The sequence below is a fragment of the Mauremys mutica genome, unplaced genomic scaffold (assembly GCF_020497125.1).
Source record: "Mauremys mutica isolate MM-2020 ecotype Southern unplaced genomic scaffold, ASM2049712v1 Super-Scaffold_100108, whole genome shotgun sequence".
Lineage (NCBI taxonomy): Eukaryota > Metazoa > Chordata > Testudines > Geoemydidae > Mauremys > Mauremys mutica.
In genome coordinates, this window is record NW_025423270.1 from 7803 (window position 1) to 79070 (window position 71268).

Genomic DNA, 71268 nt, shown 5'->3' on the forward strand with positions numbered 1-71268 from the left:
CCACTTTAAACAATAAAATCGCAGGGCCAGCTCCCCAGGTGCTCAAAGGTGCACAACACTCTGCTTAGGAGGAATTTAACTATCCCCATCTTTGCTGGGAACACACACAGCCAGACACTCATTATCAAAGAGGCTCCTAAAAAACAGAGACTGGAACTGCATTTCCCAGAAAGTGAAGACTCCAGACAGAGGGCAAGTGTCCCTGGCACTGCTTCTTGCTGACAGACAGGTCCAGAGCCAAAGAGAGAGTCCAGGGGAAGCTGGGAACAAGAAGCATGGGCTGGGGGGTTCAGTGGAGTAAGGACCTGGAAGGGCAGGGATATCACTGAAGGCAGGATCTCAGCAGCATTAGATGTCAGGAAAGCACATCCTGCGGCATTAGGGAACCTAGCGAGTCAGGTATAAAGGGAGGGGGCATAAAAAACACTGTGTGGAGAAAGCTGGCAAATTAGATGGTGTAGTTCAAGAGCCACAGACCAATTCTTCTGCCAAAGAAGAATGTGAAAAATAAGAATCAGGCCATGTGACTTCAGAAGGGACAAATTCGAAGATCCAAAGAACATGCAGAGAAGAGAGACGCCGGCTCTTGCAGGTGGGGATGGAAAAGGAAGAATCTCCGTGGTTCATGGAGCCAATTAGTTCGTTTTATCATTCACTGATCATTGTTATGGTGATCTCATATGTTATTTCAGATGTAGTCACTGTGTACGAAATAGATTTAAGTTGTAGGTATAGACAGAAGTAAGACAGGTAGAGCCCTGCATGGATACAAAATTTATATCCGCATCCGATCTGCGATCCGCAAAAATGGTCCATGGATATCTGCAGATTTTCAGGGCTCTAGGAACAAAATTTGTTCCCGCAGCCGATCCACAAAAATGGTCTGAATTCTCCACCAGGAGACGTGATCAACACGAAGGGCTAAGGCAATGAATCCTACAATCTTCTAATATAGGCTGGAAGGGACCTCAAGAAGTCATCTACTCCATTCCCATCGCCCTGCGGCAGGATCAGGTGTAAATATGCCAGAAGTTTGTCTGACCTGTTCTTAAAACCCTCCTGGGACAAGAATTCCACAACCTCTCTTTGTAATCCATTCCAGCACTTCCCTATCCTTATTGCTGGAAAGGTTTTGGTATTACCCACCCTCAACCTTCCTTGCAGCAGATCAAGCCAATTACTTCTCCTCCTACCTTCAGTGGACGTGACGAACAGTTAATCACTGCTCTCTTATAACAACCCTTGACATATTTGAAGACTGTTCTCAGTTCCCCACTCACTCTTTTCTCAAAATTAAACATGCCCAGTTCTTTCAAGCTTCCCTCATAAGTCATGTTCGAGGACCAGGAGGGCGCTTTTTCCTTCTGAATGGAGATGCGCAAGGTGAGGTCAGAGAAAAGGATCTTGGAGTAACTGAGACAGGAGAGGATGACTAAGAGCTCTAGCTGCGCGGATGGATAGGAAAGGCCAATTGTTCAGGATGTTATGCAAAAAGAAAATGCAAGGTGTAGGCATAGCCTGGATAGGAGGCCCCAGAGAAAGCTCCGTGACAAAGGTATTGCACAGTTATGGGCCTGAGTGACAGGCAGCACAATGGTGCTGTCTGCGGCGGTAGAGAAAGAAGGTGGGGGGAGGGCTTGGGGGGAATATTAAGAGCTTTGCTTCAGCTGTTGATCTTTAGCTGATGGCTGGACATCAGTGAGGAGATGAGAGAGAGAGGGGCTGAGATTTCAGTTGCGACAGAAGGAGATAGGCCATGAGCAGAGAGGCAGAACTGTGAGTTAGGAGCACAGAGATGGTAGTTGAATGTGTGTGTGCAGATGAGATTACCCAGAAATAAGGTGCAGAGGAAGAAAAGAAGAGGACCAAGGACAGAGCCCCGTGGAACCCAAACAGAAGGCTGGAACGGGGGTCAGCCAGCTCATTCTAAAGACACTCTAATGCAGTGACTGGAGGAGGAGAAGGATGTGACTCATCATGGACCTCTTGATGCCACCTGGCAGAGGGCACAGGGTGCCTAATGTTTTACTGGGATCCCACAGACCAGGTACACGCATATTCGTTCACCCAAAGGGGGCGTGTCAGGTGTCTGTCGAGGAACTAGTTAGGTAGGTCTTAGGTAGCTCTTAAAAGCTTTGCCAGTCCAGCTCTATTGTTTAAGGCTGTGAAAGTGCCCACACGCATGCGGACACACACACCCCATCCAACATGGCTCTGCTGGCCAAAGCTCAATTACAGACACAGCTATAGCGGCAAAAGCATCCATTTTTTAAAACAGGAAACTAAATGCTCATAAGCTACATTAATGCAGCGTTAAGGTTGCCCAGTGCTGTCTCCTGCCTTGCACCATATGGACGGTGAGTAAACTTAAACCTCTGCAGACCAGGAAATGAAACGTTAATGTAAACTTTCCCCCAACCCTTAACCCTGTAGCTGGCCAGAACCAGTGAGAATGGTTCTGTGTGGGCCGTGCAAAGGTTAACCAACTGCCACAGGGACTCAGATATTCAGCTCAATGCAGCAGTAACGGGATGAATTCTATGGTCTGTGGTATGAAGGACGTCAGAGTAGATGACCTAATAGTCACATCTGGCCTTAAAATCTATGAACCTATAATCGATCCGAGGAAAGACTGAGACTAAGACATTGTCTGTGCTGTGCTCACAGGTGGGAATCCCAGCATTTATCTGCATGCCCCCAGCTGTGTGCACTGGGCCAGCTGTAGCTGTGACTGGCTGATGGAGGGAAGGGTTGCAGCTGCTGGGCAGAGCTGTGCCTGTGCTATGCAGAGAGGTGCATGTGAAACTTGGGGGGCAATTCTGCCTCATTTCCACGCTGAGTGTTGTAGGCTTGGTCAGCAAAGGTGCCCAAGGGCGTGTTCTTTCCATGGGGGTTGTCAGCACCCCGGTGGCGTATGTTCGAGTGATCTGTGGGGCTTAGTGAGGGGTAAGTGAAGGCAGCGACTCAAAAGGAAAACTCAGGCTGAGGGCAAGGGGGTAGTAACACTGTGCAAGTCTCAGCTGGCCTGTGTGCAGGAGGTTCAGTACTGGAGAGCAGGCCAGGGGGAGGAAGCTTCTGTTTGCTATGATGGAGTTGAACCCGAATATTATCTTAGCAAAGAGAAGAACATGTTAGACATTCTGCTGCACTGCTCTGTTCCCAGAGCGCTCTGTAACAGGGGAGGGGAGAGGGCTAGTGGGGGTGTCTCTGGCATGTCGGGGTGATGCTGAAACAGGGCAGAGCAGAGGTGGCATTGGGGGAGGGGCATGAACCTTAGCTCTGCATTTCCCCTTCTAAAAACCCAGGGGACAGGACTCCTTACCCAGCGAGGTCACATTCTCACAGTTCTCCTGCATGACCTCCCTGTAGAGGGCTCTCTGAGCGGGGTCCAGCAGAGCCCCCTCTCCCCTGGTGAAATGCACAGCCACCTCCTCGAAGGTCACCGGCCCCTGAAAGAGCGAGAGTCCCACACTCAGTACCTGCTGCCCCACTCACAGCCCCCCTATACATGGGGGACAGGAACCAAACAGAAGCTCTGGGTGGATTGCAGTCAGAGTCCCACCCCCACCCTGCTCAGAGCATCCAGGAAACACCAGGGCGAGGGGACGAAGCGAGAGCCCCTCCTCTCTCCCAGCAGAGCCATCACCCCCCTACTAGCCACTGACTGATTCAGGAGATGGAGCCCCTAGCAGGGTCCAGGGACAGCTCCCTGGTAGGAAGCCCAACACCCTCCCCATTCTGAAGAGCTGGATGTGAAGGGAGGGGAATCTCCCCTATGCCTCACTGGTGGGTGCCCCCTTCATATCTCACAGCAGCCGCTGGTTAGTCAGGTCGGGCTCCAGCACTATGAGTCTGGTCAGTTTTCCCAGCCCCATGCAGCTGGGTTATTTTCTGCTCCACAAACTAGAGCATTTCCACCGCCGAACCTCCTGGGTCTCTTCCTAGAATCTAGGTCACTTATTAAATAACTCCCAGTAGGGTTAGCACACCCCTGTCCTCCTCCCTTTCTCCACCCTGTGCATTTCCTGCAAACCAGACTGGAACCTCCAAACCAGCCTGTGCAAACCTTCCCATCTCCCACGTATTTGCTGTCCCTCTCCCCCGCTAGAGGAACCCACCAGCAACCCCTAATAATACCTACCTGAACTGGCTCCTCTGCAGCCATTTCTCTCCCCTGTCCAACGAGAGGACGGGATGAACTGGAGCGAAACATGGACGTTATTCCGCAGCCTGGCAGGGCGAGAAGGGCAGTTGTGAAGGTTTCAGAACAGGCTTTAATTCATTTCACAGCATGATTCCCCCAGGCCCTTTCCCTGCAGACAGGCACCCTAGAGTCTGCCATGCTGAGAAAGGCTTGATCTCTTTGTACAGTGTAGACCTGGCCTCTCCTGCCAGGCTAAGCCCACAGAGACATTTTTAACCTCCCTTCTCCCTCCCCTCACCCCGTAACAAAGTCTCTGAACACAAGGCTAGAAAAAAGCAGAACCAAAGGAGTCACTGTGGGGGATCCCCTCAGACACTGACCCCACGGCAGCCACACCCCAGCAGGAGGGATATGGACTCAGGAACTGGATTTTCCTCTGTCTGATTCTCATCTTTTCCACAGGAAAGTGACTCTATCCAGGGTGCAGTAATACATCTGTCTGGGCAGATTAGAGATCTGGAAATCTCTCTCCAAACTCTTCTCCCCCACAGCCCCTTTCAGTCTCTCTTTCTCCTTCTATCTCCTTTTCCCCTCTCCCTGCCCGTCTGGTAGGAAAGTCCCATTCCTGGGTAGTTTGCTCCCCCATGGCTGGATTTGCTCCTGCAATTGTTAATTGGACGAGAAATGGGGGGGGTCTGTTTGTGTAGAGTCATTTTAAGGCCAGACCCCAGCATTTTCCCTTCGTTTCTTTCAGTTACTTGAAATGTCTGGATCAGAATTTAGTATTAACAGGGCCCAGGTCTGCTCTAGGGGTCTAGGACCAGCTGGAGAAAGTCATCCCCTGGGCCAGGCAGAGAAGCAGCTTTAATTCAGGTCACATCCCAGCACAGAACCCCACTGGGGGAGCAGCAGCTGCTAAGCCTGGTCTCCCAGATCACAATGGAGGCTGCAGCCTCTCACCCAGGAAGCTGAACCCCAATATCCTGAGCAGAGAGAGACAGAGCGTTTGAGCAGCTTCCCTCCTTTAGCTCTCTGGGGAGAGCAACTAATGAGAGCCCCTCCTCACAGGGAGAATTGCTGATCTCATTTGCCCCACTGTCGATCCGGAGTCACTCCTTGTGTTTCCATACAGTGACTCTGGATTAACAATGGTCTCAATGAAACCAGAGTTCAGAAAGAATGAGTCCAGAACGCTGTGGAAGAGCTGTGGCAGTGCTGACCCCCTTCCCACCTCCCTCACCCCCCAGATCGAGAACAAGGACTGGGGGGCACAAATTTTCCAAACGGAACCAAAAGTTCCTGCAGTTTTCAAAAGAGGAGAAAAGCAAAATCTGTGATTTCACACGAACAGTGTCTGATAAGTGGACAGAAAGTTATCACAGTGACAGGGCCTGTGACTGGGGAATGCCCGGCAGTGCTTGGAGCCAGGACTCTGACACAAGTTGATCAGAGAGAAGGATCATGGTTAGTAGAAGTTACCAGAGCCCACAGCCAGGGGCCCAGCAGATATTCCCTGGGACGCAGCCCCCAGAGTCCCCAGCCAGGGACCCCAGATACCCCTCAAAGCCCCACCGGCCAGGGAATCCCCACCAGACCATGACTGTCAGGTTGGGAATCCCAAAGGGTTCCCCCCACCAAGAGCCCCCAGCAGCCAGGGACACCCCGCCAGGAACTCAGTCCCTCACTGCCTGCCTAGGACACCCCCCTGATTTCCAGCAGGATCTGCCATGTCGTTTGTCTGGGACCCCCTCCTCTGCCCTGATGCTTTTCAGTGGGACCCTTCACTTTGCTTGCCTGGCATCCCCTGAGCTAGTGCCAGAGCTCCGCTCCCCCCCCCACCCCTGGGCACTGGGCAGGGCAGCGATCCCAGGAGTCTGTGGGGGAAGCCCAGACAGAGCCCCTGGCACAGCACCAGGCTCCCTCTAACCCCCTGCCCCACCCTCAAGAGACGCCCAACCCAGCTGTTCTGCAGCCAACAGCGACACCCACCTCCAGGACCCAAAGCCTCAGGGCTGGGCACATCAGAACCAACCCCCCCAAACCTCCAGAACCCACCAATTTGATTAGGGTCCCACCTGCCCAGTCACCTAAACAACTCCCACAACCACAACACCCCTTCAGCTCCAGCTGAAATCTCCCCACACAGACACCCCTTCCCCCAGTGCAACACTGTTACCTGGCAGTGCCTGAGAAGTGGATAGAAAGTGACCACCGCCCCCTGCTGGCCAGTCACACAGGCAGAGGGAGCCCTGGGGGATGTCTCTTGAACAGGAGTATGGAAGGCCTGGAGGGACAAAATAGGTAAGAAATGTTCATGCCTGTTACTAGCAAATAATGGCCACCATGGATCCACCCCAGAGGTGGCTACATCTTAACACTGTGTGTTGTGGAAAAATTGACCACACCGTTGATTTTAGGTCAGACTCACTCAAGCACCTTTATTGGGATACAGGTATGCATACGGGGAAGGTCGGCATGTCTCCCAGCAGGAGAGGCCGCCGCCTTAAGCAGGTTACATAGCTCGAAGCTTATAAAGGTAAAAACCGCAAAGCGTAATCACACATTACAAATTTTATCAGCCTTATTTGGTATAATGCTTATTAGTAAGCCAATCAGAGTCCCGCTTGGGCCCTAACACGGACCCTGCACCATCTAGGGGTTTTCCTGTTATTGTCTTAGAGGCTCCTGTTTACCCCATTTTCCCTTTCTTGCGTTAATCCTATCTTGCGTTACCTTATCATGTGCTAAATTGCTTAATGCAACTGTGTCCAGTTGGCTTGTACAATAAGCTCTGTTTCCCAATTGTATTTGCGCCCACCTACGTGCGGTTACAATTGTACAAGACCTAAAAGTTTCCATTGCTATTATCCTGTTAATATGAGACCATGATACACAATTACCAGTTGGCGTTGGTTCCTCTTTTCTGTAGGCCTCTCTAATTATGCCATACTCTTACAAATTTCCCCTATGCCTTATTTTTAAGCAAGTGTGGCCTACAGTGACCTATTGTTACTTATGCTAAGCCAACTTAGTCTAGGGAAAGCGAGACAGAATTTAGGGTTTTGTGCAGGGTGGGGTATGCAGGGTCTGGAAAATCCCCATCAACCCCCTCCTCTTGATGCCTTATTCAAATGGCATCAACCATCAATGCCCTCAATGTGGATGGTCATTAGGCCATGGACCTCGGGATTTTCCTCCTGAGGTGTTTCATATCCGTTATAATAGGATATTTCCAGGGAGTCATAAACCGGGGACTCAGGTTCTAACACAGACTCCCGCAACGGGGCGAGGGGCACGGGGTGAGGGGGTGGTGGCGGAAAGGCTAGGACTGTGGGCCGGGGGCGGCAGCGAGTGCAACAACAGTAACAGGCACAGACGCCTAATAGGAGCCCACCGCCAATGAATCCCCAGAACAGGAAGCTATGCATCTGTGGGGGGCGGAATACTTTTGAGATAACACAGAGGAGGTCTGAGCCTGTACAAAGGGTTGTGACTCGGTGAGCTGTTTCGAAGGCTCGGAGTTCGGTGTTATAGGTGGTTTCCAAAACGTCCACCTGATCCTTTAGTTGGGAGAGCTTACGAATCTCAGGCAGAAGAGTATCGAGGGAACGGAACCGGTCCACCACTAGGGCAGCCCAATCAAAGGGGACAGAAAACGACAGAGAGACCTGGTAGCGACGGTCTGCAGGCCAATAAGCAATCTGCGAACCTAAGGTGGTAGTTAAGTTAAAAACAGTGTCCAACAGGGTTGAAGAATTAACGAGGACACAACTACTGTCCGCCGCGAGAATAGTTTGGGAACTCAACCTACCCCAACCTTCCCAACAAACATGTTCATGAAGAACAATGATTTCTCCAGGCTCCAGCTTACGGACGCACCGGAGCTGAGGGAGCTGTAAGGGCCACAGGGTCCATAAAGAGCCCTGGCCTATCCAAATATCAGGGGTTATCTCCGCCGCACTAACTAGGAAGCGGTTGGGGCCATGGGGTGGTTTAATTTCCCAAACATCCTGATGGATAACCCAATCCCACAAACATCCTCCCCAGGGACCAGGGAGGATCCGGTATGTGGGAGCCCATATCCCGCTCACAGGCCCATAAGCTTGGAAAGAGCACTGCGAGCGCTGACAGTCCCATCCAGAAAACCTCCACGTATGCCTCCAAGGCCACAGTTCTGGGGGAACACCTGAGGTGTTCCGAAGGGCAATGGGCCATGCCTGATGCCTGAGATCCTCTCGGATATCTGCAAGCTGTGTGTTAAGAAAATCCTGTACCTCAGAGCAAGCCAGGTCCCACTGCAATGCCTTCCCAGCCCCAGAAATGTGGTACACCATCTGGGAGAGGAGATCGTGGGTCAGGATGTTAAGGGTGGTGATAACGTGCAATTCCCCTATCCGCCTTAAGTCCTGTTACCTGTGCTGCGGAGATAAGGCCGGCCGCATGTTCGAGCTGTCCCAATCTGGATTCGTGTTGGGAGGTCTTGACGACACTCCAGGCCAAGGCCGCACTATTTGCACCCTTCCATAAGGTATCAGCTATCCCTCTCCTGGCCCGGTGCCCACCTACTAAGAAGCGCTGCTGCATTAGTCTAACGGCTGCTCCCTTGGAGCAGTTAGGGTAGGTGGCGGCAATTTAGAAGTGAGATAAGGGAAGGGAAAATCTAATGGTCCCCAAGGTGGCATCCAAAATGGTCCAGCGGAACCCCGTTAAGTCACCCTTCCCCAATGTCTCGTACCACAGTTGGTGGGCGTGTACATGGAGAGCCCTCTGCGCTGTAGACATATTTGTGGACAAGGTAGGGGTGTATTGAATCAGGGTACAGGTAAAGTTTTCTGTAGGGGGAAGGGTTTGTTCACAGGTGAAGTCAGGGGCAAAGGGACAGTGCCGGCTGGTGAGCACAGCCATACTCTTACAAATTTCCCCTATGCCTTATTGTTAAGCAAGTGTGGCCTACAGTGGCCTATTGCTACTTATGCTAAGCCAACTTAGTCTAGGGCAAGCGAAACAGAATTTAGGGTTTTGTGCGGGGTGGGGTATGCAGGGTCTGGAAAATCCCCATCATGTGGGAATCAACCTCTCACAGAGACCATTTGTCATGGGGTTTCGGATACTTCTGGACCCACACTGCACTCAGAGTGACCTCCTCATCCCGTGCCAGCTGGAGAAAAGAAAAGGGTCCAGCCAACTCTCCTGTTACCAGCTGGGGACCACTGATCCCGAAAGAGGGGGAGGCCTCGAGCTTTGATGTGTATTAAAGATGTGGCTGGTCTCTTTCTTCGGCAAACATTTTAACAGAGATAAAGGGGGGGAAAGAAATGGTTCTCAAAGGAGAGGGGAAAGATCAACACTGGGAAATTTAACCCCCTGCAACCTCCAGGATGGAGAATGATTCAGGGCAACAGGTTTCCTCTAAGAAAAGAGAAGTTGCTGGGATTGAGAAACATGGGGAACAGCCCCAAACATGAAAGGATTTTTAATTGATATTTGATAATAACGTAGAACTGAAAGAGAAACACTGGAAATCTGAGAGATTTTGGCTCTATTTTTGCAAATAATAGAGAGGAAAGTGGAAAATCAAAGGGATTTTATATCAGTTTATATCTGATATGCAGTAAAATGTCAGTGTTTCACATCAGTATTTGTTAAATGAATAGAGAGGAAATGGGCAACATTTGCAAACATTTTATATCTATGTTCAAGAAGCTGAGAAAAGGTGTAAATCTGAGATTTTCTTGTTATTTTATAATTAGAGAGGGGGGGAAATCTCAGGGCATATTCAATTAGAAACAAACAACTAGAGAGAAGTGGAGCAAATGTTTAGGGTATTTTATATCAACTTTTGAGATTTGCAGAAAAAACATATCACAAACTATGCAACTGAAGGTGGAAAATCAGAATCCTGGAGAGACCAGGGGGAAATGGGGGAGACGGGAGAGCGGATCATTGGAGGGGAAAGGGGGGGAAATCGCCCCGGATTATATAGCCCGGGTGAGACGCTGAGCGAGAAAAGGGGCAGAACTAGACAGGGCCACCCAGAGAATTCAGGGGGCCTGGGGCAAAGAAATTTTGGGGGCCCCTTCTATAAAAAAATTGCAATACTATATTCTCCTGGGGGCCCTTGTGGGGCCCACGGCAAATTGCCCCACTTGCTCCCCTCCACAGGCGTCCCTGGGAAAAATAAACCTTCTGCATTTCGGCACAAACCCAGTTTTGAGAAAACTTCTTTACAAGGTATCACTGGTTCTCAGCATCAGCTAGTGCTAAAAGGCATAAAGCTCATTAAAAGGGTTGGACAAATATTTTCCATCAAAACTTTTTCTGGATCGAAAACTAGGGGTTTTTAAAAAGCAGAAAAAAATCACGGACAATGTCTGCTTTCCTTCAAAATTTGTTGTGGTTTTTTTAATTGAAAAGCTGAAATTAGTCTGCCAAAACCTGAATATGGTTTGAGGTTTCAGAACTGTGTGGCCAAATATTTGCTGCTTGCTGTATTTGATTGTTTAAAGAAACAATAAAAAAATTCTGCTTAAAAAAAAAATCCGAAACTTTTGAACCACCTCAGCTTGTAACCAAACACCTGAACCCATCCAGGCAGAGATTTTTCCAGGTTTCTGATACTCTGCTGGCTTCCTTGACTCTCATCTGTCTCCATAACTTTGGGTTCATTTAGGTTAGAACATAAGAACAGACATACTGGGTCAAACCAAAGGCCATCCTGCCCAGTATCTGTCTACTGACAATGGCCAATGCCAAGTGCCCCAGAGGGAGTGAACCTATCAGGTAATGGTCAAGTGATCTCACTCCTGCCATCCATCTCCACTCTCTGAGAAACAGAGGCTAGGGACACCATTCTTTACCCAGCCTGGCTAATAGCCATTAATGGACTTAATCTCCATGCATTTATCTGTTTCCTAGAGACTGGCTCCATGGGGTCCCTCACAAACTGGAGACAGTTACTGTGCGTTTTTCTTTACTATAGCTTATGTACATACTCCACAAACTGAGCATTTGAGCTTGTTCCAGAATCTGGGATGAGCCTATGTTGTCAAAACTGAAATGCTCAAAATAGCAAATGCATGTGAATGGACACAGGGTGCTAAAATTAAATTAATCCAGGGGTTCTCAAACTGGAGGTCAGGATCCCTCAGGGGGTCACAAGGTTATTACTGGGAGTCGTGAGCTGTCAGCCTCCACCTCAAACCCCGCTTTGCCTCCAGCATTTATAATAGTGTTAAATATATAAAAAAGTGTTTTCAATTTATAAAGGGGGGGGGGCACATCAGAGGTTTGCTATGTGAAAGGGTCACCAGGACAAAAGTTTGAGAACCACTGAATTAACCCCTCTGAAGCCTCAGGGAATGCAGGGGAGGGGGGTCTCCCTTGGTAGGGTTGGGAAGGATATTGCTCTTCTCATGTGATCCTTCCCCCCAGTGGCTAATTTTAAATGAAGCTACTACCCCCTCCCCTGACATGAATCTCCCTGTGGCACTGAAATTACATATACACTATAATTTGGTATTTGAGAAGTGAAAGGGATGGTAGCTGTAGACGGGTTGGACTCACCCCTGCGGCACCTCCTGCTGGTGACACTGGGAATTAGCTCTGTTCCAGCACAGAGTGCCCTCTGCAGGCCGGTGATCCACCTGTCCTCAGGCCCCTGTGTCCCTCCCTGGACCCGGTGCCCTTTTACATGAGGGTGTTGCCCCCCCAGGGAGGTCTGGGGTGCAGATCCTGGGCTGGGGATTAGGGTGCAGGAGAGGTGCAGGGTGCAGGCTTTGGGATGGAGTTTGGGTGCTGGGTGCAGGCTCTGGGCTGGGGCAGGGGGTGGGTGTGCAGGAGGGGGTGAAGGGTGCAGGCTTTGGGACAGAGTTTGGGGTTGGGAACGGGTGTGTGGGAAGGGGGAGGGAGTTTGGGGGTAGGAGGGAGTGCAGGGTGAGGGCTGTGGGGCTGAGGATGAGGGGTTCATGATGTGGGGGGGCTCAGGGCTGGAGCAGAGGATTAGGGTGCAGAGGGATGAGGGTTGGGGCTGAGGATGAGGGGTTCATGCTGCAGGGGGGCTCAGGGCTGGGGCTGAGGATTAGGGTGCAGGGGGATGAGGGGTTCATGATGTGGGGGCGCTCAGGGCTGGGGCTGAGGATTAGGGTGCGAGGGAATGAGGGTTCTGGCTGGGGATGAAGGGTTCATGATGCGGGGGGGCTCAGGGCTGGGGCTGAGGATTAGGGTGCGGGGGGATGAGGGTTCTGGCTGGGGCTGGGGATGAAGGGTTCATGATGCGGGGGGGCTCAGGGCATGAGGGGTTCATGATGCGGGGGGGCTCAGGGCTGGTGCTGAGGATTAGGGTGCGGGGGGATGAGGGTTCTGGCTGGGGCTGGGGATGAAGGGTTCATGATGCGGGGGGGCTCAGGGCTGGAGCAGAGGATTAGGGTGCAGAGGGATGAGGGTTGGGGCTGAGGATGAGGGGTTCATGCTGCGGGGGGGCTCAGGGCTGGGGCTGAGGATTAAGGTGCGAGGGGATGAGGGTTCTGGCTGGGGCTGGGGATGAAGGGTTCATGCTGTGGGGTGGCTCAGGGCTGGGGCTGAGGATTAGGGTGCGGAGGGGATGAGGGCTCTGGCTGGGGCTGAGGGTTTGGGGCGTTGGAGAGGCTCAGGGTAAGGGCAGCCTGCCTTACCATTAGTAGTGGGGGGCAGGCACTAGGACCCTGCGGCAGCAGGCAGCCGTTCTGCCGGGAGCCCAAGCAGGCAGGGGAGAGGCGCGTTGCCAGGCAGGGACAGGACGCGACTCGGCGGAGTGGGGGGAGGGGACACGCGGCGGGGACTGAGACCTGCTCCAGGCAGGGCCGGGGGAGAGACCCAGCTCCAACTATTGCTGGAGCAGGGCCCCCGGCCCTGAATATTCCTGGGGCCCGGGCACCGCACACAGATATCACCTGCCGCCTATGGCAGGAGCTGCCCCTGGCCCCGCTGGGCTCCAGGTGGGGACAGAGCCTGGGGCCCGGGCACCGCACACAGATATCACCTGCCGCCTATGCTCTTGGGGGCCCCTGCGGAGCCCGGGGCAAATTGCCCCCTTTGCCCCCCCCCCTCTGGGCAGCCCTGGAACTAGAGAGAATTTGTATCGGGGGCGAGAGGCAAGTGGCACAAAAAAACTTCAAAAACAGACTCCAAAGAGAGACTGCTGAACTTGAATTAATATGCAAACTAGATACCATTAACTGTGGTCTAAATAAAGACTGGGAATGGTTGGGTCATTACACCAATTGAATCTATTTCCCTATGTTAAGTTCTCCTCACACCTTCTATGGGCCATCTTAATTATCACTTCAAAAAGTTTTTTTTTTTTCCTCCTGCTAACGATAGCTCATCTCAATTGATTAGACTCTGCCTGTTGGTATGCATACTTCCACCTTTTCATGTTCTCTGTATGTATAAATATCTCCTGTCTGTGTGTTCCATTCTATGCATCCGAAGAAGTGAGCTTTAGCTCACGAAAGCTCATGCTACAATAAATTTGTTAGTCTTTAAGGTGCCACAAGTACTCCTGTTTTTTTTGCGGATACAGACTAACACGGCTGCTACTCTGAAACAAACAGGGACAGGATCCAATTAACCCCCCTCCCCCCTTCCCCCGCCCGCCCGCTCCCCCCCCACTTGGGAATTTCCTGGCTGCCCAGAGACAGTTCAACCCCCCCTCCCCCCCGCGTCCCACTGACCTTCCCCCCCCCGCGCAACTCCGGCTTCTCCCCCCCCCGCCCGACACCCCCCATCTCCCCCCACACCACAGGGGATCCCCCCCGCCAGGCCCCAGTCTCTGCCCCCCAAATCCCAGCGGGGGGGGGGGCGGATCCTGCTGCGGCTCCGCTGGGGTCGAGGCGGCTCCGAGGCTTCTCCCGGGTTCCCCGGGGCAGAGTCACGTGCCCGCCCCCCCAGCGCCCCCCCCGGGGTCTCTCACTCCCCGGCGGGGCTGGGGCGGGCAGAGCCCGGGGCTGCCCAGGGCTGCCCAGGGGGCGGGGCCCAGCTGGAGAATCCCCCCCCCCGGCCGGGCCCCCCCGCACAGACCCCCCCCGGGGGAGCAGCAGCGGCTCAGCCCGGACCCGGCTCACGCGGAGGCGGCAGCAGCAGCTTTGTTCTCCCGCCCGCAGCGGGGCTCGCACAGAGCATGCGCGATTTTACCTGCTGAAACCCTCCCTTCCCTGGGCCGGAGAAGGCGGAAGCGGCCCCGGAGCAGGCTGGGAGATGTAGTTCCTGACTCTCCCCGGAGCGGAAGTGACGTTGGGGGGAGAGAACAAGCCGAGTTGCAAACGCGCGCGGGCCCCTGCGGCTCTGCCTGGCGCGCGCGGGGCCGTTGGAGCCTCTCTGCCCGCCCCAGCCCCGGGGAGTGAGAGACCCCGGGGCGGGCATGTGACTCTGCCCCGGGGAACCCGGGAGAAGCCTCGGAGCTGCCTCGGCCCCAGCGGAGCCGCAGCAGGATCCGCCCCCCCCCCCCGCTGGGATTTGGGGGGCAGAGACTGGGGCCTGGCGGGGGGGGATCCCCTGTGGTGTGGGGGGAGATGGGGGGTGTCGGGCGGGGGGGGGGAGAAGGTCAGTGGGACGCGGGGGGGGGAGTGGCGGGCGGGCGAAGGGGGGAGGGGGGTGAATTGGATCCTGTCCCTGTTGGTGCCACTCGCCTCTCGCCCCCGATACAAATTCTCTCCAGTTCTGCCCCTTTTCTCGCTCAGTGTCTCACCCGGGCTGTAAAATCCGGGGAGATTCGCCCCTTTCCCCGCCAACGAGCCGCTCTCCCGCCTCCCCCATTTCCCCCTGGTCTCTCCAGGAGTCTGATTCTCCACCTCCAGTTGCATAGTTGGTGACACGTTTTTTCTGCAAATCTCAAAGGTTGATATAAAATACCCTAAACGTTTGCCCCACTTCTCTCTAGTTGTTTGTTTCTAATTGAATATGCCCTGAGATTCCCCCCCTCTCTCTAATTATAAATTACCAAGAAAATCTCAGATTTACACCTTTTCTCAGCTTCTTGAACCTGGATATAAAATGTTTGCAAATGTTGCCCATTTCCTCTGTATTCATTTAACAAATACTGATGTGAAACACTGACATTTTACTGCACATCAGATATAAACTGATATAAAATCCCTTTGATTTTCCACTTTCCTCTCTATTATTTGCAAAAATAGAGCCAAAATCTCTCAGATTTCCCCCTTTCTCTTTCACTTCTACGTTATTATCAAATATCAACTAAAAATCCTTTCATGTTTGGGGCTGTTCCCCATGTTTCTCAATCCCAGCAACTTCTCTTTTCTTAGAGGAAACCTGTTGCCCTGAATCATTCTCCATCCTGGAGGTTGCAGGGGGTTACATTTCCCAGTGTTGATCTTTCCCCTCTCCTATGAGAGCCATTTCTTTCCCCCTTTATCTGTGTTAAAATGTTTGCTGAAGAAAGAGACCAGCCACATCTTTAATACCCATCAAAGCTCGAGGCCTCCCCCTGTTTGGGGATCAGTGGTCCCCAGCTGGTAACGGGAGAGTTGGCTGGACCCTTTTCTTTTCTCCAGCTGGCACGGGATGAGGAGGTCACTCTGAGTGCAGTGTGGGTCCAGAAGTATCCCAAACACCATGACAAATGGTCTCTGTGAGAGGTTGATTCCCACAGTGCTAAGATGCAGCCACCGCTGGGGTGGATCCGTGGTGGCCATTATTTGCTAGTAACAGGCATGAACATTTCTTACCTATTTTGTCCCTCCAGGCCTTCCATTCTCCTGTTCAAGAGACATCCCCCGGAGCTCCCTCTGCCTGTGTGACTGGCCAGCAGGGGGCGGTGGTCACTTTCTATCCACTTCTCAGGCGCTGTCAGGTAACACTGTTGCACTGGGGGAAGGGGTGTCTGTGTGGTGAGATTTCAGCTGGAGCTGAAGGGGTGTTGTGGTAGTGGGAGTTGTTTAGGTGACTGGGCAGGTGGGACCCTAATCAAATTGGTGGGTTCTGGAGGTTTGGGGGGGTTGGTTCTGATGTGCCCAGCCCTGAGGCTTGGGGTCCTGGAGGTGGGTGTCGCTGTTGGCTGCAGAACAGTGGGGTTGGGCGTCTCTTGGGGAAGCGGGACAGGGGGTTAGAGGGAGCCTGGTGCTGTGCCAGGGGCTCTGTCTGGGCTTCCCCCGCAGACTCCTGGGATCGCTGCCGTGCCCAGTGCACAGGGGGCGGGCGGGAGGGAGCGGAGCTCTGGCACTAGCTCAGGGGATGCCAGGCAAGCAAAGTGAAGGGTCCCACTGAAAAGCATCAGGGCAGAGGAGGGGGTCCCAGACAAACAACATGGCAGATCCTGCTGGAAATCAGGGGGTGGGGGTTGTCCTAGGCAGGTAGTGAGGGACTGAGTTCCTGGTGGGGTGTCCCTGGCTGCTGGGGGCACTTGGTGGGGGGAGCCCTTTGGGATTCCCAACCTGGCAATCATGGTCTGGTGGGGCTTTCCTGGCCAGTGGGGCTTTGAGGGGTATCTGGGGTCCCTGGCTGGGGACTCTGGGGGCTGCGTCCCAGGGAATATCTGGTGGGACCCTGGCTAGGGGGTGTCTGTTGCCCCTGGCTGTGGGGTCTGGGCTCTGGGTACTGGGGAGTGTCTGGGGGCTGCTACTAACCATGATCCTTCTCTCTGATCAACTTGTGTCAGAGTCCTGGCTCCAAGCACTGCCTGGCATTCCCCAGTCACAGGCCCTGTCACTGTGATAACTTTCTATCCACTTATCAGTCACTGTTAGTGTGAAATCACAGATTTTGCTTTTCTCCTCTTTTGAAAACTGCAGGAACTTTCAGTTCCATTTGGAAAATTGTGTCCCCCAGTCCTTGTCCTAGATCTGGGGGATGAGGGAGGTGGGAGGGGGGTCAGCACTGCTGCACAATGGTCTCTTCCACAGCGTTCTGGACTCATTCTTTCTGAACTCTGGTTTCATTGAGACCAATGTTAATCCAGAGTCACTGTATGGAAGGACAAGGAGTGACTCCAGATGGACAGTGGGGCAAATGAGATCAGCGGTTCTCCCTGTGAGGAGGGGCTCTCATTAGCTGCTCTCCCCAGAGAGCTAAAGGAGGGAAGCTGCTCAAACGCTCTGTCCCTCTCTGCTCAGGATACTGGGGTTCAGCTTCCTGGGTCAGACGCTGCAGCCTCCATAGTGATCTGGGAGACCAGGCTTAGCAGCTGCTGCTCCCCCAGCGGGGTTCTGTGCTGGGAAGTGACCTGAATTAAAGCTGCTTCTCTGCCCAGCCCAGGGGATGACTTTCTCCAGCTGGTCCTAGCCCCCTAGGGCAGCCCTGGGCCCTGTTAATACTAAATTCTGAGCCAGACATTCCAAGTAACTGAAAGAAACGAAGGGAAAATGCTGGGGTCTGGCCTTAAAATGACTCCACACAAACAGACCCCCCTCGTTTCTCATCCAGTTAACAATTGCAGGAGCAAATCCAGCCCTGGGGGAGCAAACTACCCAGGAATGGGACTTTCCTACCAGATGGGCAGGGAGAGGGGAAAAGGAGATAGAAGGAGAAAGAGAGACTGAAAGGGGCTGTGGGGGAGAAGAGTTTGGAGAGAGATTTCCAGATCTCTAATCTGCCCAGACAGATGTATTACTGCACCCTGGGTAGAGTCACTTTCCTGTGGAAAAGGTGAGAATCAGACAGAGGAAAAGCCAGTTCCTGACTCCATATCCCCCCTGCTGGGGTGTGGCTGCCGTGCGGTCAGTGTCTGAGGGGATCCCCCACAGTGACTCCTTTGGTTCTGCTTTTTTCTAGCCTTGTGTTCAGAGACTTTGTTACGGGGTGAGGGGAGGGAGAAGGGAGGTTAAAAATGTCTCTGTGGGCTTAGCCTGGCAGGAGAGGCCAGGTCTACACTGTACAAAGAGATCAAGCCTTTCTCAGCATGGCAGACTCTAGGGTGCCTGTCTGCAGGGAAAGGGCCTGGGGGAATCATGCTGTGAAATGAATTAAAGCCTGTTCTGAAACCTTCACAACTGCCCTTCTCGCCCTGCCAGGCTGCGGAATAACGTCCATGTTTCGCTCCAGTTCATCCCGTCCTCTCGTTGGACAGGGGAGAGAAATGGCTGCAGAGGAGCCAGTTCAGGTAGGTATTATCAGGGGGTTGCTGGTGGGTTCTTCCAGCAGGGGAGAGGGACAGCAAATACGTGGGAGATGGGAAGGTTTGCACAGGCTGGTTTGGAGGTTGCAGTCTGGTTTGCAGGAAATGCACAGGGTGAAGAAAGGGAGGAGGACAGGGGTGTGCTAAACCTACTGGGAGTTATTTAATATGTGGCCTAGATTCTAGGAAGAGACCCAGGAGGTTCGGCGGTGGAAATGCTCTAGTTTGTGGAGCTGAAAATAACCCAGCTGCATGGGGCTGGGAAAACTGACCAGACTCATAGTGCTGGAGCCTGACCTGACTAACCAGCGGCTGCTGTGAGATATGAAGGGGGCACCCACCAGTGAGGCTTAGGGGAGATTCCCCTCCCTTCCCATCCAGCTCTTCAGAATGGGGAGGTTGTTGGGCTTCCTACCAGGGAGCTGTCCCTGGACCCTGCTAGGGGCCCTATCTCCTGTGTCAGTCAGTGGCTAGTAGGTGTGTGATAGCTCTGCTGGGAGAGAGGAGGGGCTCTCGCTTCATCCCCTCCTGCTGGTGTTTCCTGGATGCTCTGAGCAGGGTGGGGGTGGGACTCTGACTGCAATCCACCCAGAGTTTCTGTTTGGCTCCTGTCCCCCGTGTATAGGGGGGCTGTGAGTGGAGCAGCAGATACTGAGAGTTGGACTCTTGCTCTTTCAGGGGCCGGTGACCTTCGAGGAGGTGGCTGTGTATTTCACCAGGGAAGAGTGGGCTCTGCTGGACCCCGCTCAGAGAGCCCTCTACAGGGATGTCATGCAGGAGAACTATGAGAATGTGACCTCGCTGGGTAAGGGTTCCTGTCCCCTTGGTTCTTGGAAGGGGAAAAGAAGAAAGATGGTTCATGCCACCCCCCAATGCCACCTCTACTCTGCCCTGTTTCAGCATCACCCCAATATGCCAGTAGCACACAAGCTACCAGGGACCCTCCCCTGCTGCAGAACACTTTGGGAACAGAGCACAGGAGCCGTATTGCACAGTGTCAAATATCTCCTGTTTGCTCAAGTAAAACTGAGGGTTAGGTGCAGCATAATCAGCAGAAGCTTCCTACTCCTGATCTCTCAAACCATGAGCCTTCTCCACCCAGACCACAATTATGCTTGGGGTGTAACGAGCAGGCTGCTGGAGTCAGCTGCTGATCCAGGTTACTTATCACACAGACAGTCCGTTCATCCTTGAATGCTGGCTGGGGGTATCCAGAGAAGGAAGCTCAGTGGCGGATTTAGCGTTAGTGGGGCCCTGTGCTCAGCTCCATTTTAGGGGTCCCTCCTTGGGACATAAGCAACAAAAAGAACATTCTCTCATTTCCCTCCCACCCCCATTTTTCATTCTTTTTTTTCCTTCCTTCTCCTATAAGTAATAGGAAGTAAATGAAAATAAAGTGAGGTACATTGATTGTTTTTGTCATCTAACCCATTTTTCCACAGACCACTTGAAAATGACTGAGAGTCTTGGTGCACCACTTAACGATCTTTCCATGTATTGTTTGTGCCGTTAGCTAACTATTTTAAAGTGCTTTGGATAAGAGCCCTTTATTAAAAATTAAAAATGTTGGAGTGCAGGGTCTGGCCAGGAGTTAGGGTGTGGGAGGGGGCTGAGGGTTGGGGCAGGGGATTGGGGTGTGGAGCACTTACCTGGAGCAGCTCCTGTTTCATGCGAGCAATGCAGCTGGGGATGTGGGGGGGCAGGAGTCAGGGTGGGCAGGAGGCTGTTTGGGAAGGGTGCAGGAGTCAGGGCTGGGGGTGTGTGTGTGGTGGCAGGGGATGGGGGATAAGTGGTTATGGGTGGCTGCAGGAATCAGGGAGGGCAGGGAACTGGGGTGTGTTTGAGAGGGGTGAAGGAGTAAGGGCTGGGGGTGTGAGGGGATGCAGGGGTCAGGGAGGGCAGGGTGTTCAGGGTGCAGGAGTCAGGGCTGGGGGTGCAGGGTCTGGGAGGGAGTTGGGGTGCAGGAGCAGCTGGAGATTGGGGTGCAGGGTCTGGCCAGATTTTAGGATGCAGGAGGGGGCTCAGGGTTGGGGCAGGAGGTTGGGGTGTGAAGTGCTTACCTGGGGCAGCTCCCATGTGGTGTGAGGGGTGCAGGTGGCAATGTAGAGGGGGGTGTGCAGGAGCTCCCATTTGGTGCTCAGGGTGCGGTTGAGGATGTGTGGGGGGGTGCAGGAGTCAGAGCAGGGGGTGTGAGGGCTCGTTATGTGGGAGGGGATGCAGGAGTCAGGTCTAGGGCTGGGAGGGTGGGCTGGGGTACTGGGGGTGCTCCCAGCCCCCTATCCTGAGTGGCTCAAGCAGGGGCTGGGGGGTATGTGATAGGGGAGTGCTTTGTAAAGCAGGGAGCTTTTCAAACAGGGCTGCAAACGGGGAGTTTTGTTAGGGAGTTTGGAAGGGGAGTGGGAAGGGGGCGAGGTACTCTTGCCATTCTTTAAAACACTTAAGCTATAATACAAACTTCTTGATTGAAACAAAAACCCTGTTAACCTAGGTGGCTGTAAGAGAGAATGCAGGCAGAAACCCAGCAGCAGAGTGGGGGCTATCCTGTTTATTGCTATCCTGTTTATTGCTCTCAATGTAGCATGTATGATTACCTGCCCTGTGGGCGGGTGGCTTACGTGTGCATTCGGTGCAAGGAGCTCCTGGCCCTCAGAGACCGCGTGGAGGCTTTGGACGCCAGGGTGATGGAACTGGAGACGCTAAGGGAGGCAGAGAAGTATGTTGATGAGGCTTTCCGGGACACTTGTAGATTTCTCCCACCTCTGGTCAGACAGCCACTGCGCTGTTGAGGAGGATGAAAGGCCCAGGGAAGGAGAGCTGTCAATGGGAGCAGAGGGAAACCTTCCCATAGTTGGGACCCTCCTCCCAGATGGTGTTGGGGTAACCTCTTGCACTGAGGTTACCTCTCTGGGGAGGGAACCCCAGGCATTAAGAAAAGGCAGCTGTTAGTAATGGGAGATTTGATCATTAGAAACAAGGATAGCTGGGTTTGTAATGACCGGGAGAACCGTATGGTGACTTGCCTGCCTAGTGCAAAGGTTGCTGATTTCTCGAGGCATCTAGATAGATTTATGTGTAGTGCTGGCGAGGAGCCGGTGGTCGTGGTACATGTAGGCACCAATGATATAAGGAACGGTAGGTGAGACGTCCTGGAGGCCAAATTTAGTCTGCGAGGAAAGAGGCTGAAATCTGGGACCTCTATGGTGGCATTCTCAGAAAAGCTTCCAGTTCCACGCACAGGGCCAGGTAGGCAGGCAGAGCTTCAGAGTCTCAATGCGTGGATGAGATGATGGTGTAGAGAGGAGGTGTTTAGATTGATTAGGAACTGGGGAAACTTTGGGGATGGGGGGCCTATACAGGAAGGATGGGCTCCACCTAACCCAAAGTGGAACCAGACTGCTGGCACTTAACATGAAAAAGGTTGCAGAGCAGTTTTTAAACTAAGAGAATGGGGAAAAGCCAATGGCTGCAGAGGAGCTCGTGGATTGGACAGAGACTTGTCTTAGAGGGGAGTCTAGTGATAGAGATTTTCTAGTTTTAGTCAGGAAGAGAGGCTGGAAGAGGATAAAGTAGGGGCCAGATCAGACGAGAAGCATTCACACACACAAGAATCTGACACATCAGAAAAGGGCAGACAAATAAACAGTGGCAAGTTTTTCAAGTGCTTGTACACAAATGCCAGAAGTCTAAATAATAAGATGGGTGAATTAGAGTGCATTACAGAAATCTGGTGGAGTGAGGACAATCAATGGGACACAGTCATTCCAGGGTACAAAATATATCGGAAGGACAGAGCAGGTCATACTCGGGGGGTGGGGAGGGGAGTGGCACTGTATGTTAAAGAAAATGTAAACTCAAATGAAGTAAAAAATCTTAAATGAAACCACATGTTCCATAGAATCTCTATGGATAGTAATTCCATGCTCTAATAAGAATATAACAATAGGGCTCTGTTATCGACCACCTGTCAAAGACAGTGATAGTGAGGATGAAATGCGAAGAGAGATTAGAGAGGCTATCAAAATAAAGAAATCCATAATAATGGGAGATTTCAATTATCCCCATATTGACTGGGTACATGTCACCTCAGGACAAAATGCAGAGACAAAATTTCTGGATACTTTAAATGACTGTTTCTTGGAGCAGCTGGTACAAGAACCTGCAATAGGAGAAGCAACTCTCGATTTAGTGCTGAGTGGAGCGCAGGATCTAGTCCAAGGGCTAACTATAACAGGACCGCTTGGAAATAGTGACCATAATATAACAACATTTAACATTCCTGTGGTGGGAAGAACAGCTCAACACTGGCATTTATTTTCAGGAAGGGGAACTGTGCAAAAATGAGGGGGTTAGTTAAACAGAAATTAAAAGGTACAATGACTAGAGTGAAATCCCTGCAAGCTGCATGGACACTTTTCAAAAACACAATATTAGAGGCCCAAATTAAATATATACCCCAAATTAAAAAACACAGCAAAAGAACTAAAAAAGAGTCACCGTGGCTTAACGACCATGTAAAAGAAGCAGTGAGAGATAAAAAGGCATCTTTTAAAAAGTGGAAGTCAAATCCTAGTGAGGTACATAGAAAGGAGCATAAACACTACCAAATTAAGTGTAAAAATGTAATAAGAAAAGCCAAAGAGGAGTTTGAAGAAGGGGCTAGCCAAAAACTCAAAAGGTAATAACAAAAGCAGGAAGCCTGCTAAACAGGCCTGGGGCCACTGGACGATTGAGATACGAAAGGAGCCCTTAAAGACGATAAAGTCATTGCGGAGAAACTAAATGGATTCTTTGCTTCAGTCTTCATGGCTGAGGATGTTGGTGAGATTCCCAAACCATTTGTGGGTGACAAATCTGAGGAACTGCCACAGATTGAAGTGTCACTAGAGCAGGTTTTGGAACTACTTGATAAACTTAACTGTAACAAGTCACCGGAACCAGATGGTATTTACCAAGAGTTCTGAAGGAACTCAAATGTGAAATTGAGGAACTATTAGCTATGGTTTGTAACCTGTCCTTTAAATCGGCTTCTGTACCCAATGACTGGAAGTTAGCTAATGTAACGCCAATATTTAAAAAGGGCTCTAGAGGCGATCCTGGCAGTTGCAGACTGGTAAGTCTAACGTCTGTACCAGGCAAATTAGTTGAAACAATAGTAAAGGAATAAAATTGTCAGGCACATAGAAGAACAAAAATTGTTGAGCAAAAGTCATTATGGTTTCTGTAAAGGGAAATCATGTCTTACTAATCTATTAGAGTTCTTTGAAGGTGTCAACAAACATGTGGACAAGGGGGAATCCAGTGGACATAGTGTACTTAGATTTCCAGAAAGCCTTTGACAAGGTCCCTCACCAAAGGCTCTTACATAAATTGTTATCATGGGATAAGAGGGAAGATCTTTTCATGGATTGAGAACTGGTTAAAAGACAGGGAACAAAGGGTAGGAATAAATGGTAAATTTTCAGAATGGAGAGGAGTAACTAGTGGTGTTCCCCAAGGGTCAGTCCTAGGACCAATCCTATTCAACGTATTCATAAATGATCTGGAGAAAGGGGTAAACAGTGAGGTGGCAAAGTTTGCAGATGATACTTGTGACGATGCGGTTCTGATGGGACCCAACTGAGAGTGACAAATCGCTTAAAACAGGGCAGTTACAGCCCAAGGCTGGGATTTTTCCACCTCTAAGGCAAACGAAACCAGCCAGACAAAGAGGACTTTGGTTTCACCTCACTGGTTAACCACAAGTCACACAAGCAATTCCCTTAGACACTCCAGTCTTCCAGTATCACCACCAGTGCCACTCGTCCTGGGGATGAATGGTTATGAAAACCAACACCCCAATACAAGAAAAAGGTTCTCTCGATCCCAAGGAATCAAGCCCCAGACCCAGGTCAATATACACATCAGATCTTACCCACAAATCACGCTGTTGCCAATCCTTTAGAGTCTAAAGGTTTCTTCATAAAAGGAAAAACATAGAGATGAGAGCTAGAATTGGTTAAATGGAATCAATTACATGCAGTAATGGCAAAGTTCTTAGTTCAGGCTTGTAGCAGTGATGGAGTAAATTGCAGGTTCAAATCAAGTCTCTGGAGTACATCCTCCTCTGGGATGGGTCAGTCAGTCCTTTGTTCAAAGCTTCAGTTTGTAGCAAAGTTCCTCCAGAGGTAAGAAGCAGGATTGAAAACAAGATGGAGATGAGGCATCAGCCTTTTATAGGCTTTTCGAGGTGTAAGAACCTCTTTGTTCTTACTGTTGAAAATGACAGCAAAATGGAGTCTGGAGTCACATGGGCAAGTCCCTGCATACTTTGCTGAGTTACAAGGCGTATCTGCCTTCTCTCAATGGATCAGTTGAATAGCTGATCGTCCTTAATGGGCCATCAAGCAGGCGAGGCAGAGCTAACACCAAGTTGTCTGGGGCCTTGTCTACACTACAAGACTATTTCGAATCAACTTAGTTCGAATTTGTGGATTCGACCTTATGAAGTCGAATTTGTGTATCCATACTAAATACACTAATTCGAATTTCTGAGTCCACATTCACGGGGCCAGCGTCGACTTTGGAAGCGGTGCACTGTGGGAAGCTATCCCACAGTTCCCGCAGTCCCCGCTGCCCATTTGAATGCTGGGTAGAGCCCCCAATGCCTGCTGGGGGGAGAAATGTGTCGAGGGTGGTTTTGGGTAAGTGTCGTCATTGAACCGTCAATCACAACCTCCCTCCCTCCCTCCTTGAAAGCGCCTGCGGGCAATCTGTTCGTGCACTTTTCTGGTCAGTGACAGCGCGGACGCCACAGCACTGCAAGCATGGAGCCCGCTGCGATCATCGCCGTTTTCTCCTCCTCGCACTTTATCGTCCACCTCTTCCACAGTCAGCTGCTGAGAAATTGGGCTACTTTTCAATGGTGCTGCAAGCACCGGGGGACCGTAGGGGATGTTTTACCAACATGAACGTCGGGTGGCCGGGCAAGGTTCATGATGCGTGTGTTTTCAGGAACTGTGGGCTGTTCAGACGCCTGCAGGAAGGTAGTTTCTTCCCGGACCTCGAAATAAGTGTTGTGGATGTGCAGATGCCTATAGTCATCCTCGGGGACCCAGCCTGCCCGCTAATGCACTTGCTCATGAAGCCCTATACAGGCGCCTGGGACAGCGACAAGGAACTCTTCAAACACCAGCGAGCAGCGAGACCTGTGACTGTTCATTTTCTTGACAGAGAAGCTGAACCTGCCCCTGTTTCTTTACCCAGTTACTGTTGAGTCTCCTCTTCGGTTACATACCCCGTTCACCCCGTTACCCCCACTTCCAGCACACGTGTAAAAATAAAATACATGTCCCATTATTACTTAACAAAGGTTTCTTTATTCATGACTTTTCGTGAAAGGGTTGAAACTGGGACGCAGACTGTGCTGGGTAGGGTGTGCGGTGATGTAAAGACCGCCTCTAAACTCAAGGAATGACAGGCTCCTGCTCCTAGAGCGGTCCGCAGTGCCGGAATGCTTCTTTCAACGGAGCCTGCCATCCCTCTTTATGGAATTCTGTCTGCGGGCGGATATGTGACCTTGTGCTGGAGGAGGACGGATACAGATTCCTCAGCTGCGTGACTCAGCGGTCCAGGACAAGGACCGCTGTATAAGATCTGTAACCGCCCTCCCCTGCTGCAAAGTCACATCTCCCCCACCCACACAGATCCTGGAAACCACCTCCCATACCGACCAGGGTGCCTACTGACTGCACCGTGTGTGTGACCCGCTGCTGATCCTGCCCCCGTGTCTGTACCCTGGGAAAGGTGACTGTCCTATGCAATTAACCACCCCCTTCCCCACGCCCCCCATTCAAACACAGTATCCTTTGAAAAAACATAACGGAAACAGTAATTAACAGCAAAGCATTTTTATTAATTACGTAGACAGTTAGGGGATGGGACTGGGATTGGGACTACTGTGAGTCTGTAAGTAAAGGACTTCGGCAAATGTAGGGTATGAGAGCTTTTGGGTACTTGAGCACTGTGCTGTGGTGCTGTGACAGTATTCACGTCCCCGGCCGCCCCTCCTCCTGGTTACTTTGGGTGAGGGGGATATGGGACTTTGTGGCGGGGGAGGGCGGTTGCAGATACACTGCAGGGGGGCTCTGTCCTCCTGCGGTCCTGCAGAACATCCACAAGGCGCCTGAGCGTGTCCGTTTGCTCCCTCACTAGTCCAAGCATTGTTTGAGTCGCCTGCTTGTCTTCCTCACGCCACCTCTCCTCCCGTTCGCTGTGTGAGCGCTGGTACAGAGAGACGGTCTCCCTCCACTGTATCTGCTGGTCCGCCTCGGCTAGGTAGCAGCCCATACGTTCCTCGAACATCTTGTCCCTTGTCTTTTTTTTTCGCCGCCTAATCTTGCCAAGCCTCTGCGAGGGGGATGCTGTGGCAGGTCTGGAGACAGTGGAAGCTGTGAGATGGGAAACAGGGAGTGAATTCCTTGCAAATATACATTTTTGCGAACAATTAACTGAGTCTAGGCTGTCTGTGTGAATTCTTGGTTGAGAGCCCTGTGCCTGCTGGGGCACAAATCATTTTTGCGGTGGATTCTGGGTAAATGTCGCCATTCATTCCTTCCTCCGGGAAAGCAACGGCAGACAATCATTTTGAGCACGTTTTCCATGAATTGCCCTGGCATACGCCATAGCGTGGCAACCATGGAGCCTGTTTTGGATTTTGTGTATGTCACCATATGTGTACTAGATGCCGCTGACAGAGGCGGGCCAGCAGCGCTGCACAGCAGCATGCTTTTGCTTTTGCATGACAGCAGCGATGGTTGTTTTCCCTTTCACTTCTGGGGGTGGGTGGGGGGTGCGCGCAAATTGCAGAACTATGCCCTGACCCACCGCGGACACTGTGTTTGAGCCTAGAAGCATTTGGAGCTGATCCAAGAATGCAAATACTTTTCGGAGACAGCAGGAACTGTGGGATACCTTGCGTCCTCATTCCCCCCTCCCTCCATGAGCGTCCATTATATTCTTTGGCTTTCCGTTACGCTCGTCACGCAGCTGCGTGCTGAGTCTGTGCTATGCCGTCTGTCCGTAGATTTTTTAAAAATACTTTGGGCCAGGCGTAAAATTACATTAATTCCCCTAATTAGATGCAGGAGTCTCCGAGCGAGATCACCCTGAGGACGGTCACTGAAGGAGATAGAGAACGCATGCTGCGTGAAAGCTAGCATGAACCAGGGCCCGATGCAGCCGTGCTCGGGGAGGCAGTGCTCCATGAGTAATTCATGAAAGCCTCGCGCGGAAAAGTGTGCTACCACGGAGCACCCAATAAGGCAGCTCTCCCCAGGAACCTCCTGCTGATGCTTTCCGATTAACGGAAGGAGAGCTTCGTTGAGATCTCCCTGGATGATTTCTGTTCTATCCCCATATATAGAGAGACCTCCTTTTCACACACTTAAGATTCCTGTTATATTAAGAATAAAAGTTAACATGGTTAAAGCACTTACCGACTGATCCTTCCCCTGATTCAGGATCCGGGTTCATGGCCGGGGAGGGTTGGTAGGGGATCTCCGTGACGGTGATGAATAGATCCTGGCTGTCGGGGAAGCCAGCGTTGTAAGCGCTGTCGCCTGCCTCGTCCTCCACAAACACTTCCTCATCTTCCCCGTCCGCGAACATCTCCGAGGAACTGTCCGTCGACACTGTCCCATCGTCAGAGTCCATGGTCACTGGTGGGGCAGTGCTGGCAGGCTCCGTAGCGTCCGTTTGCCGCTTTGATTTTTTGGTAGCCTTGTCTGGGGTCCTTTGTTTTCACGCGGCGCTGCGTTGCATGACGGCTGTATCCTCTGTCTGGATCATGGCTCTGGAGACCTTCTCGTAGGTCTTTGCATTAAGTTTGTTGGAGCACAGCTCCAAAAGCACAGACTCCTCGCCCCACACACCGATCAGATCGAAAAGTTCCCGGTCAGTCTATGCTGGGTCCCTCTTTCTATTCAGATATTACAAGAACTCCTCTGCTGGAGAGCTCTGCATCGCTGCCGGTGCTGCTGAGCTCGCCCCGATGTCCAACCACGAAATGAGATTCTAACTGTCCAGAAAGGAAAAGGAATTCAAATTTTCCCGGGTCGTTTCCTGTGTGGCTGGTCAGAGCATCGAAGCTCGGACTGCTGTCCAGAGCGTCAGAGTGGTGCAGTGTGGGATAGCTCCTGGAGCTACTAAGTTCGATTTGCATCCACACCTAGCCTAATTCGAGCTAGCCAGTTCGAATTTAGCGTTACTCCACCTGTCGGGGTGGAGTACCAAATTCGAACTAAAGAGCCCTCTAGTTCGAATTAAATGGCTTCCTGGTGTGGACGGTTGAGCGGTTAGTTCGAATTAACGCTGCTAAATTCGACTTAAAGTCCTAGTGTAGACCAGGCCTGGGATGTCTCCCAGAAGCACAGCACACTGTCCAGCACACTCCTGAACAATGGGAGCTCATATGAAATCTGTTGTTTCATCAGTGGAAAATGACATGCACCAGCCTTGTTATTCCAAATGGAGTTTCCAACACACTTTAATCCAAACACACTGGTTTGATAAAAAAAGGAAACAAAATTTTTAACTACCGAAAAAAAAGATTTGAAGTGACTACAAGTAATGAGGCATAAAAGCCAGAATTGTTTATGAAAGAAATGCAAAGATAAAACACAAACTAATGTTTAACCTAACAAGCTAAAAGGGATTTAAAACAAATGTTTCTCTCACCATGTGCTGAGACAGGCTGGTTTTCCTTTCAGCCAGGACTCCCCCTAACCTGCCCCTGCTGCCCACATTCAGTTCTTCAGGAGTTGTCATGAGCAGAGCGAAAGGGGGAGAGAGAGAGTCTCATGCATTTTCCTCACCTCTTTTTATAATTCAGTCCTTTGTACTAGAAACCACTTCAGTTCTCAGCTGAGTCATGGTGACAGGCTGTCATAGATACGAGCTTCAAGTGTCCCTGTGATGGAATGTAAATGTCTTCTTCACACCTTCCCCCTGGTGGAGAATGGCTATTTGACCAGCTGTTTGCCTTGCTGTCTCTGAGGAACTTAAGGTTAGGGTTGCAGCTTTTTCAGTAATATCATACCGTAAAATCTCATCACTTTCCATACAATGTTGCTACACATTGTAACAGGAGTATCAGAGGGGTAGCCGTGTTAGTCTGGATCTGTAAAAGGAGCAAAGAATCCTGTGGCACCTTATAGACTAACAGACAATTAGCAGCATGAGCTTTCGTGGGTGAATACCCACTTCTTCGGATGCAAGTAGTGGAAATTTCCAGGGGCAGGTATATATAAGCAAGCAAGAAGCAAGCTAGAGATAACGAGGTTAGTTCAATCAGGGAGGATGAGGCCCTGTTCTAGCAGTAGAGGTGTGAAAACCAAGGGAGGAGAAACTGGTTCTGTAGTTGGCAAGCCATTCACAGTCTTTGTTTAATCCTGAGCTGATGGTGTCAAATTTGCAGATGAACTGAAGCTCAGCAGTTTCTCTTTGAAGTCTGGTCCTGAAGTTTTTTTGCTGGAGGATGGCCACCTTAAGATCTGCTATTGTGTGTCCAGGGAGGTTGAAGTGTTCTCCTACAGGTTTTTGAATATTGCCATTCCTAATATCTGATTTGTGTCCATTTATCCATACAAACGGACTTCACTAAAATAAGACAGGAGATCTACATTACTCACTTCTCCTTTCTACAAAGGAAAAAGGACTGTAAGCTGTCTAAACTCCTACCTGCTACGTGGGGCCACAACTGTGGTACCCCTAACCCACCCAACAATATCGTCAATCTATCCAACCACACACTCAGCCCAGAAGAAAAGTCTGTCCTATCTCGGGGACTCTCTTTCTGCCCTGCCACCCCCACCAACATGATACAGTTCTGCGGCGATCTGGAAGCCTACTTTCGCCGTCTCCGACTCAAAGAATACTTTCAGGACAACACTGAACAACACACTGATACACAGTTACCCTCCCACCAACAGCACAAGAAGAAGAACTCCACATGGACTCCTCCTGAGGGTCGAAATGACAGTCTGGACCTATACATTGAATGCTTCCGCCGACGTGCACAGGCAGAAATTGTGGAAAAACAACATCGCTTGCCTCATAACCTAAGTCGTGCAGAACGCAATGCCATCCACAGCCTCAGAAACCATCCTGACATTATAATCAAAGAGGCTGATAAAGGAGGTGCTGTAGTCATGAACAGGTCTGACTACCAAAAGGAGGCCGCCAGACAACTCTCCAATACCAAATTCTACAGGCCACTTCCCTCAGATCCCACTGAGGAATACACTAAGAAACTGCATCATCTACTCAGGACGCTCCCTACGCTAACACCGGAACAAATCAACATACCCTTAGAGCCCCGACCAGGGTTATTCTATCTACTACCCAAGATCCACAAACCCGGAAATCCTGGACGCCTCATCATCTCGGGCATTGGCACTCTCACTGAAGGACTGTCTGGATATGTGGACTCTCTACTCAGACCCTATGCCACCAGCACTCCCAGCTATCTCCGTGACACCACTGATTTCCTGAGGAAACTACAATGCATTGGTGACCTTCCAGAAAACACCATCCTAGCCACCATGGATGTAGAGGCTCTCTACACAAACATCCCACACACAGATGGAATACAAGCTGTCAGGAGCAGTATCCCTGATGATGCCACAGCACAACTGGTTGCTGAGCTCTGTGCCTTTATCCTCACACACAACTATTTCAAATTTGATGACAATATATATCTCCAGATCAGTGGCACAGCTATGGGCACCCGCATGGCCCCACAATATGCCAATATTTTTATGGCCGATCTGGAACAACGCTTCCTCAGTTCCCGTCCACTCACGCCCCTTCTCTTCCTATGCTACATTGATGACATCTTCATCATCTGGACCCATGGGAAGCAGACTCTGGAAAAATTCTACCAAGATTTCAACAGCTTTCACCCCATCATCAACCTCAGCCTGGACCAATCTACACGGGAGGTCCACTTTCTAGACACCACGGTGCAAATAAGTGATGGTCACATTAACACCACCTTATACCGAAAACCTACCGACCGCTATGCCTACCTTCATGCCTCCAGCTTCCATCCCGGACACACCACAAGATCCATTGTCTACAGCCAAGCACTGAGGTACAACCGCATCTGCTCTAACCCCTCAGACAGAGACCAACACCTACTAAATCTCCACCAAGCATTCTCAAAACTACAGTACCCGCAAGAGGAAATAAGGAAACAGATCAACAGAGCCAGACGTGTACCCAGAAGCCTCCTACTGCAAGACAAACCCAAGAAAGAAACCAACAGGACTCCACTGGCCATCACATACAGTCCCCAACTAAAACCCCTCCAATGCCTCATCAGGGATCTACAACCCATCCTGGACAATGATCCCACACTTTCACAGGCCTTGGATGGCAGGCCAGTCCTCGCCCACAAACAACCTGCCAACCTGAAGCATATTCTCACCAGTAACTGCACACCGCACCATAGTAACTCTAGCTCAGGAACCAATCCATGCAACAAACCTTGATGCCAGCTCTGCCCACATATCTACACCAGTGACACCATCACAGGACCTAACCAGATCAGCCACACCATCACCGGTTCATTCACCTGCACGTCCACCAATGTAATATATGCCATCATATGCCAGCAATGCCCCTCTGCTATGTACATCGGCCAAACTGGACAGTCTCTAAGGAAAAGGATAAATGGACACAAATCAGATGTTAGGAATGGCAATATTCAAAAACCTGTAGGAGAACACTTCAACCTCCCTGGACACACACTAGCAGATCTTAAGGTGGCCATCCTGCAGCAAAAAAACTTCAGGACCAGACTTCAAAGAGAAACTGCTGAGCTTCAGTTCATCTGCAAATTTGACACCATCAGCTCAGGATTAAACAAAGACTGTGAATGGCTTGCCAACTACAGAACCAGTTTCTCCTCCCTTGGTTTTCACACCTCTACTGCTAGAATAGGGCCTCATCCTCCCTGATTGAACTAACCCCGTTATCTCTAGCTTGCTTCTTGCTTGCTTATATATACCTGCCCCTGGAAATTTCCACTACTTGCATCCGAAGAAGTGGGTATTCACCCACGAAAGCTCATGCTGCTAATTGTCTGTTAGTCTATAAGGTGCCACAGGATTCTTTGCTGCTTGTATTGTAACAGGAGGCTATTCAGTAGATTATGTCTTTTCAAATGGTACCTCACAAGCCCTACAGTGATAAATGAAGGGGAGGGGAGGGATCTCCCTTTTATAAACACCCAGCCAGCCAGTTGGCTGTAAAATCCCTGTTGGTGCGAGTTCTCTGCTTGCTTTATCTCTAAAGGGTTAACAAGCCAACAGGGTTTAAAAAAAAAAAGTATTGGGGACCTGACCAAAAGAGCCAATGGAAAGGCTAGAACTTTGTTAAATGGGAAAGTAACTTTCCCTTTGTCTGTTGTTCTCCGGAGAAGGCGACACGGAGTAGCAATGCTGTTTATGGCTTGAAGCTGGTATGAAAATTCATCTTCCATACCTAGAAGAAATGATTTGGCCAGGGAATGTTTAGACAGACACAATCAGGTTTATTTTTTATTTTGGCTTTTGGATCTACTCGGTGCTATCCCAGATGCTTTTGTTTGCTTGTAAGCTTTAAGCTGAACCCCCAAGAAAGCTATTTTGGGTGCTTACAAACATTTTCTTTTAAGATCTAGCAGAAGCCTAAGTTCCAGATGTATTGTTTTCCTTTTCAGTTTTACTAAAATTTACCTCTTTTAAGAACAGGATTGGATTTCTGGTGTCCTAAGAAGTTTGTGTGTGTTGTTTGATTAGCTGGTAGCCACAGCTAATTTCCTTTGTTTTCTTTCTCAGCTCTTTCCCAGAGGGGAGGTGAAAGGGCTTGAGGGTGCCCCAGAGGGAAGAATTCTCAAGTGCTCCTTCCTGGGTCCAAGGGTTTGGGGGGGTTTTGCATTTGAGTAGTGGCAGCATTTACCAAGCCAAGGTCAGAGAAAAGCTGTAACTTTGGGGGTTTTAATACAAGCCTAGAGTGGCACAAATTAATCTGTAGAATCCTGTCGGGCCCCCACTTTCTGCACTCGGAGTGACAGAGTGGGGATTCAGCCCTGACACATACTATGAACAAAATTGATCATAATTTTCTAGAAGAGTGAACATAGGGGAACAGACTAGCACAGTGTCTGTGTGTTCCCAACATATATGTGGGTATTCTAGTCCCTCACAAGCAAGGTGTTCGGCATCTTCAAACACCTGAGGAACCGGTCCTGGGAATTGACTGGTTTATTAAGTGACACTGTATGGAATTGAGAGACACTCTATATTATTATTATTTTATTATAAATACTGTGGCAAATTGCCAGTACTGTTATGCTGGGTCTCGTACTTTCTCTTCTTTGGGGAAGGTTCAGGGCGCCATTGCTTGCCTCCTAATCGGTATTTTAATTACCCCACTAGTGTCCTTGAGGAGGGGAGTGGAGAGGGAGGGACCTGGGCCCGCCCTCTTCTCCAGGTCCCAACCCAGGGGCCCTGAGGTTAGTGGTGAACCACTTGTACTGGCAGTTCCTTCCCCTGGGCTACTTCCCTCTCCTGCCCTTCAGCTTGTGGAGGGGCTTCTTGCCCTCCCTCTGCACAAGCCAGGTGCCCCTTACCTAGGGTTTTTGGATTTCTCAACCCACCGCAGCACTCCTCCAAACTTTCCTTTTGTCTCTCTTCAAAACTCTTCTCTGCTCCAACCAAACCTTCCTGCTCCAACTCCCACACTGTCTGACTGAAGCAGGGTTTTTTATCACCTGACTGCTGGTGCTCTAATTGGCTTCAGGTGCTCCAGTTAATTTGTAGCAAACCTTCCTCCCCTTGCAGGGAATAAGGCTCCCTGCTAACACTCTCCTGCTGCATCACAATACCAATATGATGAAATTGCAATGAATTGTGCTATATATGCCATGTAAGGAGTCAGTGAAAATGTTATGAGTTTCCACGTATGATAATCTTGTTTCTATCTTTGTATTGTGAGTTACAGATATGTAGGGTATATCTGTATTCCAGACTTGTGCATTGTTTCTGAGTGACACCCCCAGATATATTGGCATCAGCCCTGCCCAGCCTGTTCGATGGCCCAGCCAGAGTCATCAGCCATACAATGAACCCATTGAAAGGATTAAGGGGATACGCCTATTGAGTCAGCAAGACATGCAGGGTTATGCCTGTTGTGGCAAATTGCCGGCACTATTATGATGGGTCTCCTGCTTTCTCTTCTTTCGGGGGGGGGGGTCAGAGCACCATTTCTTGCCCCTGAATTGGAATATTAACTGCCCCACTAGTGTCCTAGAGGAGGGGAGTGGAGAGGGAGGGACCTGGGCCCACCCTCTACTCCAGGTCCCAGCCCAGGGGCCCTGAGGATAGTGGTGAACCACTTGAACTGATGGTTCCTTCCCCTGGGCTACTTCCCGCTCCTACCCTTCAGCTTGTGGGGGCTTCCTGCCCTCCCTCTGTACAAGCCAGGTGCCCCTTACCTGGGGTCTTGGACTTCTTAGCCCACTGCAGCATTTCTCCAAACTTTCCTCTGCTTCCCTTCAAACTGTTCTCTGCTCCAATACCAATCCCCTCTGCTCCAACTCCTTCCCTGTCTGATTGGAGCAAGGGTCTTTATCAGGTGACTGACTGCAGGTGCTCTAATTGGCTTCAGGTGTTCTAGTTAATCTATAGCAAACTTTCTTCCCTCTGCAGGGAATAAGGCTCCCTTCTAACCCTCTCCTGCTGCCCTCTGGCCAGGCTGTATCACACTGTGTACTGAGAACTCCAAGGCTTTTCCATGCCATGTGCTGTGAAGCTTGTGTTTGGGACCCAGGAATTAGAAGCCACTTGGCAAAAGAAATATAAAGGGCAGCTGCATCATCTCCATTTTGTCTTCAATTCCTCTTCCTACCTCTGGAGCAACTTCTCTACAAACTGAAGGCTTGAACAAAGGACTGAATAATGTGGATGTGTACCAGAGAGCCTTTCAAGCCAGAAACTCACCAATACTGCTAAGAACTAGATGTATAGATTTCTGAATGTGTCTGACTGCTTTCCCATTTAACAACTCCCTTTTTCTTTCTTTCTTTCTTTTATAATAAACCTTTAGTTCAGATGCTTTCTTGCTTATAAACCTTTAGTTTAGATGCCAATGATTGGCTGGCATCGTACTATTTTGAGTAAGATCCAAACCTATACTGACCTGGTAATGTGACTGACTCTGGGGTCAGAAGAACACTTTGTTTATGTGAGCAGAGTTTTTAAATAACCTCTCACTGTGCTGGACCTAGGTGCTGATTAGGAGTCAGAGAACTGGCATGCAATAAAGGGGGCCGTGTGATTTCTTTTTTCAGTTTCTCGATAACCAGTGTGGGGGATCAGAAGCACAGTTGGTGACTGGTCGGTGAGTTTAACTTCTGTGTTAACCACCAGTTTGGGGAGCCTCTGCTCTCCCTTTTTCAGCCTGCCCTGGTCTTGGCATTTTCAGTGAGGACTAGCCCAGGCACACCGGGTCACACTAAATATTAAAGTTAAATTAATAGAATGTTTTTTATGACAAAGTTTTATGAAATCAACGGAACTCCTTTGTTTTCTTTCATCTGAGCAGGGTTTCCATTTTCCAAACCTGATATGATCTCCCAGCTGGAACAAGGGGAAGAGCCATGGGTCTCAGACCTGCAGGGTTCAGAAGGAAAACAGACCATGAGTTCTCTCTGCAGAGGTGAGGAAACATTAAACCAACTCTGAGTGTGAAAGTGCCTGAAGGAAACATCTGGGATGCCCTACAAAGCCCTTGAGAGGTTTCTCAGTTCATTATTGTTGCCAGCAGGGGTCATATCCTCAGGGTAACTATAGCTCATGGCTTCCCATAGATTCTAGCAGACACCAGGCAGTAGCTTCCTCCCTTCCCCCTGCGTATTTGGATGGCATTTGAAAGCCAGATTGATCCCCTCCTCACTCCTGTTTTGGGGAAGAGTATGGGGGAGTTCAGTTTGTGATTTTTATTTGACCTCCCTCCAGCACTTAGTTTGTTTTGGCTTTTCACTTTTCATCCCTGTTTGATGTTTCTGTCTTTTTCACAGCAGGTGATGCAATGGCATGTGAGAAAGAGGAGCAGAATTCTCAGCAGAAAAATGTTCAGCAAGTGGATAAACACAGAGCATTATTGCAAAGATCAAAAAGCCATGTGTCCAGGAGTCATGAGGAGGAAAACTCCTGTGAGATTCAGCACAGACCAGAAAGAGAACAAGGAAACCAGCCGGGGGTGAAAATGGGTAAACGTATTTCCTCTCAGGGAACTCAGAAGGACCTCAAGGAAACCACAACAAAGCAGGAAATCATCATTGGAAAGAGAAAAAATACATGCACAGAGTGTGGAAAAAACTTACGTGACTACTCAGCCCTTCTTGATCATCAGAGAATCCACACAGGGGAGAGGCCCTACGAATGCCGTGAGTGTGGGAAAAGCTTCACTCAAAGAGCAGCCCTTTCTGTTCATCAGAGAATCCACACGGGGGAAAGGCCCTACAAATGCAGTGAGTGTGGGAAAACCTTCACTCAAAGAGCAGCCCTTTCTGTTCATCAGAGAATCCACACGGGGGAAAGGCCCTACGAATGCCATGAGTGTGGGAAAACCTTCAATCGCAGCTCAAACCTTTCTGAACATCAGAGAATCCACACAGGGGACAGGCCCTACAAATGCAGTGAGTGTGGGAAAACCTTCACTACCAGCTCAGCCCTTTCTGTTCATCAGAGAATCCACACAGAGAAGAGGCCCTATGAATGCAGTGAGTGTGGGAAAAACTTCACTCAAAGATCAGCCCTTTCTAGACATCAGAGAATCCACACAGGGGAGAGGCCCTACAAATGCCGTGAGTGTGGGAAAACCTTCAATCGCAGCTCAGACCTTTCTAAACATCAGAGAATCCACACAGGGGACAGGCCCTACAAATGCCGTGAGTGTGGGAAAAGCTTCACTGAAAGATCAGTCCTTTCTGTTCATCAGAGAATCCACACAGGGGACAGGCCCTACAAATGCCGTGAGTGTGGGAAAACCATCACTAGCAGCTCACACCTTTCTAGACATCAGAGAATCCACACGGGGGACAGGCCCTACGAATGCCGTGAGTGTGGGAAAAGCTTCACTAGCAGCTCACACCTTTCTAGACATCAGAGAATCCACACGGGGGACAGGCCCTACGAATGCCGTGAGTGTGGGAAAACCTTCTCTTGGCACTCAGCCCATATTAGCCATCAGAGAATCTGCAAGGGCAATGAACACCATAAAACCCTCCAGGGCTATCAATTTTTTTTCTTTAATACTTTTCCTGATTCCCATATAGTAACTTTTTAAATCTGTTTGAACTGTTTGCAGCACTGTTATCCCTCAGCTTGGCCAGATGAGTGGCCCATTTATGCCTTTTGTAGTTTGCCTTCTTTTGAGGTGGGCCCATGTGTCCTTTCTATCAACTCAATTATCCCACAAGTAACTGGAGTGTGCCCTTCCTATGAGGAACCAGGGAGCGTCACATTTATACCATTGCTCCTATTGCAAAGTGATTGTTAGAGTCGCCAGTGATACAGATTGTATCCGTGCCAGTTGTTCTCACGTTGCTCTGGGTTGTGCTGAAGAGCAGTTACATTGGGAATTTTTCATGTTATAGTTAAATAAAGATGAGCAGGGGGAAAAAGTGTCCTTTCAGCCTCTGTGACACTGGAAGGAGATGGGGTGGTTCAGAGAATCCCTCCTTCCCCATCATTCCAGAACTGTTACATTTTGGCTTCTCTGTGCAGAGTTTATTTTCATCACATTCTATCCCTCCACTTCTCAAAATGTCATGTGAGGAAGAGTTCTCAGCTGTCTGTGCTTGGCGATGATGCTTTGATTTCTTTCCTCCTATATCAGAGTCGCTATGACTGGAGATGAAAGTGTCCAAGACCTGGAAGGGGAATTTAAATGGATCCCAAACATAGTGTGATTATTTGGCGTTTAAATTCCAGGTTTCATCTATTGGTAAAGCCACTTCTGGCAAGAGGATTGTTTTGTCCCCCATTATGGGATGCTGGGATACTTACAATTTTGCAAATAACATAACTGACTATTGAGAGAGTGCTGAGTGAAGCTGCTTTGGATGGATCAGAGGAGAATGTGATGGGAGAATCTCCTGTCCTGATTCTAAATAATCAGATGTAACCTGCTCTGGAATTTCTCTTGATACTTTCATTGTCATGTATTCTGTCTCTCTGTGATGTGGGTTTCTCTCTTTCCTGAAGGCTGTTTGCTCACCCAATTGGATATTAGTTCAGTTCGATAGGACGTAGCTCAGATTTCTTTGAGAATTGAAGACAAATGACCATTTCCTAAAGTCCTCATTTGTCACTTCAGCTTTGCTTTTTCCCCACCCCTCCATGATGACACGGAGAAAGTTCAAGTGCAGTTCTGTCAACAGTGGAGAACGCTCCAATTTACTGCACATGCTAACAAAGAAACAGCAGTGATTTAAAATCTCCATTTGGAAATGGTGAACAACAGCAGAACCCCAAGTAACTGAGGGAAGTGGATATGATCACAGTGGAGTTCAATTATTTAAGTCAGTATTTTCTCAGATGATTTGGGGAGAGAATTCCACATTAAGTGATTTTTAACTTGGCAAAATGCCCATGTATTTGGTTCCCAAAGCATTTTTGTAACCCATGCCCCACAGAAGATCTTTCCTATTCGGAATGCTCCCCTTCATGATGCAGATGTTGAGGAAAGAGAAGTGGTATTTTTGTTCAATTTATCCTTAATAGATGCTCAAAATGTGTATAAAATGAAATCAATGTTGGAAATCTAATAGCTGCAGAAAAATAGCTCTTTTTAAATAGAAATTCTAGCTCTGGTAACGAAGATTCTGATCCAGGCCTGTATCCAGTCCCTTACCTGGACCCGTGTCACCAAATTAAAGAAAAGCTGGGCACGTTTCCGGAAGCCATTGCTTACGACACTGCTGAGATTTTGAGTGGTTTTGTAAAGGATTCTACTTCTGAGAAGTGTAAATTCACCCTAAAAAGGGCAAGGAAACAAAGGGCATCGGGGATGTATGTTTTTTCGGATGAGGCAAGAAAAGGGAGCAGCATTGTCCCCCTTGGGTAGCCCCTGTTCAATTCCAGGTCAGAAAGCAAATCTCTTCTGCAAGAATATCCAAAAGATATTGTGTTTCACTTCACTTCATAAGTACAGTTGTGTGGCAATTAAATGATGACCCTAAAATTTCATAAAAGCAAAGAACGCTGAACAAAAAAGTGGGAAATACGGCTGTATCTGAGAAAATGGCTTGGAATGAAGGAAGACAAAAATTGATCGGTCGAGAGAAAAGGCCCTGTTTCCCCCTAGTTTGGAACGTCTCTCACAACTACTGGAATAGAAAAGCTAAACAAATGGTGCTCTATTGTTGCAAAGGAGATTGAAGTGAGGCCATTTTCTCCAGATAAAAGAAAATGGTCATGTCAGGAGTGGGATTTGAAACCACGTTTCTATGCAGAAACCAGAACACCCAAGAGAGAGGAAAAAAGAGTCTTAAAACTGGCACTTTGGACCAGTCCACAAGCCTAACGTTACAAAGAATGTGACTTATCAACCCTAGTTTTCATTAATATTTGATGACACTCTTTAGGGAGGCCAAGATGGCACATCTCTTTGAACTCCTAGAGCCCTTCTCCAGCACAGCTGATTTTTAGGCACACTCACCTGGACCTAAAGTTACACGTTCCCTGGAGTTCCATGAGTTCTGCGGTGTTGGAATCTCCCTGCTCATGTTTTAAGCGAACAAAAGATGGGTGCTGGCATTCTGAGACCCTCAAAATCCTGCCCTGGGGGCCAGACAGTTAAGCAACCAGCATCCACAACCTCTACCATGATAGCATCCTGTCTGGCAACAACTCACTTATCAATAGCTGGGGCCTGAAATCCTCATTTCTTTGTTGTTCTATCACTGTAGTCTCCACTTTCCTATTGCTTGTCTGCATAATCTCTGTCTGGTTCTGTGATTGTTTCTGTCTGCTGGATAATTAATTTGTTGGCTGTAAAGCAATTCAGGTGGTGCGGTATAACTGGATAGATAATCATGTTACAGTATGTTGGGATTGGTTAGTTACATTTCAGTAAAATGATTGGTTAAGGTATAGCTAAGCAGAACTCCAGTTTTACTAAATAGTCTGCAGTCAATCAGGAAGTAAGGGGGGGGAATAAGGGCGGAATGGGAATGGGGGTAGGGGAATTGGAGTTATGTTTTGCTAAGTGGGGGGAATAGGAGGAGGGAATGGGAACAGGGACACAGATAAGCCTCTGTGGTGTGAGAGCTGGGAAGGGCAATACCGAGGAAGGAAATTGGAATCATTGCTTGCTGGAAATTCACCCCATAAACATTGAATTGTTTGCACCTCTTGAACTGCGGGTATTGCTGCTCTCAGGTCATGCGAGAAGGACCAGGGAATGGGAGGGTGATGGGATAACCCCTCTAAGAAGTACGTCTTTCAGGGTGTGAAAAACCCTGGAATCAGTATAATTAAGCTGCCCTAAGCCATGGTTAGATAGTGCTAAATGAAAGGAAAGATTGTTCTGTCAATGTAGCTATTACAAGGATGGAAAACCCCTCCAATCACTGTAGCAACTGTCTACTCCACAGTGCTGTAGCAGTGTCACAGCAGCATTTTAAGTGTAGGCAGCCTCAGAGAGACCAGGTCTGGCTCTGTGGATGCTCAGGCACTACAAAAAGAGCAGTGACAATACACTGATGCTTCCGTAGTTGGCAGGATTCAAACTTGCCTGGTGAGACCCCAGTGGATTTCTAGTCCATCACCTTAACCACTCGGCCACAACTACTTGGTGTATAGGTGCTTCACTACACAATGATTCCGTTCTCACTGAATTGTCACTTCCCATTGCTCAGACCAGCTCCCCCAGCACACTCCTGGCTGTGCATTAGTGTAAGTGTGTCCATGGCTGAACAACAAGAGTTCCTGCCCATTTCCCTTCCGGCTGGAGCATGATTAGAGTGTGTTTGTGGTTAACGACATTGCTATAGATTGTTGTTCATTCCCCACACTGACAATTCAGACCGTCCCGTTCCTATTCGAATCTCCACCAGATCATGCCAATAGCCGGAGTCAGGATTTCTCTGGGGCACTGAAATGTTTCAGGGGGTTGGTGCATGAACTCAGCCTTGCATCCATCCCTGATGTTTCATGGACTAACAGCAGCAGCGTAAAGAAAGAGCTGATCCAATATCTCACTGTCAGAGGTGAAGGTGGCCTCGTCCCGTCTGCATGACCATTTCCATTGCAGGAGAGAAGGTTTCAATGGAATTGAATGCCCTGGCTCAGACAAGAGACACAGGGAGGTTTTGCTGTTCATGGATCTGTGCAAGGGAAATTGTGTCTCTGTGTGAAATTGAGGAGGGAAATGAAACGTCCACATGGTGGCCCAATGCCCTAAGGAATGTGGGGGATGGACTCCGGCAGGGAAATGATTTCACAGGATCAAGGTATTGCCCTGATTAAAAGCTATGGCTAAAAGGCAGCCTCTGTTGTTAGTACCTGAACCTGTGTAGAGACGCCCGAGTGCGTATCAAGTCCATTGCCGTAACCAGGGGTAGTCGATTATTTTATCAAGATTCAAATTTCTTGGTCAAGGTATAGTCAATGTATAGACGCCAGAGAAAATAATACACTGATAAGAAGAAGAATATAGAAATATTTTGCAGTCACTATGGGCATAACTATGATAATTGTTTTGTGTTTCACTCTTTATTATGGCACTACCTTCCTTCCCTTTAGACTTCTAGTTTACCAAGGGTAAAACTAAACATCTCTTCAGATACCAGGGAGTGTTTATGTTCATTCCTGCTAGCTACACAGGGATTTGATGTAGCTGCTTTCAATCCTCCGGCTCTGCCGGGATAAGTAACATTTCAGGCTGTCACTGAACTGAAGGAGGGAGATCATTTTTTGACAGGTTATGCCTCCTCTTAAAGGTGTTTGTCTGGCAGCCTTGGTTCCCAGGTCTCTCCTGAGGGAAGAAAGTTTCTGTGCAAAATACCAAAACTTTTAACAGAGCGGAGGGAAAGGCAACGGCCACATGATGAGGCCAATATGTACCACAACATGATTCTTTTACGTGGGATGACTCTGAGCACGGACTGAGCTGCACTCTCTTGTGTTTGAAGAGATGTTGAGTTTTGCACTTGGGAACCTATAAGGCTGAAGCAATGTTATGGATAGTGACACTGCGACTGAAGGGTGATTTAAGGTTGTAAAAATTGTTAAAAACACTGAGCTTAAACGTGAACTGCCTGTTATTAAAGGCTGGTTTCCCCACGTCGGTTCCATAAGCTCTGCTAGAAAGGCCCTGGGTTCTCTCCTGCCTCGGTGGGAACTCGAGGGAATCGTCCCCTGCTGCCCTTGGCTCCAGGCTGATTTTTCTGGGGAGGGTGTGTGGAATTGATTTGTTTGCTGTTGAGAAGGGAGCCAGGCCAGTTCTCAGGGAACGAGAACTCCCAGCATCTGCCCAGCCCAGCCCAGGCTGCTGCCCTGTCCCAGCCTCTGTTCCCCTGGGGGCCCTGCATGTTTGACTCTAGAACAGGCCGCGAGCAGCAGCTGAGGCAGAGGACACCTGGGCTGGGCAGATAGGAGGGAGTTTAGCAAGTGGAAATGGTAAAACCGCAGTGAAGTATTACCTTGGACTCGACGGCATTTCTCCATTGGTCTGTCTGCTTTGGGGCAGGGACAATGACACGTCCTGCTGCATTCGTCATTTCAAAGGGGGGTTTAGGATTTTCATTCTCAGACACGGTGCACAAAGCAGGACTCAACCCAGGGTGCAAACGAAATGAGCCACTCCCAGGTTCTGGCAGCCACAATGAGTGTTTGGTGCGAGAGCTCAGACCTGCCCCTGTCCCACAGGGAGGGGGGGTTTCTACAAGGGGCTTGGACCACTGATCTATCAGCGCCTAACTCCCAAACTTTCAGTAACTCTATCATCAGTGCCCGTGAGTGTAATTTAAACCATGAGAAAAACCACACTAGGCTAGACCAAAGGCCCATCTAGCTCTGAATCTTGTCCTCTGACAGTAGCCAATACCAGGTGCCCCCAAAGCCACCACTGGGAGTAGAACCCAGGATCACCTGTTTACAAGGCAGGTGCTTTAGCCAGCTAAGCCATGGTGCCTGCCTGGGTGTAAGATATAGTGTCTGCCCACACCTGACTCCCTGCCATCTCCACCAGGACCTGACAAGCTTTCTTTGTGTTTGGATTCTGCAAAGCAGAGGAGCAGGTGACGTTTTCCTTGCAAGCTGTGTGTGTGAGTGAATCTTTGGCCAGGTCTGCTCTACAAAGTTGTTTCAGCAGAAATATATTGCTCAGGTGTATGAAGAACACACAACGCTCCCTCGGTTGGCAGCTTGCTGTGGCTGGTTTACACACTGCAATGCCACGTCTGGCAACAAAACTGCCCTGTTTTCGTGACAAAATAAAACCACTTCGATGAGAGGCCTAGAGCTTTTTGCAGCAAACTTAAAGTGACAGAGTGCCAGTGTAAATGCTGCTGGTCATTAAATCACCAGAACTGGCCTCCGCCAGTATCCCACAATGCCTGCCGTGAACTCACCTGCCCTGCATTTCTGCTACAGAGGCTGGGCCCCTCCCCTTTCATCGCTCCGGGAAGTTCTGACAGCTGAGCCTGCTGCTCTGCTCCGGCAGCCAGGAGCAAATGCTGCTCTCCAGCCCTGCGAACACAGAGCAGGGGGCGGGAATGTCCATACATGGGGGGGGGGCACCGGCATCCGAACTGTGACACCCCATGACACCCCTTCCCTCGAGGAGGCTCTTACCTTCTAAACAGGGACGGCTGTTTTCTAGTAAAATCACTAAAAGGGAAGGAGAAAACTCGAAAGAGGTTCCTCCTGGCGCTCACGTCCGTGAACCCGAATACTCCCTCAGTCCTCAAAGAGAGACCTGGAGAAGGAGACTTGCTGAAGCAAAGCCACAGGGGTCTCTGAGGTTTCCCTGGCCCCTCGCCCCTGTCCTGCCTGGCTGATGTCAGCATCTCTCTGTGAGGTCACCACCTCCCCACCACCTTGGACCAATAGTCTGAGGTCCCGCAAAAGGCCTTTGTGATGTCACTGCCACACCCCTCCCTTGCTGTGCTAATGTCCTGCCCCTGGCCAGGCACTTTGGAGGTTTGAGCTACTCCCTGTGGATCACCCTGTTGGTGTCACTAGGCATAAATCTAGGTAACTCGGGAGGATGGAAGACCACGGGTGTCGATGAAGTCCTCTTGCTCTGGGCCTATGTGAAACAAAGTACCTCCATGTTAAGCGCTTTTGTTAGCCTTATTAAACGTTTGTAACCTCCTGTGCTATGTGCTGACTGCTAGCAGCTGCAAGGCCGGTTAGCACTAGATGCAGCCAATACTAGATAAGATAGGCGGAAAGCAAATGCTGTAGTCAAGGTTATATGCATGAGAAAGTAGCCCACACAGTGGGAAAGTACAGAAAGCGAAAAACAAAGGGGGTATAAATGCTGGGACCCCGCCTGCGTGTGGGTGTGCAGGATTTGAGAATGCTATTTCTCCCTTGCACCTTATTTGAGCTCAAATAAACTTGTGTTAGCTTCTCCACCCTGGTGTGTTTATTGGTGCGACGCACACCGGGCAACAAACCCCGCTGTTGCCCCCCCTCGGGCACTCTGTGCCGGCAACACTCCCACCGCCCCCCAGAGTGTGGACTCGGTTATACCCAGGTGCTTATACCAGCACAGGTTTTTATTTTTATAAAGGAAAGGGAACAAGCTACAGTGGTTAAGGCACCTAGGGTGACCAGACAGCAAGTGTGAAAAATCAGGACAAATTTTTGGGAAGAGACGAGGAAGGTAGAGTTGTGTATAAAGACAAAGCCCTTAGTATCAGGATGATCCTGAAATATCAGGACATCTGGTCACCCTAAAGGCACCTTTCCACCCAGAAACTGCACCTAGACTAGCACAACCCCTAGTACAGAAGTCACGCCCCTAACCAACTCAACCCCAACGGCACCAGAACTGTCATCGCCCAGGCCTACGAGTCAGTACCTGACGGCAAGTCACCGTTAAAGGCTCCCTGCCCACTTGTAGCCGAGCTCTGGGGGCAAGCCGGGGCCCTCCCACTGTCCGGGGCTGCACCTGCCACCGTCTCCCGGCCTGGAGCACAGCGGGCTCCCTCCCCGCGCTGTGACAGCCCCACACGCCCCGGGGCCCCGCTGGCAACACGGGCATAGGCAGCCAAGGAGCCGTTTCGTGGCTCTCACTGGGACACCAGCCTGCCCCAGACACTAGCGGGCTGAGCCGCCGCGGGAACCACCCCGGGGATGGGGGTGGGAGGGTCTGATGGGAAGAGGCACCTCCGGGCCCACCCCCTCTGCCCGGGGTCAGGCTGCGGCGGCCCCACCGGGCGGTACCTTGAGCACGGGAGTGAGGTACTCGGCCACCTCCAGGGCCTTCCCCTTCACCGTGTTGATGATGTTCTGCATCCTGCCGGCGCGCGCAGGGGTCCCTAGCGCCCACAGCCCCGCTCACCCCTCAAGCCTTCAGCAGCGCCCACCGCCAGCCGGAGTCACATGACTCGTTCCCCCCCGCCCCCACCACACGCACGTGATACAGAAGCCCAGACGGGGAAAAGCTCCTCTCACAGCTTTCTGCCTGCGCGGCAGATTGCCGGCGAGAGCCCCCTAACCCCGGTGCAGACAGCGCTGTGCCAGCAGGAGGGCGTCTCCCATGACACCGCTCGGGGAGGGGCTTGGTTAGTGAAGAGCCAGAGAATAGGTGGCCTGTGGCTCTTGCATTGGGGAGCCTGGGGGTGAGCACTGCAAGCTCCCTAGAAGTGGGGGGCCCATTGGTGCCCAGACCATGGCATTGCTCCCCCCACCCTTCTCCTCTCTCTGAGGCCCCACCTGTCTGCCTCTTGCTCGCTCCTCTCCTCCCCTGAGGCCTCCATGCCTGCTGCTCGTGCCTCTCCACCCTCTGCCCCAAGGTCTGCCACCGCCCCCACCTCTCTGCCCCTCCCATGACACCCGTCCTGCCCATCGCCCCCACCTCTCTGCCCCTCCCATGACACCCGTCCTGCCCATCGCCCCCACCTCTCTGCCCCTCCCCTGAGCCCCTCCCTGCCCACCCCCCCACCTCTCTGCCCCTCCCCTGAGACCCGCCCTGTCCACCGCCCCCACCTCTCTGCCCCTCCCCTGAGACCCGCCCTGCCCACCCCCCCCACCTCTCTGCCCCTCCCCTGAGACCCGCCCGGCCCCCCCCCCCCCCCTCTCTGCCCCTCCCCTGAGACCCGGCCTCCCCACCACCCCCACCTCTCTGCCCCTCCCCTGAGACCCTTCCTTCCCCCCGCCCCCACCTCTCTGCCCCTCCCCTGAGACCCGCCCTGCCCACCTCCCCCACCTCTCTGCCCCTCCCCTGAGACCCTTCCTCCCCACCGCCCCCACCTCTCTGCCCCTCCCCTGAGACCCGCCCTGCCCTCCACCCCCACCTCTCTGCCCCTCCCCTGAGACCCGCCCTGCCCACTGCCCCCACCTCTCTGCCCCTTCCCTGAGACCCGCCCTGCCCGCCGCCCCCACCTCTCTGCCCCTCCCGTGACACCCGCCCTGCCCACCGCCCCCACCTCTCTGCCCGTCCCGTGACACCCGCCCTGCCCACGGCCCCCACCTCTCTGCCCCTCCCCTGAGACCCGCCCTGCCCACCACCCCCACCTCTCTGCCCGTCCCATGACACCTGTCCTACCTGCCACCCACACCTTCTGTCCCGTCCCCTGTCCAGCCCTGCCCAGCCCAGCCAACTGCTTGCACCTCTCTGCCCCTCCCCTGAGACCTGCTGTGCCCACCTCTTTCTTCATGCTGCTGTTGTTATTCCATGAAACATCAAGGATGCAATAAAAAGCTGAGTTTACTCCAGGGGGAGGAAAGAAAGGAGCCACCAACCCCCTGACAAAGTTCAGTGCCCCAGAGAAAACCTGCCCCCTGCTATTGCAATCACTGCTGTGCTGGGGATATGACGGGAAAGGGACTGTCTGAATTAAGGCAGGATTAATCAAGGCAGGAAATGGACAACAATCCTCAACAATGTCATTAACCACAAACACACTCTACCCGTGCTCCAGCCAGAAGGGAAATGAGCAGGAATTCTTGCAGTTCAGCCATGGACACACTTACACAATGGCACAGCAGTGTGTGTGTTGTGGAAGCTGGTCTGAGGAAACAACTGGAATTGATCACTCAGTGAGAACAGAACTGGAGTGCAGTGAGAGACACATCTCAGCCAGTAGGGAAATGGGCAGGAACTCTGGCTGTTCAGCCATGGCCACACGTACAGAGCTGCACAGCAGTGAGGGTGCTGGGGAAGCTGGTCCGAGCAAACAATTGAAATGACCCTTCAGTGAGAACAGAACCAGAGTGTAGAAAGACCCCGTGTTAAGTGGTTGTGGCTGAGGCCTTAGGGAGCTGAACTAGAAAACCATGGGGGTCTTTCTGTGGAGGTTTGATCTTTGCCAGCTAGGCGAGGCTGGTGTGTGGTGTCTCCATGGCTGCACTTTCAGGGTCAGATCACAACAGTGCCATAGGGAGCCAAGCCTAGACATATTCAGAGGCTAAGGCCAGGTCAATATTTCAAACAGTGAGTCTATGCTGCTGCAGCTCAGTAATGGAGATGCTCTATGCCAGGGTTTCTCAAACGTCCTTTCCCTGCAACCTCCTTCTGCCAAAATAACTTAATACGTAGCCCTGGAAAGAGGGACCAAGCACCAAGACCCCCACTGGGAGGGGGGGAGTGCCAAAGACTGAGCCCCAGTGGGGGGAGGGCAAAACCAAAGCCTGAGGGATTCAGCCCTGGATGGGGGGCTCAGACTTTTGGCTTCAGCCCCAGGACCCAACAAGTCTAATGCCAGCCCTGGTGACCCCATTAAAACAGGGTCACGACCCACTTTGCTTTCCTGATCCATAGCTTGAGAACCACTGCTCCATGCTGAGGGGGGAGAGTTTTCCTGTTGGTGTAGTCAATCCACTTCCCCAGGAGGTGGCAGCTCTGTCATGGGGAGAAGCTATATCACTGGGTGTGCAAGCTGTGGTGTTTACCACATTTAAGAAGTTTAATCAAACCCCATTTTTAAAACCACCTGTGGTCTGGGAATGGCAAAGGAGCTCGATGAAGCAGGGTCTGTCCTTCAAAGTCCTGGAGATCACGATTCCATACTCCTGTTGTAATGGGGGTACAGCTCAGGGGTAGAGTGTTTGATTGCAGATCAAGTGGTCCTTTGTTCAAACCCAGGTGCCCTCTTAAAGAAAAACATTTCCATTCTCCATTATGTACAGGAGCTCCACCATACGAGGATGCTTGAAATGAATGTGAACACTCAAAATTTCGCTGTCCAAATGCATAAAAACCTAGCAAACCTGTCCATCAGCTGAAATCAGTTCCAATCCTCTAAGTGTCTAGTTTATGTTTTCATCAATTAAACAAAAGGTATCATTCCCTGAAGCAGAGCACAAGTTTGAAATACAAGCAGCACAGAGCCAATATTCATAATGTCAACTACAAAAAAATGATACACATCTAGAGATAGCACCATTATAAATCAGCTAATCAGAACCTCTCCATAGACCTCTTACACGACCACTTCTCTGTAATATGGGCTGCAAATATAGAACAGTGGTCGCAATGGTGATCTATACAGTTACAGATTATGTCAATAACGTCACAGGAGATGACACGGCATCAGTGAGACTGATACTGGAATACTGCCTCCAGTTTTGGTGTCCTCGTTTGAAAAAGATGTTGTGAAATTGGAGCTGGGGCAGCAAAGAGCCACCTAATGTTCTGAGGGCTGGAGAAAAATGCCTTCTAGGGAGCTATTGAAAGAGCTCAACCTGTTTAGCTGATCAAAAGAAGATTGAAAGGTGACTTCACTGAAGTGTTGAAGTGCCTTAATGGAGAGATAAGATTGGGTATTAAAGGGCTCTTGAATCGAGCAGAGAAAGGCATAACAAGAGCCAATGGCTGGAAGGTGAAAAGAGACAAATTCATATTACAACTAAGGCACAAAAATTCAACAGCGAGGATGATTCACCACAGGAACAAGCTACCAAGGAAAGTGGTGGATTCTCCATCTCCTGATGTCATTTCATGAAGACTAGATGCCTTTCTGGAATGTGTTTGCCTCAAAAGTAGCTCTTGTGTCCTACAGGAGGCCTGTGATATGCAGGGGGTCAGATTAGATGCTCTAATGGTCTCTTCTGGCCATAAAGTCGACTAATTTCTGAAAAACTGAGTGTAGCATTGGGAGCAGCGTCTGATGTTTCCCTGTCTAGCCGGCTTGCTGCCTAGAACGAATGCTCCTTGAGTGGGGTGATCCCCAGGGAGCAGCTCAAACCTGCAAAGTGCCTGGCCAGGGGCAGGACATTAGCCCAGCAAGGGAGGGGTGCGGCAGTGACATCACAAAGGCCTTTGGCAGGACCTCAGCCTATTGGTCAGAGGTGGTGGGGAGGTGGTGACCTCACAGAGAGATGCTGACATCAGCCAGGCAGGACAGGGGCGAGGGGCCAGGGAAACCTCAGAGACCCCTGTGGCTTTGCTTCAGCAAGTCTCCTTCTCCAGGTCTCTCTTTGAGGACTGAGAGAGTATTCGGGTTCACGGACGTGAGCGCCAGGAGGAACCTCTTTCGAGTTTTCTCCTTCCCTTGTAGTGATTTTACTAGAAAACAGCCGTCCCTGTTTAGAAGGTAAGAGCCTCCTGGAGGTTTGAAACCTGTTCAGTCTGATCCATCTGGTGAGAGTTGAATTCTAGGCATGGAAAACACGAGCTTAAGGAGGCAGAATTTTATTCTGCACCTGGGATTTTGTCCCTTAGAATCACCGGGGACATTGGGGTTTGTCCTTTTTGTTTCACCTTTTGTCCTTTCTCCTGTTCCCCTCTCAACACCAGGAGAGGGGTGTGTGTTGCGGGAGAGTGCTCAAAATGTGGGGCTGAACTAGTGCTCGGGCAGTGATCCCCACCAGTGACCTGGGCCATCCTTTGGGCTCTCTGGTGAGAACCCTCAGCCTCCCCTCCTCAGTCTCTACCCTGATTGGCTGAGCAGGGAGTTATTGACAGGGAGGAGACTCAGGTCCTTGTTGTTCTCTTTTAAGACCAAGGAAATAAGTCAGAACCAGTTCTATGTTTGATGAATTTTGCTGCTTCTGGGCCAAAGCCGCCTACTCCTTGGGCACATTTGTTCCCCATTCACAGCGCCACCCCCCTCTCCATTCACAGCGAGGTGCAGCATGAGGTTTCGGCTACCGTACTCCCTCCCCCTCCCTTTCCTGTTGATAGCATCCAAGGGAATGCTGGGAAATTTGGTTCTTTCCCTGCTCCAGGGCTGGCTCTATAGGCAGGGAGCTAACCAAGGAACTACAGCTCCCAGGGCTCCCTGTTGGTTCTCCGCTCCCAGGCTCGATCCCTGCCAGCTGCCGCCCCTGCAAATGGGCTGCTCCAGGCACCTGCTTGCTTTGCTGGTGCCTAGAGCCCTGACTCTGTGCCCCTGCCCGGAGCCTGCATCCAGCACCCAAACTCCATTCTAGAGCCTGCACCTGACTCCATCCCAGAGCGCAACCTCTCAACCATCCTACACTCCAATCCCCTGCCGCAATCCAGGGCCTGCACCCCAGACCTCCTCCCCCAACCCAAACTCCCTTGCAGAGCCTTAGGCAAGTGTGGGGAAGAGTTCGGGGGGGGGGGGAGGCTCTGAGTGGTCTGGGCACCACCAAAACTTCTACAAACCTGCTGCCACTGATACTTGGGGCGGGGTGAGGAGGCGAGCGGCGAGTCGGTGGGGGCGCCATTTTCAGTATTTTAATGTTTGGTACTGCAGTGATCGACTGCTGTGTGCAGTAATATAGTGACCCCTGGGGGGTCCATACTCGGGGGGGGGGTGAGGAGGTCAGCTGCGAGTCGGCGGATGGAGGGGGCAAATCTCTCAGATTCAAAATCTGGGACAGTGTCTGTTGGTCCTTTTTACTGCTTTTCTCTGGGCTGGGGGTTGTCCCAGTGCTGCACAGAGGGGTTCCCACAGGAAGGTGCTTGCTCCTAACCCCCGAGGCCGTCAGTGTGTCGGCTCTTCTCTAGCCAGCCCACTTGCCAAGTCTGATTGTCCTTGGTCGGGCTCCCAGCCCCTCTCCAAGGGGTGCAGCTGTCTGGAGGTGCTGCCTTCCTCAGTCCCACCTCATTCACTCCACAGGGCAACTGATTACAAAGTGGGGGGAAGATCTTATTCTACTTCTAGCAAAGAGACATTTTTCTATTACCTTAATTACACTACCTTAGGGGCCCCCTATAACATATTACCAAGGTTCAATACAAAGTCATAGGCAAGTTATACAAAAATGCGTAATGCAGAGATTTATCTACAACTGCATTGAGTGACTGCTGTGTGCAGTAATATGGTGACCCCTGGGTCTTTGAATGAGGCTTTATACTGGGGGGCGGGCGAGTCGGAGTCGGAGGCGAGCGGGTGGGCAAGTGGCAGGTGGGCACAGAGGTGAGCAGTGAGCCAGCAGGGGCTCAAGAGGAAGGGACGGGGGTTTCTGGCCGGGGAGGGAGGAGGTGAAAGGAGGCGAGTGGTGGGTGGGGGACTGACTAGGAGGAACGCAGCAGGCCAGCGGGGAGCTAGGGGTTGAAGAGGGGTGTGATGATGGGGACGAGCGGGGAGGGGGCAGGTCCTATTTTTCTGCTGTGATCTGGTCACCCTATGGGGGCCATTTCTTCCCCCTCCCCCCAACCTTCCTTTTTGGCCCACACCTGTTTCAGTGGGGCGGCGCTGGGGAAGGAGGGTTTGTTTCTTTGGGGCGGGCGGTGCTGGGGACATTGTTTCCACAGGGCTGGGCAGCGCTGGGGAGGTGTTTCAAGGGGGCTGGGTGGCACAGTGGGGGGAGGCACTTTTATATTCTTGCTTTGAGTGCAAAAATAGCTAGTTACAGCTCTGGGACCCCCTATTGCGCTAGGTGCTGTACAATCCCTGGCCAACACTGGGACACCCAGGGGGTTCCCCTCAATCTCCCTGAGCCTCTGCAGCCCAACTGCTTCTAACTCCATCTGGATCACACACACACACACCCCGGCAAAAAAAGAAACCAAACTGGGCGGGGCAGCTCCTGGGGGCGGGGCTTTGGCACAGATCAGGGGCGGGGCAGCTCCTGGGGGCGGGGCTCTGGCACAGCCTGGGGGCGGGCAGCTCCTGGGGGCGGGGCTCTGGCACAGAGCAGGGGCGGGGCAGCTCCTGGGGGCGGGGCTCTGGCACAGCCTAGAGGCGGGGCAGCTCCTGGGGGCGGGGCTTTGGCAGAGATGGGGCTAGTTCCCACCTCAGAAAGTCCTTGGCCCGGTGAGTGTGGCAGCTGCAGCCTGGGTTGGGCTTGAAGGAGCCAGGAAGGGGCTGGAGCAGTGGCCAGAGGCTGCAGGCACCAGGGGCCAGAGGGATCCCAGGGGCAGCCCTGGGGGGGCAGAAGAGAGACTCCACACACAGGTCCCAGAAGCTGAGGGTCTTGCAGCCCCTGGGGATCTGCTCTTGGGTGGGGTCTGGACAGCGATGGAGCCCCTGCCTCAGGTGTAGTGTGAGAAACTGCTGCGTGTAGGAATTTGCTACTTATGGTGCACTGAGCATGCTCAGTAAATCTGCTGAAGCCACTTCCCTTCACCCTGCCCTTTCTCAGAATCAGATTCTGCAGATTGCTATTTACAGGGTGTCATAAATGTATAGCTACGGGCAGCGATGAGCTGCCAAAATGCTAACAACCGGTTCCCTCCTCCTCACCCCATGAGGGGTCATGCCCCCCCCGGGACTCCTGCCCCTTCCAACCCCCCCATGTTCCTTGACAGCCCCCACCCCAGGACCCATGCCCTATCCACCCCCTTCCCTGTCCCGACTGCCCCTTGCCACCCCATCCAACCCCTTCTCTGATTCCTGATGGCACCCTGGGACCCCTACCCCATCCAACCACCCCTTCTCTCTGTCCCCTGACTGTCCCTGGAATCCCTACCCCTAACTGCCCCATTCAACCCCTTCTCCTTTCTGACTGCCTCCCCCCCGCTTGCCCCGTTCAATCCCCCTGTTCCCTGCCCTCTGACCGCTCTGACACTAATCCATTCCCCCCCACAACTCCCCTGCCCTCTATCCAACACACCCTCCCTGTTCCCTTACCATCCTACCTGGACCCGGGGCCAACCCCGGGGGCTGGGCAGGCAGGAGCCGCGCCGCCCGGCTGGACCCGGGGGCCGGGCAGGCAGGCAGGAGCCGCCCCCGCCCCCCCCCGCTGGACCCGGACCCAGGGGCCGGGCAGGCAGGAGCCGCCTCCCCCCCCGCTGGACCCGGACCCGGGGGCCGGGCAGGCAGGAGCCGCCCCCCCCCGCTGGACCCGGACCCAGGGGCCGGGCAGGCAGGAGCCGCCCCCCCCCCCGCTGGACCCGGACCTGGTGGCCGGGGAGGCAGGAGCCGCCCCCCCCGCCCCGCTGGACCCGGACCCGGGGGCCGGGCAGGCAGGAGCCGCCTCCCCCCCCGCTGGACCCGGACCCGGGCAGGCAGGTGCCGCCCCCCCCGCCCCGCTGGACCCAGGGGCCGGGCAAGCAGGAGCCGCGCCCCCCCCCCCGGCTGGACCCGGACCCGGGCAGGCAGGAGCCGCGCCCCCCCGGCTGGACCCGACCCGGGCAGGCAGGAGCCGCGCTCCCCCCCCCGGCTGGACCCGACCCAGGCAGGCAGGAGCCGCGCTCCCCCCCCCCCGCTGGACCCGGACCCGGGCAGGCAGGAGCCGCGCGCCCCCCCCCGGCTGGACCCGACCCGGGCAGGCAGGAGCCGCGCTCCCCCCCCCGGGTGGACCCGACCCGGGCAGGCAGGAGCCGCGCGCCCCCCCCCCAGCTGGACCCGGACCCGGGCAGGCAGGAGCCGCGCGCCCCCCCCCGGCGGGGCCCGCCCCGGGCAGGCCGGAGCCGCGCTCCCCCCCCCCAGCTGGACCTGGACCCGGGCAGGCAGGAGCCGCGCTCCCCCCCCCGGCTGGACCCGACCCGGGCAGGCAGGAGCCGCGCTCCCCCCCGCCAGCTGGACCCGGACCCGGGCAGGCAGGAGCCGCGCGCCCCCCACGGCTGGACCCGGACCCGGGCAGGCAGGAGCCGCGCCCCCCCCCCCGCTGGACCCGACCCCGGCAGGCAGGAGCTGCGCCGCCCATCCCCAGGGTCCGGCCGCGACCTCACCGGGCGGCGCAGCGCCTGGAGCCCTCCCCTCCCGCTGGCATCCCCGCTCCCCGCCCCAGCTCAAGCTCACCTGCAGGAAGCCACTGCTTTCTTCTCAGCCCTCCCAGGCTTCCCGCGTGAACTGCTGATTCGCGGGAAGCCTGGGAGGGGGAGGAGAAGCCAGAAGCTTCTGAAGAGGAGGCGGAGTGAGGTGAGCTGGGGCTGGGGGAAGGGCAGGGAGCTGCTACAGCTTTTCTTAAATTTAAAAGCCCTTTTGGAACTAGTTGTCCCTCCGGGAACAACCGGTTCTAAAGGGGGCTTCTGAATTTAACAACCGGTTCGCGCGATCCGGTGCGAACCGGCTGCAGCTCACCACTGGCTACGGGTAGCATAAAATACCCTGTAAAGGGTTAAAAAGCTCAGATAACCTGGTTGGCACATGACCCAAAGGACCAATAAGGGAAGAAAATACTTTCAAATCTGTGGGGGAAGGTTTTTGTTTTCGTGTTCCTTTGTTCTCTCTGGGTCAGCGATGAACCAGGGCATGGAAAATACATCTCCCTAAGCACATGGCATAGAAAAACCTTAGAGTTCTGTCCATAGGCAGGTCCTTGCATAGCTTGCTGAGTCACAAGGCATATCTGCCTTTTCTCAGTGGGTCTATTGTAGAGCTGATGGTCTGTAATGGGCCATCAAGCAGGCTAGGCAGAACTGACACCAACTTGTCTGGCTGGGGTGTTCCCTGGAAGCAGAGCACAAGTTTGAAATACAGGCAGCATAGAGCCAATATTCATAACATCAACTACAAAAATGATACACAGTTAGAGATAGCATAATTATAATCAGTCAGTCAGAACCGCTCCATAGACCCCTTACACAACAGCCTTTCTACAATATTGGCTGCGAATATAGAACAGTGGTCGCAACGGTGATCTATACAGTTACAGATTATGTCAATAATGTCATAGGAGGTGACATGGCATCAATGAAATTGGAGCTGGGGCAGCAAAGAGCCACCAGATGTTCTGAGGACTGGAGAAAAATGCCTTCTAGTGAGCTACTGAAAGAGCTCAACCTATTTAGCTTATCAAAAGAAGATTGAAAGGTGACTTCATTGAAGTGCTGAAGTGCCTTAATGGAGAGAAAGGATTGGGTATTAAAGGGCTCTTTAATCGAGCAGAGAAAGGCACAACAAGACCCAATAGCTGGAAGGTGAAAAGAGACAAATTCATATTACAACAAAGGCACAAATATTCAACAGTGAGGATGATTCACCACAGCAACAAGTTACCAAGGAAAGTGGTGGATTCTCCATCTCTTGATGTCATTTCATGAAGACTAGATGCCTTTCTGGAATGCGTTTGCCCCAAAAGTAGCTATGGTGTCCTACAGGAGGCCTGTGATATGCAGGGGGTCAGATTAGATGCTCTAATGGTCTCTTCTGGCCATAAAGTCGACTAATTTCTGAAAAACTGAGTGTAGCATTGGGAGCAGCGTCTGATGTTTCCTTGTCTAGCCGGCTTGCTGCCTAGAACGAACGCTCCTTGAGTGGGGTGATCCACAGGGAGTAGCTCAAACCTCCAAAGTGCCTGGCCAGGGGCAGGACATTAGCCCAGCAAGGGAGGGGTGTGGCAGTGACATCACAAAGGCCTTTTGCAGGACCTCAGCCTATTGGTCAGAGGTGGTGGGGAGGTGGTGACCTCACAGAGAGATGCTGACATCAGCCAGGCAGGACAGGAGCGAGGGGCCAGGGAAACCTCAGAGACCCCTGTGGTTTTGCTCCAGCAAGTCGCCTTCTCCAGGTCTCTCTTTGAGGACTGAGGGAGTATTCGGGTTCACGTACGGGAGCGCCAGGAGGAACCTCTTTCGAGTTTTCTCCTTCCCTCTTAGTGATTTTACTAGAAAACAGCCGTCCCTGTTTAGAAGGTAAGAGCCTCCTGGAGGTTTGAAACCTGTTCAGTCTGATCCATCTGGTGACAGTTGAATTCTAGGCATGGAAAACACAAGCTTAAGGAGGCAGAATTTTATTGCGCACCTGGGATTTTGTCCCTTAGAATCACTGGGGACATTAGGGTTTGTCCTTTTTGTTTCACCTTTTCCTCCATCCATCCCTCCCTCCTTTCTCTTCTTCTCTTGCTTATTTTGTTCTTTCTCCTGTTCCCCTCCCAACACCAGGAGGGATATGTGTGTGTGTGTGTGTGTGTGTGTTGCGGGGGAGGGCTCTGCAGCTCCCACTGTGGGAGGTCCACCCAAAAATGTGGGGCTGAAATAGTGCTCAGGCAATCAGCGCCGGATTAACCTTCTGTGGGTCCTGGTACCAAACATATCTGTAGGCCCTATGTAGTCACTGTGGACTCCGAGTGTGGGCCTGGTGGGGCAGTGCCATTGGTGCCATAGCATACCCAGTACTGAACCTCAGAGACATTTTTCATTTTGATCACACACCTCTCCATGACTGTACGCATTGCCATACACAGCTCCCTCAGCCCCCGGGTTTTCTTATTGAGCTGTACAGCCATGTGGGTTTACCAGTGTCCACAGTGAGCAGAACTTTCATAGTGATCAAGGAAACTCCCCACAGATTTATCTCCTTCCTCATTCAGACCTTCTCTAGCCATGTCTCCAGTACCCCCAATGTCACCAGTCACGGCATGTGGTCCTAGTCTCAGCTCAGAGTTCTAAAGCCAGCAGACACCTGATCAGTTCTGACAGATCCCTCCCTCAGCCCCCATCCTGCCATGTGAGCCAGCCACCTGCAAACACCATCTCCCCAAAGTCAGGACTTAGCCCTTGGGAATCCGAAGCCATCAGCCTCTCTCCCTCGGCTCCCATCTACATGCTAGTCTGCTATGTGGTCCCCACCACCTCTCCCCAGACTTGTTTCCTTTCCATTTTGGACATGCTCCCACCCAGCTGGAAGCTCCCTCTGCCAGCCTGACCTGCTCCCTCCTTCCCTGTTCCCCTTGACATTCCTGTCCTACTGGTGCCCTCTGTTCCTTGAGGTGAACTCCAGTGTCTTTAGCTGCTCTAGCTTAATGGCCCCAGTAGTCACAGAGCCACTTGTAGCTTCTCTGGCTACGGCCATGGGGCCAGTTCCCAGAGGCCAGCCTTAGCCAGCTGCAGCTACTAGCCGCAGGAGGGGTGGCAATGCCAGGGCTGAGCGTGCTTGAACCTTGCAACGGCTGCACTAGGGACTCTAAATCCTCAACCCTGGCCCTAGGCAACTGCAGACTCTGGAGTTAGGCACTTCCCTCCTCTAGGCCATGGCTTTAAATACCTGCGATTCCTATCACCTGCAGCAGAGGCCACCAATTCTCATGCCCCCCTCAGCCAGCACCTAGTCGTGCAGAAAGTGCAGCCTGAGTGATTGTGGCGGCTGGGGTGCCAGGAGGTTCCTGTCCCTGAGCAGCAGCTCTGCAACAAGCGCAGAGTTGGGACATTAGCCGTTACTGACAAGGTTTGTCTGTGTTTCTTTTTTTATCTCATTGTTAGGTGTGAGAAGTATGAACTGTTCAATAGGTTCCATTAGTTGGTTAATAAGATGTTTATGAGGTAAATCACTGGCTTTAAAATAAGATCCAATCTGGAGCATATGAACTATTGACCCCTGGACTCCATCTCTGAGAGGGGACTTGTTTACCATCAGGGGACAGGCTCAAACCAGTCCAAACCGGTTTTTCCCGCCAAAACCAGCCCTCAGCGTTCCATCTCCTCAGCACTTTTCCCGCCACAGAAGTGATATAAGGACGTGTTCAGCGCCTGCGCGGGGCCGTCCCCCTGCCCCCCAGCGACGGCCCGTCCACGGTCGGGTCTTCCCAGCGCTCCCGAGCCGGAGAGTGACGAGCCCCCTCAGTCCCGCCGTGAGACTGAGGAACAGGAGGCCTGTCACCCCCATTCCTGCCGTCCTGCATCCCTGGTGTCCAGCCTCCCACGGAGCCCCCCGGGGAGTGAGAGACCCGGCGGGGGGGGGGGCACTGGGGCTGGGCAGGAAAGTGACTCTGCCCCGGGGAACCTGGGAGAAGCCTCAGAGCTGCCTCAGCCCCAATGGGATTTGGGGGGCAGAGACTGGGGTCTGGTGGGGGGATCCCCTGTGGTGTGGGGGGAGATGGGGGGTGTCAGGCAGGGAGGGGAGAAGCTGGAGTTGGGGGGGGGGGAAGGTCAGTGGGACGCGGGGGGGGGGGGGGTTGAACTGTCTCTGTGCAGCCAGGAAATTCCCAAGTGGGGGGAGAAGTGGCGGGCGGGCGAAGGGGGGAGGGGGGTTAATTGGATCCTTCCCCTGTTTGTGCCACTTGCCTCTCGCCCCCGATACAAATTCTCTCCAGTTCTGCCCCTTTTCTCTCTCAGTGTCTCACACGGGGCTATAAAATCTGGGGCGATTCCCCCCCTTCCCCCTCCAATGATCAGCTCTCCCGTCTCCCCCGATTTCCCCCGTTCTCCCCATGAGTCTCAAACGCCAGTTTAAAATCTTCTCTAGTGAGGGGCATTTTCCCACCCATTTGATCTGCAGCGATTTGTCCTTGTGTAGGTGGGAAATTGTTGCCCTGAGTCATTCCCCAGCCCATGGCTGCCCCTGGAGTGGGGGTGGGATGGCTCAGTGGTTTGAGCACTGGCCTGCTAAACCCAGGGCTGGGAGCTGACTCCTTGAGGGGGCCATTTGGGGATTTAGTTGGGGATTGGCCCTGCTTGGAGCAGGGGGTTGGACTAGACACCTCCTGAGGTCCCTTCCAGCTCTGATCTTCTATGAGATGCCTGTTCTCTGCCAGGGCAGGGAAGGGAGGCGCACGTGTCCCCTATGGGGACTGCCCAGACCCCCGTTTCCCAATCCCAGTTGTTGCCCCCTAACTATCAACACAGTTGCCCCCAACCATCAGTTGCCAGTCACCCACCCGTCACCCACTGCTGCCCCCTTCCTTTTTCCAGGGACCTTTCAGCTCCCCCTCCCTTGCCCTTTTAATCAGCTCCTCAAAGGGCTCCCTGCTGCCCATGGGAATGGTGGGGGTGGGGGAACAATTACGTTGTGTTTATGTATTGGACAGTTGTATAAAATCCAGTCCAACAGTCCCCCTTTTCCACTAGTTCGTTAACAGCAATATAAAATCCCCTCAGATCTTGATGTTTTTCTCTCATGTTATCAAATACGCAGTTTGTGACACATTTGCTTTGCAAATCTCAAAGATTCATATAAAATACCCTAAACATTTGCCCCACTGCTCTCTAGTTGTCTATTTCTAATTGAATATGCCCTGAGATTTCCCCCTGTCTCTCTAACTATAAAATATTAAGAAAATCTCAGATTTACACCTTTTCTCAGATTCTTGAACCTGGATATAAAATGTTTGCAAATGTTGCCCATTTCCTCCGTATTCATTTATCAAATATTGATGTGAAACACTCAGATTTTACCTCCTATGAACAACTGATATAAAATCCCTCTGATTTTCCACTTTCCTCTCTATAATTTGCAAAATGGATCCAAAATCTCTCAGATTTCCACCCTTTCTCTTTCATTTCCGAACATTGCTCTCAAAGCTCAGGTTTTGCCTCTTTCTATGTCATTATGAAATGTAAGTTAAAAATCCTCTCAGGTTTGGGGCTGTTCCCCGTGTTTCTAAATCCCAGCAACTTCTTCCTTCGAGGGAACCTGTTGCCCTGAGTTCTTCTCCATCCTGGATGTTGTAGGGGGTTAAATTGCCCAGAGATCATCTTTCCCGTCTCCTTTGTGAATAATTTGGTCCCTCCTTTACCTCTGTTAAAATGTTTGCTGAAGAAAGAGACCAGCCAGATATTTAATACCCATCAAAGCCAGAGGCCTCCCCCTGTTTGGAGATCGGTGGTTCCCAACCAGTTACAGAAGAGTTGGCTGGACCCTTTTCTTTTCTCCAGCTGGCACGGGATGAGGAGGTCACTCTCAGTGCAGTGTGAGTTGAGAAGTATCCCAAACCCCATGGGAAATGGCCTCTGTAAGGGGTTGATTCCCACACTGCTAAGATGCAGCCACCTCTGGGGTTTATCCATGGTGGCCATTATTTGCTAGTGACAGGCATGAACATTTCTTACCTATTTTGTCCCTCCAGGCCTTCCATTCTCCTGTTCAAGAGGCATCCCCCAAGACTCCCTCTGCCTGTGTGACTGGCCAGCAGGGGGCGGTGGTCACTTTCTATCCACTTCTCAGGCACTGTGAGGTAACAGTGTTGCTGGGTGGGGGTGGGGCTGTGTGGGGAGATAGCAGCAGAAGGGGGATTGTGGTGGGGGGAGGCCTCTGGGTGGCTGGGCAGGGGGTACCCTAGTGAGGTTGGTGGGTTCTGGAGATTTGGGGTTTCAGGGGGTGGGTGTGATGTGCCCAGCCCTGAGGCTGTGGGTCCTGGAGGTGGGTATCGCTGGGGGCCTGGTGGCTGCAGAACAGCCAGGGTGGGCGTCTCTTGGGGAGGCGGGACAGGGGGTTAGAGGGAGCCTGGTGCTGTGCCAGGGGCTCTGTCTGGGCTTCCCCCGCAGACTCCTGGGGTCGCTGCCGTGCCCAGTGCACAGAGTGTGTGGGGGAGAATCCCCGGTGCTAGGCCAGGGGGTGCCCCTGTAAAGCATCAGGGGACCCGCAGGGGGGCGGAGGGGGTGACAGGCAAAGGGCAGGGCAGATCCTGCTGGAGGGCGGGGGGGGGATCCTAGGCAGGCAGTGAGGGACTAAGTTCCCAGTGGGGGTCCCTTTTGGGGGGTCTCTGGCTGTTGGGGTCTCTTGGTGGGGGGAACCCTTTGGGATTCCCAACCTGGCAATGAAGATCTGGTGGGGTTGTCTGGCCGGTGGGACTCTGAGGGGTATCTGAGGTCCCTGGCGAGGGACTCTGGGGGCTGGGTCCCAGGTAATATCTGGGGGGGCTGGCTGGGGCTCTGGGGGCTGCTCCTGACCCCTCTTCTTCTCCCTGATTAGCTTATGCCAGAATCCTGTCTCCAAGCACTGCCCGACATTCCCCGGCCAGGCCCAGTCACTGTGATAACTTTCTAGCCACTTATCAGACACTGTGAGGTGAAATCACAGATTTTTGCTTTTCTCCCCTCTTGAAAACTGCAGGAACTTCCAGTTCTATTGTCCTAGATTATCCAGTCCTTCTGGATCTGGGGGATGAGGGAGGTGGGAGGGGGGTCAGCACGGCTGCACAATGGTCTCTTCCACAGCATTCTGGATTCATTCTTTCTGAACTCTGTTTTCATTGAGACCAATGTTAATCCAGAGTCACTGTATGGAAAGACAAGGAGTGACTCCAGATGGACAGTGGGGCAAATGAGATCAGCAATTCTCCCTGTGAGGAGGGGCTCTCATTAGCTGCTCTCCCCAGAGAGCTAAAGGAGGGAAGCTGCTCAAACACTCTGTCCCTCTCTGCTCAGGATACTGGGGTTCAGCTTCCTGGGTCAGACGCTGCAGCCTCCATTGTGATCTGGGAGACCAGGCTTAGCAGCTGCTGCTCCCCCAGCAGGGTTCTGTGCTGGGAAGTGACCTTAATTAAAGCTGCTTCTCTGCCTGGCCCAGGGGATGACTTTCTCCAGCTGGTCCTAGCCCCCTAGGGCAGCCCTGGGCCCTGTTAATACTAAATTCTGAGCCAGAGTCTCCAGGTAACTGAAAGACCTCAGGGAAAGTGCTGGGGACTGGCAAGAAAGTGACTCTGCACAAACAGCCCCTCCTCATTTCTCCTCCGAGTAGCAATTGCCAGGAGAAAATCCAGCCCTGGGAGAGCAAAGCCCCCAGGAATGGGACTGTCCCAGCCAGAGGGGCAGGGAGAGAGGACAGGGGAAGGAGAGACTGAAAGGGGCAGTGATAGAAATGAGGGGGGAGAGATTTCTAGCTCTCTAGTCCACCCAGACACATGTATTGCTGCATCCCTGGGCAGAACCACTTTCCAGTGAACAAAACAAGGATCAGACAGAGGAAAAGCCAGTTCCTGACTCCATATTCCCCCTGCTGGGGTGTGGCTGCCGTGGGGTCAGTGTCCGAGGGAATCCCCCACAGTGACTCCTTTGGTTCTGCTCTTTTCTAGCCTTGTGTTCAGAGAATTTGTTAGGGGGTGAGGGGAGGGAGAAGGGAGGTTAAATATGTTTCTGGGCTTAGCCTGGCAGGAGGGGCCAGGTCTACATTGTAATAAACAGATTGAGCATTTCCCAGCATGGCAGAATCTAGGGTGTCTGTCTGCAGGGAAAGGGCCTGGGGGAATTCTGATGTGAAATTAACTAAAACCGGTTCTGAAACGCCCACAACTGCCCTTCTCCCCCAGACAGGCTGCAGAATGACGTCCATGTTTTGCTCCAGGTCATCCCAGCCTGGCGTGGGACAGGGAAGAGAAATGGCTGCAGTGGAGTCAGTTCAGGTAGAGATTATCGGGGGGTTGCTGGTGGGTTCCTGCTGGAGGAGAGGGACAGCAAATACACCGGAGATGGGAAGGTTTGCACAGTCTGGTTTGGAGGTTGGAGCGGGGCAGGAAATTCACAGTGTGGAGAAAGGAGGAGGCCAGGGTGTAGCAAACCTGCTGGGAGTTATTTAATAAGTGGCCTAGATTCTAGGAACAGACCCAGGAGGTTTGGAGGTGGAAATGCCCTAATTTGTGAAGAAAGAAAATAGCCCACCTACATGGAGCTAGTCAAACTGACCAGACTCCGAGTGCTGGAGCCTGAGCTCACTAACCAGCGGCTGCTGTGAAATATGAAGGGGTCACCCATGAGTCAGGCTTATTGGAGCTGCCTTTCCCTTCATATCCTGCTCCTCACAATGGGGAGGTTATTGGGCTTCCTACCAGGGAGCTCTCCCTGGACCCTGCTCGGGGCTCCATCTCCTGTATCAGTCGGTGGCTAGTAGGTGTGTGATGGATCTGCTGGGAGAGGCAAGGGGCTCTTTCTTCATCCCCTCACCCTGGTATTTGCTGGATACGCTGAGCGGGGTCGGGGTGGGACTCTGTTGACTGTGATCCACCCAGAGCTTCCATTTGATTCACTCCTCTCTGCCACAAATAGTGGGGCTGTGAGTGGGGAAAGAGATCCTGAGTGTTGGACTCTTGCTCTTTCAGGGGCCGGTGACCTTCGAGGAGGTGGCTGTGCATTTCACCAGGGAAGAGTGGGCTCTGCTGGACCCCGCTCAGAGAGCCCTCTACTGGGATGTCATGCAGGAGAACTATGAGACTGTGACCTCGCTGGGTAAGGGCTCCTGTCCCCTCGGATCTTGGAAGGGGAAATGAAGAGATAAGGTTCACGCCAGCCCCACAATGCCACCTCTACTCTGTCCTGTTTCAGCATCACCCCAATATGCCAGTGACACACACACACTACCAGAGACCCTCCCCTGCTGCAGAACACTTTGGTAACAGCGCACAGGAGCGATATCACACAGTGTCAAATATCTCCTCTTTACTCAAGTTACATCATCTGTTTTTCTCCAAATCCAGGAGAGAAATATTTATTGAACACTTTTACCTCTTCTGCATTATTTTGATGATTCTGCCATTTCCATCTAGTAATTTACCACTATCATTGTTAGGGATTAATTTTGTACTTAATATACTTTTTAAAAACGTCCTTCTTATTTTCATAAATTGGTCATTGATTTCTGATAGCTTCCCTTACCAATTTTCTACAATTCTGACTTTCTAACTTCTATTCTTTACTATTGACTTCCCCTTTCTTCCATATATTTTATTTGGAGAGTGTTGGGATTCCTACCAGGGAGCCACCAGCAGGGTCCAGAGACAGCTCCATCTCCTATATCAAGTCCTCGTTAGTAGGTATGTGATAAATGTGATGATCCTGCCTCCGTCTGTCAGCTGGGAGACACAAAGTTTCTCTCTTTCCACCCTCTGATGCCTCCTGGATGCTCTAGGCAAGGTGAGGTGGGACTCTGTTAACATGTGCCTCCCGGAGCTTCCATTTACCTGGTGCTGCTGTTCCGTGAATAGTGGGGCTGTGAGTGGGGCAGCAGGTACTGAGTGTTGGACTCTTGCTCTTTCAGGGGCCGGTGACCTTCGAGGAGGTGGCTGTGTACTTCACCAGGGAAGAGGGGGCTCTGCTGGACCCCACTCAGAGAGCCCTCTACAGGGATGTCATGCAGGAGAACTATGAGAATGTGACCTCGCTGGGTAAGGGTTCCTGTCCCCTCCGTTCTTGGAAGGGGAAATGAAGAGTGAAGGTTCATGTCACCCCCACAACGCCACCTCTACTCTGTCCTGTTGCAGCATCCAGGGCCGGCTCCAGGCACCAGCCTACCAAGCACATGCTTGGGGCGGCACCTTGGGAGGGGGCAGCAATCGGGGCTTGTTTTTGTTGTTTTTGGTTTGGCCAGGTGGCGTGGGGGGGTGGGGCGGGGACTTGGGCGGCGCGACGTGGCGCTGGGGGGCGGGGACTTGGGCGATGCGACGCTGGGGTCACGATGCAGCGCTGGGGGGCGGGGTCTTGGGCGGCATGGCTCTGGGGGGGTGGGGACTAAGAGGATGCGACGCAACGCTGGGGGGGCGGGGACTTGGGCGGCGCGACGCTCAGGGAGGGGTCGGGCGGCGCTCGCAGGCGCAGGGTGGCGCTCCTTTTTTTTTGCTTGGGGCGGCAAAATTGTTAGAGCCAGCCCAGGCAGCATCACCCCAATATGCCAGTGACACACACACACTACCAGAGACCCTCCCCTGCTGCAGAACAGTTTGGGAACACAGCACAGGAGCAGTATCACACAGTGTCAAATATCTCCTCTTTACTCAAGTAAAACTGGGGGTTAGGTCCAGCATAACGAACAGAAGTTTCCTACCCCCGGCCTTCTCTCAAACCCTGAGCCTTCTCTACCCAAACCAGAAAGTGCTTGGGGTGTAACAAGCAGGCGGCTGGAGTCTGAGCTGCCGGTCCAGGGTTACTTATCACACAGACACTCGGTGCATCCTTGAATGCTGGCTGGGAGTATCCAGACAGGGGAGCTCCAGCAGCAGAACACTGAATCTCACCCAGGATTACAGATGACACAACTCCTCACTGCTCTGGATTGCACCCCAGCATGTGAAAATGGCCTAGGTTGGTAGTGACATTTCTTGAGACATGCAGAGTCTTGCTCCCATATCACCAGGTGTAATAACAATAAGAGGAAAGACCGAATATGGAAAACTGATTGTTCAGTTTGCTGTTGACCTGCATCATATTTTGCAATATATTCCAAATAAGGAAATTAACGTGCAACGTATGTGTCATTGTTTGTGGTTTTAAGCTTTAAAAGGCTTGTGTGATTTTTAGCTCAGGGGGACAGTATTCCAATAGCTGTCGCCCCCTGCGCACTTTTAACCAAGAAAAGAGCCTCAGGCTGAGCTGATTCAAAATCAGTCGTGTGGTCATTTTCCACAACAACTTCAAGTGGTCCCTGTGATGGAATGTAAATGTCTTCTTCCCACCTTCCCCCTGCCGGAGACTGGCTCTTTGACCAGCTGTTTGCCTTGCTGTCTCTGAGGAACTGGTCTGTGGGTGTTCCCCAGAATTGTAACTTTTTCAGTAATATCATACAGTAAAATCTCATAACTTTACATACAGTGTTACTACACGTTTTAACAGGAGGATAATATTCAGTAGGTTATGCATTTTCAAATGATACCTCACAAGCCATACTGCGTACAAAATTGATCATAATTTTCTAGTGAACACAGGGGTATAGACTGACACAGTGTCTGTGTGTGTGTTCCCAGCAGATATGTGGGTATATCAATCCCTCATAAGCACAGTGTTCAGCATCTTCAAGGACCTGGGGAACTGGTCCAGGGAATTCACTGGTTTACCAAGTGTGACACTGTATGGAATTGTGACACACTTTGGTATTAATAATAAAATAATATTATAATCTGATAAAATTGCAATGAATTGTGCTAGATATGCCATGTAAGGTGTCAGTGAAAATGTTATGATTTGCCAAGTATGATAATTTTGTTTCTACGTTTGTATCACCTTTGTATTGTGAGTGATAGATATGAAGGGTATATCTGCATTTCCAGACTTGTGCAGTGTTTCTGGGTGACACCCCCAGACATATTGGCATCAACACTGCCTAGCCTGTTTGATGGCCCATTGAGAGTCATCATCTGTACAATGAGCCCATGGAAAGGACCAAGGGGATACACCTATTGAGTCAGCAAGACATGCCGGGATATGCCTGTGTAATGAGAACTTCAAGGCTTTTCCATGCCACGTGCTGTGAAGCCTGTGTTTGGGACACAGGAAATACAGGCCACATGGCAAAAGGAATGTAAAGGGCAGCTGCATCATCTCCATTTTGTCTTCAATCCCCCTTCCTACCTCTGGAGCAACTTCTCTACAAACTGAACCCTGGAACAAAGGATTGAATGACCCATCCAATCTATGGATGTGTTCCAGATGGACTTTCAAGCCAGCAACTCACCAATACTGCTAAGAACCTGATATATCCATTTCGGAATGTATCTGACTGCTTTCCCATTTAACTTCTTTCTGTCTTTATTTCCTTTAAGCCTTTAGTTTAGATGCTAAAGAATTGGCTGGAAGGATGGAATTTTTGGTAATATCCAAACCTATACTGACCTGGTGATGTGGTTGACCCTTTGGGGTCAGAGGAACACTTTGTTTATGTGAGCAGAGTTTTAAAATAACCTCTCACTGTACTGGACCTAGTTGCTGATTGGGAGTCAGAGAACAGGGATGCAATAAAGCGGGCCGTGTGATTTCTTTTTTCAGCTTCTCGATAACCCGTGTGGGGGATCAGAAGCACAGTTGGTGACTGGTCGGTGAGTTTAACTTCAGTGTTAACCAGCAGTTTTGGGAGCATCTGCTTTCCCTTTTTCAGCCTGCCCTAACTTTGGCATTTTCAGTGAGATCTGCCCCTGGCCCACCAGGTCACACTAAGCACTGAAGTTAAATTAATAGAATGTTTTTTTTATGACCAAGTCTTATGAAATCAACTGAACTCCTTTGTTTTCTTTCATCTGAGCAGGGTTTCTAGTTTTCCAACTTGATGTGATCTCCCAGCTGGAACAAGGGGAAGAGCCATGGGTCCCAGACCTCCAGCGGTCAGAGGAAAGAGAGATCCTGAGATCTTCCTGCACAGGTGAGGAAACATTAAACCACCTCAGAATCTGTAAGTGCCTGAAGGAAACATCTGGGATGCCCTACAAAGCTCTTGGGGAGGTCTCTCGGTTCATTATTGTCCCTTGCAGGGGTCATATCCTCAGGGTAAATATAGTTCATGGCTTCCTATAGATCCTAGCAGACACCAGGGAGTAGCTTCCTCCCTTCCCCCTGCATATTTGGATGGGATGTGAAGGCTGAATTCATCCCCCTCCTCTCTCCTATTTGGGGGAAGAGTTTGGGGGAGTTCAGCTCCTGATTTTTATTTGACCTGTCTTCAGCACTTGTTTTTGTTTGGTCTTCCCCTTTCCATCCCTGTTTGAGGTTTCTGTCTCTGTCACAGCAGGTGATGCAATGGCATGTGAGAAAGAGGAGCAGAATTCTCAGCCTGAAAATGTTGAGCCACTGGGTAAAAACAGACCATTATCTCAAAGATGGAAAAGGAATGTGTCCAGGAGTCATGAGCAGGGAAAATCCTGGGAGATTCAGCACAGACCAAAAACAGATCAAGGAAACCAGCCAGGGAAGAAAGTGGATAAATTTATTTCCTGTTGGGGAACTCAGAAGGTCCTCATGGAAACCACAACACAGCAGGATATCCTCAGGCGAAAGAGAAAAAATACATGCAGGGAGTGTGGAAAAACCTTCTCTCACAGCTCAGCCCTTTCTGTACATCAGACAATCCACACAGGGGACAGGCCCTATGAATGCAGTGAGTGTGGGAAAAGCTTCACTAGAAGTTCAGACCTTTCTAAACATCAGAGAATCCACACAGGGGAAAGGCCCTATGAATGCCGTGAGTGTGGGAAAACCTTCAATCGCATTTCACACCTTATTAGGCATCAAACAATTCACAGAGGAGAGAGGCCCTATGAATGCCGTGAGTGTGGGAAATGCTTCACTAGCAGCTCAAACCTTAGATTTAATTTACCCTGGTTCCTCAACTGTTGCTACAGCTCTAGTACCCATCAATCCAAAGACAGAGAGAAATGGAGAGTTCCAACCATTGTCCTTTTAGTATCTTATTGTTCCTCTCTCTGTTTTTTGTGCTGGCCTTTCTATTCTATCATTTTCTGCCTTTGTTTAGTTGGTAACAGTTGGTTTCCATCACTCACGTTGGTTTGTTTAAATCTCTATCCGTTGTTAAATAAATTTTTTGCTTGTTCGATAACTGGATTCAGGTGTTGTGTGAAATACAGTAGCAATGGTCCACAGTAAAACTAGTAACCTGGGATACTTGGGGAAGAGAGGATCTGGGATTTCACCAAGTATCTGGTGATCCGGGCTGGACCCCAGAGGGGGACACATTGAAGGAACTCAAGGGTTAAGGTGGCTGCTGTTGCTCAGAGGAGGGTCCTTGAGTTCCAGCAGGCTGGTGAGTTTGGTCACTAACATCCAGCTGCCAAATGCAAAACTCCCTCTTCCTTGTGGCAGGTGGCAACAAGGAGACTCACATCCCTCAGCACCCTGAGAAGGGTCACAATGTGTCTCTATGTTGATCCACCTGTCACATTCGCACAGGGAAATCTCCCGATAGCACAAAACTCTGCCCTATGAAATCATGGAATATGTGCTCTTTGCTCTGTGAAAGCATGTAAAGAATCCAAGCGCTGGAGGACAGGGTTTGGGTCCAGAGTGCCCTAGACAAATTGGAGGATTGGGCCAAAAGAAATCTGAGGAGGTTCAACAAGGAGAAGTGCAGAGTCCTGCACTTAGGATGGAAGAATCCCAGGCACTCCACAGACTGGGGACTGACGGAGTGAGGGGGGATTTTATAGCAGCCTTCAAGTACCTGAAAGAGCAGCAGTGTGGGCTTTCTCCTTGCCACTTTTGCTGGGCTGGGCAGGCGTCCTGGAGGCCTTTCTAGAAGAGAATTGGGAACGGAGTTAGAAAAACCAATGTGAAAACCAGAACCTCAGGTTTAGACTCATTTATTTATAATATTAAATCTTCAATTCTAGTGTCACAGTCAATACAATTGCTTCAGCCTGATAGTTGCCCAAAGGGAAACTTAACTTCTCTCCAAGGGGAGTGGAGAGAAAACACTTTTCAGATTCCAAGAGAGACAAGGTGGTGAGGGTAAGAGGACCAACCTCTGTTGGTGAAAGAGACAAGCTGTGGAGCTAACCCCACACACTTCTTCAGTTCTGTGTAGCCTGGAAGGTCGTCTCTTCCATAACCAGCAGTTATAACATAAGAACAGCCACACTGAGTCAGACCAGTTCATCTAGCCCACTCTCCCGAAAGTGGCCAATGCCCAGCACCCCAGAGGACCCCTGGGACCAACATGGATACAACACCACCACAAACAAGGTTAAAAGTCAATGCACAGGAGAGAAGGATCTTGTGTTTCATTCCTTATGTCCTAGTCCCATCGTGTGGCCATTTCCTTTTCTGTTAAAAGCTTTGGTGTTTTGCACAGAAACATTATTTCCCCAGGAGAGACCCAGGAGTGGGGGCTGCATTCCTGTGCCAAACAGTCACTGGAAGGGGGCAGACAAAGGCCTTTAGGACGAGGCGTCCGTCACGGTCAAAAGATCATCTCCCTCCTGCAGGTCACTGGCAGCCTGAATTTGTTCCTTATCCTCCCAGAGTCTGGGGGCTGGAATCAGCACTACCCAGCCCCTCCGTATGTAGCAGGAACAAACACAAACCTGGTCTTTAAAACAAGCTGTCCCCTTCCTTCTCAGGGAAGATTTTTCTGTGATTGAAGTTGAGCTTCAGTTCCCCTCTCCTAGGGGCGGGGCGGGTGTGGGGCCAGCTCCCAGTGAGATCTGTTTTCACCTTTGCCCCCTTTCAGTCACTCTGGGATCCTAACTCTGCTCCCAGCTGTCAGGCAGCTTCCAGCCCATCCACCCTGCTCACTAACTCCATGGTCATGTGTCACCCCCTTTGCCAGCGCACAGAGCCTGCAAGAAAGCTACTCCTGCCAGATGCATTGGTGGTATAGTGGTGTGTGTAGGTGTCTTCTAAGCAATTAATCTGGGTTTGATTCCCAGCCAATGCAATAATGGCTTTTCTCTTCTGTTGTTTCCTCATTGGGAAGTGGTTTAATTTCAGTCACATTGTGTTACAATCACATTATCAATAGAATGAGACAATAAATGTGTCAAAGTCCAGCAGGTCGTACAGGATGGAGGCACACAAGGGGCTGGAATGTGTCATCTGAGAAAGACAGAACACTTGGAAACCTGCATCTCCCATCCACTGGCCTTGCGTGTTATGATTCCAGCTGCGTGAGCTGTTTGTAGGATGTTCCGGCATGATGGGGAAATGAAGTTTTGAGTCAGTTTTTGCTCCTGCAGGTTCCTTTGCTGTTACAATTATAATGACATGAACAACAGGGAGGCAAAATAAACATAAACCCCAAATTGCAATACAGGTGGGGAAAGAGACGATCACGGTTAAGCCAAACACGTCAAAATAAAAATTAATACTAAAAAAGGGGAGAGGGGAAGAGCTCAGGTATGTGGAGATCCCCTTGATATTTCAACGCACAGTTTTAGAATCCAAGTTCAGACTTGACACTGGAAAACCCGCAACTACCTGTGTCTCTGAACACCTGTGATGAGCAAGATTGAGCTGGGACACCTGTTCTGCTTCAATCATTTATTGTCTCTCTGTTCTCTCCTTCTTCTCCCCCCAATTCCTCGTCTCCAAT

General features: G+C 51.4%; 1 long non-coding RNA gene across 1 annotated transcript; it reads left to right on the top strand.

Moving 5' to 3' along the window:
* Nucleotides 1-19004: 19004 nt before the first annotated feature.
* Nucleotides 19005-36411, top strand: LOC123359367. The gene is made up of 3 exons (XR_006575848.1): nt 19005-19056; nt 35877-35990; nt 36352-36411. It is a non-coding gene; the product is annotated as an uncharacterized LOC123359367 (long non-coding RNA).
* The last annotated feature ends 34857 nt before the right edge of the window (nt 36412-71268 follow it).